The sequence below is a fragment of the Myxine glutinosa genome, chromosome 5 (genome assembly GCF_964187855.1).
Source record: "Myxine glutinosa chromosome 5, kmMyxGlut1.1, whole genome shotgun sequence".
Taxonomy (NCBI): domain Eukaryota; kingdom Metazoa; phylum Chordata; class Myxini; order Myxiniformes; family Myxinidae; genus Myxine; species Myxine glutinosa.
Window position 1 is genome coordinate 96,489,078 of NC_136265.1, and position 72,089 is coordinate 96,561,166.

The following is a 72,089-nucleotide window of genomic DNA, read 5'->3' on the forward strand; positions in this document are numbered from 1 at the left end:
TCTTTCACGTTTTCCATCAGCTTCTCTATCGCACACCAGAACTTGTCCTTCTCTTCATCGCTCCGACCAACCTGCGGAGCATATCCCGAGATGACGTTCACCAAGAGCTTTCCAATCATCATTTTCACCATCATCAACCTATCACTCACTCAAGTCACACTCACCACACTGTCTACAAACTCCTCAGAAAACAGGACACCAACACCATTCATGCCCTCCAGGCCCCTTGCCACACAAACTTGTATTTCTGTCCCTGCCTACCCTTCACCATTCTCACACCACTTCCCTTCCATCTCGTCTCTTGCACACAACATATGTCCACTCTTCTTCTGACCAATACTTCCACCACTTCTCCTGATCTCCCTGTCATTGTCCCTACATTCCATGTCCCAAACCTCAGAAACCGATCTCCACTTCGGGCTGTACCCTGCCCATATGTAGTTGTAATTGTTATGGTTCTCTTTTTGAGGCAATGTTTTTATGGCCGGATGCCCTTCCTGACGCCAACCCTCTTAGTCGTCTCTTACGACACGCAGGGATACGGTGTACCTATTCTAATCCAGGGTACACACTGGGAAACATTTAAAACATGGAAATTGTTGGGGGGGGGGGGGGGGGACCTCACAGCTGCGGGGGCCCCGTCAGCACCATGCCACGGCGGCCCGGTCAGCACCACACCACGTCGGCCCGGTCAGCACCACACCACGTCGGCCCGGTCAGCACCACACCACGTCGGTCCGGTCAGCACCACACCACGGCGGCCCGGTCAGCACCACACCACGGCGGCCCGGTCAGCACCACACCACGGCGGCCCGGTCAGCACCACACCATGGCGGCCCGGTCAGCACCACACCACGTCGGCCCGGTCAGCACCACACCACGTCGGCCCGGTCAGCACCACACCACGTCGGCCCGGTCAGCACCACACCACGGCGGCCCGGTCAGCACCACACCACGTTTGCCCGGTCAGCACCACGGCGGCCCGGTCAGCACCACACCCTTGGAGAGGACTTCGATGCTGTGGAGAGATCGAAGCAAGCCTCCTTTCTTGAGCGGACTGGAAGCGGAAGTCCATATATATAAGCACATATATATAATGTGCACATATATATGAGGATATAATATATTTTTACGGATCTCAGAGACCGCACTCCCCTTAGCAAGGGGGGGGGGGGGGTTAATCCCCTTGGCCTGTTAAGCCGGCCATCTCTGGTCCTGGTACTTGTAACGCTCTTTTGCGGGGTGGGATTGATCAGGGTTATTGGTCAAGGTGTTATCCCGAATACCTTCACCAATCCCTCCGCAAAACAGGGAGACAAGTACCGCTCAAACCACGGACAAGATGGTATTTGCCGCGCGGTTTAGCAATCCGCGGTTCGAGCCGTTATCAATTGACTAAACCCGATTCCGAGCGTTGGCCAAATCGTGCCACAGGTATTCAATCGAAAGAAAAGACTAAAGCAATCGGGGAAGAATGAAACCAAAAGGGTAAGAAATAACAGACATTAATTAAATATGTACAACAAACCAAAGGAAGAGCAACGAAAGTAATATACAGGACGAAGAAGAAGAAGATATACAGGGCAGCCGTAAACAGTCTTATATTAAACCCCAGACAACAAAAAGGACAGACAACAGACGTACACGACAAGGGAATAGCAGGCAGGAATCACTGGAGGAGGGGATGAGAAGGCCCAGGCAGACGGTGGCGTCGAGGTCCGGCTCCAGGAGTCGACTCGCGTCGTGGCGGGAAACCCTGGCAGGCAGCGAGCGCGTATCGTTCACTGAAGTGGTTGTTGCATACAGCGATTGGGATGCTCCTCTCTCCCTTGCCTTCGTCTTCCAACTCCGGATCACGTCTCTCTCTCGTGCCTTCTCACTGACTCGTACCTTCTCTCTCTCCTTCTTCTGAACCCTCTCACTCCAACTCCCTCACTCAACTCGCCAAGCAGTCCCTTGCAGCCCTTTTTATTGCTGTGGTGGAAATCAAGCCGCCGGCTCTGATGACCCGCATACCGGTTGGCTCACCGCGGTGCTGGTTGGCCGGTAAGGGCTTGCTGACTCCACCTCTGCCGATGCATCGACTTGCCACGCCCGTGATCTGGCGGCTCCTCCCCCTTCTTCTTGGCCCGACCGCATGGCCAATGGCGGCTGGTGGGGAGTTAGCAAACCACTTGCACCACTTTTGAAGGGAACGAAAGGGACCTATTGAAGGAACTGTGCTCCAACGCGAGTTGAAAGAATTGACGCGACCAAAGATGGAAATTCGTCCGAGTAGGTTTAATAAATGTATCACACTCGGGTCCTCTGAAAAGCCCGTTTATCGGGCAGCAATATATATATACACATTTATGTCGGGAAGTTTGCCCGGCAAAAGCTATACCGAGCATGCCCGGGTGTCAAGGGTGAGCCTTGGAAAGGCGAGTCTGGACCTGCCCGGGCGTGTTTGGCTGTGGCCTGGCAAGTCGAGGCTGGGCGTGCCCGGGCGCTCTGGACGAGCACTGGAAAGGCGAGAGCGGGCATGCCCGGACGCTCTGGGCGAGCCCTGGAAAGGCGATAGCGGGCATGCCCGGACGCTCTGGGCGAGCCCTGGAAAGGCGATAGCGGGCATGCCCGGACGCTCTGGGCGAGCCCTGGAAAGGCGAGAGCGGGCATGCCCGGACGCTCTGGGCGTGCCCGGGAACAGTGAGTCCGGGCATGCCCGGGAGAGGCGCGTCTGGCCGTGTTCTGGCCGGTGCAAGGCGATTGTGTGCATCCAGCGGTAACCGCTACACACGCCCCTCCAGATCGACCTGCACCGGCAGGGTCAATTTAAGGGGGGTCCGGATGACCCGGCCAAAGCGACCCCTGGATGGTCGTGGGGAGGGGTCCGATGTGGTGGTGGGTGGTCGAGCGGGGGGAACTGTGGACGGGGGGCGGCCTCGCCGCGGAAGAAGGACCAACCGTGGTGGTCGATCGACGTCCATGTGCGCCGGTTTGAGGCGGTCCACAGAAATCCGGTCCGGCCGGCCGCCGAAGTCGACGATGAAAGACTTGTCGCCCCGTCGCAGGACCCGGAAGGGCCCGTCGTACGGCGGCCGGAGTGGCCCCCGGTGTGCGTCATGACGCACAAAGACGTACTCCACTGTGCGAAGCGCCGGGGGGACGTAGGACTGGGGGCCACCGTGGCGGGACGTCGGCACGGGGGCAAATCGTCGGGCGGCCTCCTGGAGGTCCGAGCGCTGGCGAGCGGCAGACCAGGTACTGGTAGCGTCGGGCACGAATTCGCCCGGGACGCGGAGCGGCTGGCCGTAGACGAGCTCGGCGGCGGACGCCTGGAGGTCTTCCTTGGGGGCCGTGCGAAGGCCCAAAAGGACCCACGGCAGCCGGTCGGCCCAACCGTCGTCCTGAAGGCCGGCCATGAGTGCGGCCTTCATGGAGCGGTGAAACCGCCCGCACAACCCGTTGGCTTGAGGGTGGTAGGCCGTGGTGCGGTGCAGCATGACCCCCAACGAACGGGCGACCGCGCCCCAAAGCTCAGACGTGAACTGTGGGCCGCGGTCGGACGAGATGTCCGCTGGTGCGCCGAAGCGCGCGACCCAGGTGGCGAAGAACGCCTGCGGCACGTCGGCGGTGGTGGTGGAGGTGAGGGGCACGGCCTCTGGCCACCTGGTGGTCCTGTCCACCATGGTGAGCAGGTGGGTGAACCCCCGCGAGGGGGGCAGGGGACCCACCAGGTCCACGTGGACGTGGTCGAAACGCCGTTCAGGCACGGCGAAAGGTGCCAGCGGGGCCTGGGTGTGGCGGTGGACCTTGACCCGCTGGCAGGCCGTGCAGGCGTTGGCCCAGTCGCGGATGTTTCATCGAAGGCCGTGCCAGACGAAACGCGCCGACACCAGCTTCTGAGAAGCTTTCCGGCCCGGGTGAGAAAGGCCGTGGATGGAGGCGAAGATGCGGCGCTGCCAGGAAACGGGCACGATGGGGCGAGGCTGGCCCTGGGAGACGTCGCAGAGCAGGACAGTGCCCGCGAAGGGGATGTCGGCCAGGCGGAGGCCCGTGTCCGCCGCACGGAGTGCCTGCACCGAGGCGTCGGTCTGGTCGGCCGCCATGAGCGCGAAGTCCACGCCGAGGTGGACCGCGTTCGCGCTGGCCCGAGAAAGACAGTCGGCCACGGCGTTGTCTTTGCCGGCGACGTGCCGGATGTCCGTGGTGAACTCCGACACGGCGGAGAGGTGGCGCTGTTGGCGGGCCGACCACTGCTCCGTGACCTTAGCCATTGTGTAGACCAATGGCTTGTGGTCGACGAAAGCCGTGAACGGGCGGCCCTCCAGGAGGTGTCGGAAATGGCGAACGGCCAGGAATAGCCCGAGCAGCTCACGGTCGAACGTGCTGTATTTTAACTCATTCGGCCGGAGTTGCCGGCTGAAAAAAGCGAGTGGCTGCCAAACCCCGTCCACCCATTGCTCATGGACGTCGCCCACCGCGTAGTTGGAGGCGTCCGTAGTGAGGGCGATGGGCACGTTGAGCACCGGGTGAGCCAGCAGCGTTGCGTCGGCGAGGGGCCTGTTTGGCGCTGGCGAAGGCCGCGTCCATGGCCGCGGACCAAACAATGTCATGCTTGGCCGGCTTGCCCCGGAGGGCCTCGTAAAGGGGCCGCATGAGCTGAGCAGCGCGGGGCACGAATCGGTGATAAAAATTCACCATGCTGAGGAACTCTTGGAGGGCCTTGATGGAACGGGGACGCGGGAACGTGGTGATGGCCTCGACCTTGGTCGGCAGCGGCACGGCCCCGGTCTTGGTGATGCGGTGGCCCAAAAAGTCAACGGTCGTCGCGCCGAAGTGGCATTTGACCGGGTTGACAATTAAGCCGTGCTCGCTGAGGCGACCGAACAGTGTTCGGAGGTGGAGGAGGTGCTCGGCGCGGGATGTGCTGGCGACGAGGACATCATCCAGATAGACGAAAAGAAACGGCAGGTCACGCAGCACGCCGTCCATCAAGCGCTGGAACGCCTGGGCCGCGTTCTTGAGGCCAAACGGCATCCGCAAAAATTTGAACAGGCCGAACGGCGTGATGACGGCCGTCTTCGGGACGTCGGCCGCCCGGACAGGTACCTGGTGGTAGCCCCGTATCAGGTCAATTTTCGAAAAGATGACCCGTCCCGCCAAACGGGCGGAAAAGTCCTGAATATGCGGGATCGGGTACCTGTCACGTGTGGTAGCGTCGTTGAGACGGCTGTAGTCGCCACATGGGTGCCATCCACCCCCCGGCTTTGGCACGATGTGCAGTGGCGAGGCCCACGCGCTATCGGAGCGCCGCACGATGCCGAGGTGCTCCAACGCGTCGAACTCGGACTTCGCCACGGCGAGCTTGGCCGGGTCGAGGCGGCGGGCCCTGGCGTAGACCGGCGGGCCCGTAGTGGGTATGTGGTGCTCGATCCCGTGCCACACCGCGACGGCCGAAAACGTCGGCCGCGTGAAGGCCGGGAATTCCGCGAGCAGGCGAGCGAACTCGTTCGCTGCCGGGAGGGTGCATGCCAGTTCGGTCGGCATGGAGCTGCTCATTGTGCACGCCAGGGAGCTGAAGGTCTCGGCGTGGACAAAGCGACGTCGTTTGACGTCGACCAGCAGCCCGTGCGTGCAGAGGAAGTCGGCGCCCAGCAAAGCCATGGGGACGCAGGCGGTCACAAAGGTCCACTGAAAGCGCTGGCTGCCGAAGCAGAGGGTGATGTCGCGCGGGCCGAAAGTGCGTATGGCCGAGCCATTAGCAGCGACCAACGAGGGGCCGCAAACGGCGTCCCGCCTGTCCTGCTCGGAGGCGGGTATGACGCTCAGTTGGGCGCCGGTGTCGCACAGGAAATGCTGCCCAGACGCTTAGTCCTGAATAAACAGCAAGCTGCCCGAGTGGCCGGCGCTCATGGCTGGGAATGAACGCCGGCCCGGCCGTTTCCCGACCTGCCGAAAGTGCACGGGGGCCGGCACGTCCGAGCCTTGTGTCCGAACCTGGCGTGGTAATAACACCACGCCCGGTCAGGTGGAGGCCCTGGCCGTCGTGTCGGAAGTGGGCGGTGCGGCGTGGCGGCCGCCAGTTGCACCGGCAGTTCGGCCTCCAACCGCGCAGGGCGCTCGGGCGTCGTGAGCGTCGCCTCGGACGGCGGCGGGCTCCAGGTAACCGCACCGATGTGCTGGCCCGCCGAGGAGATCTTATCGGCTTCCCTGGCGAGGGCGCGGGAATCCGTGATCAACGTGCCAGCCAGGGCGAGGCGTACCGGGTGAGGCAGCTGGCGAAGGAACAGCTCGCGGAACAGAAAATCCGGAGAGTGCTCACCGAGCAACGAGAACATATAGTCCATGCGCTCGGACGGGCGCGTGTCGCCGAGCTCGGGCAGAGCGAGCAGGCGCCGTGCGCGTACTGCCGGTGAGAGGGCGAATGCGTCGAGGAGGAGTGTCTTCAGCGCGTCGTATTTGTCAGCAGCCGGCGGGTGCTCGAGGACGCTCAAGGCGCGGGCCACGGTGGCGGAACCGAGCGCCACCACAACATGGTGGAAGCGGGTGTCGTCCGCGGTGATGCCTCGCAGGGCGAACTAAGAGTCCGCCTGAGCGAACCAAACAGCCGCGTGAGCCTCCCAGAAGGTAGGCAGTTTAAGCGTCACTGCCATATCCATGTCGGTAGGTCACCAATGAAGGAACTGTGCTCCAACGCGAGTTGAAAGAATTGACGCGACCAAAGATGGAAATTCGTCCGAGTAGGTTTAATAAATGTATCACTCTCGGGTACTCTGAAAAGCCCGTTTATCGGGCAGCAATATATATACACATTTATGTCGGGAAGTTTGCCCGGCAAAAGCTATACCGGGCATGCCCGGGTGTCAAGGGTGAGCCTTGGAAAGGCGAGTCTGGACCTGCCCGGGCGTGTTTGGCTGCGGCCTGGCAAGTCGAGGCTGGGCGTGCCCGGGCGCTCTGGACGAGCACTGGAAAGGCGAGAGCGGGCATGCCCGGACGCTCTGGGCGAGCCCTGGAAAGGCGATAGCGGGCATGCCCGGACGCTCTGGGCGAGCCCTGGAAAGGCGAGAGCGGGCATGCCCGGGAAAGACGAGACCGGGCGTGCCCGGGAGGTTCGGGCGTGTCCGGGAACAGTGAGTCCGGGCATGCCCGGGAGAGGCGCGTCTGGCCGTGTTCTGGCCGGTGCAAGGCGATTGTGTGCATCCAGCGGTAACCGCTACACTATCTTATTTGATTAATGCAACGCAGATTCAACTACTGGGAACAGATCCTTAACTGAGACACTTAATAATGAAATAACTACGAAGAGGGCCTATGGTTCGCTATGTGTTGTTCATGGACTAACTAGGGTGCGATCTTTAACCAGCCAATTGAGGGGGATATTTACAGGGGAAACATTCATAAGGGATACATTTACTAAAATTTACTAGTGAAGGTTCTAAAAGCCGTAACAATATTGTGGGCTTTCACTAAAAATACGAGCAAATAATAACGGTGGGGTCGCAGAAAAGGAGGTGGGATTGAGAGGTTGGGGTATTAAATCAAGCCTCTCAAAATATCAGCACCACACACCACGTCGGCCCGGTCGGCCCAGAGCCTGGCGCGAAGTCCAAGGACATCAGCACGTCATCCGAAAACAGCTCCGGTTGGTGCGAACCACTCGGTCAATGGCGCGAACCAGGTCCCGACATGCCCTTGCTCGCTCGGCCCCGATGAAGGCCTCGCCGGGTGTTCTTCAAATGGGCAGAATCGCCCAAGCCGCGCTGGATTTCGGCGGCGGAAAGCAGGGGATGGAGGGGGAACAAACACCAGAAACGGATTTGACCAGATGCCACCAGGATTTGGAGGAAGGAGACAGGTTTGAGAGTTCAATCTTGAGTGTGGAGAGATAGTGCTTCCTGGCACTCCTGAGGGTAGACACACACTTGTTCCGAGCTTGGTGGAAGGAACTGAGATTGCCTTCAGTTGGATTTGCCTTCCAAGAGGCAAAGGCAAGTTGTTTCAGGGCAACTGCCTCACCACAAGATTCAGTGTACTGTTATGTCTGGTGGGGTAGTGATATGTAGAGCAGATAGATCTGAATAGGTAACGTGCTTCGGCTGTCGCGGTAAGGAATCTGACCTTGTAATAAGTTAATGTGTAGGCGTTTTGTCGGTAAGATGTATACTTGTGAACCTTCCAGGAGGTTCGTGTGTTAAGTAGAGTTGGGGATTAAAGAGCAGAGCCCCTGTGTGTCCACACCTGGTTAGCCAAACCTTTGTCCCTTTTGGCACTGCAGACCAACATAGACATTCCGACAGGTCCTCAGCGCAACACTAAGTAATTCCCTTCCCTGACGAGACTCTGGAAGAAAACCGGCAAAAGGAGACCAGGCCAGGACACCGCCGATAATGGCCACTGCCACCTGCACCTCCGGCGGGCCTATCCACCTCGAATAGCATGCGCTATGACCACGGAGGAGGGAGCGAAGTTGGGAGGCGTGGTGGGCGTCGGCCTGAGCGAAGCTGGGAGGTTCGGTGGAAGGGACTGATTGGTTGGCAGCGCGCCACGGCTGACGTCACCGGCCAGCAGATATTAGCGAGCGCCGAACGCTATTTTGGGAGTTGCTTCTGGCAGTGAGTCTTGACACTAAGTTGCTTCTGGAGTGAATCTTGAGACGCAATGGAGTGAGTGAGTTGGCGAGTAGTTGAGTTCGCACAGGCAGGGAGTTGTGAGAGAGTTGCTTCATTGGCTTGGACTTGGCCCGAAGCGGCACTTGGCATGCAGCGGACTTGCACTCTCTTCCCCTTTTTGCCATTCTTCGTCATTCTGTGTTCGTGCTCGAGTTGATGGTCAACCTTGTGTGGAGCTCGCGGGCCTGCGTTGGACGCGTGGTGCTTGGTGCACGGACCTCGTGGGCGGCGAAACGATCGGAGCTTGGAGCGAGGCCTGGTGGTGCTCGGAGGCAGTCGGAGAGGGCCGCGTGGGACGCCGAACGGAGCCATGTTGGACGGCAAACCATACAAGACTACAGGCGGATAAGGCCGAGCTCCACGTTTACACTGTACACGATGAGACGTGTTATTTTCGTATTTATATTCCCCCATCTGTGGTTGTGATCTGTCGTGTGCGGACGTCCCAACTTCGGCCATTAGTTGATTATCATCACGGTTTTCCTGTCCCACCATCCTTGTTAATAAACCCTTATATTATTTTTATATTCCCTGTACACCTGAGCCTGCTTGAGTTGATTTCCCCGAAAGGATCGCCATTTCACAGTCGAGCGCTTCCGCAGCCTCCATTTTCCTTCTCCCTCCCGTGCGACACATAGTAAAATCCATGTTTGGGTTGTGCCTCCGAATAAGACCGTTTAGGCTATCCGCGACTCTGGTGTTAACCGGAGTTGCGCGATAGTACCATGGACGGGAGGAAGGGTAAGACAACTGAAGACGGGATGGGATAAATCTGTGCATGAGAGACAGCAGTTTGCTTTGGAAGAATTCCCAGGAAGAATTGATGTCAGAGGCAGTAGAGATGGGAGACCAGTCCAGATGATTGATGGCTGCTTGCAGACCGTGCCAGTCAGCCTGAGTGAAATGCCAGACTCGTCGGCGCTGAGGAGGCTCTCTGAGAATGGCCAGAGAGATGTCCACTTCAACAAGCACATGATCAGAAGAACCGATTGGATCAGAAGAAGAGCAGCAGACATTTGCAGGGAAGTTTGTCATAACCAAGTCCACAAGAGAAGATACTCCGTTGACTGCGATCCGGGTCGGGAAATTGACAGATTGTGTCAGTCCCAATGAGTCGCAGAAGTCCTTTGTTGAGGTGCCATGGCTGGTGAGAGAGGAACCCACACCCAGCCAGCTGGTATGATGACAGTTGAAGTCACCACATGTGAGGAAGAGAGAGTTTGGATGAGTTTGTAGAAGTTGGTCCATGTTGTCCGACAGCGAAATGTAAATGGAGTCATCACTGTTTGGAGGACGGTACAGAACATATGAACAAAATGTGGGAGCGGAGAGGAAGCCGTAGCCAGAGGTACTCCTGGGGGTGGGGTGGAGAGAGGGCAGTGCAAGGAGAGTGAGGAAGAGAGTTTTTGATAAAGATAGCCACCCCACCACCAGGACGAGGCTCAGGTCTATCATACCGGAGGAGGGAGTAACCAGGAAGAGATATTACGGATTCAGAGACATCTTGAAGGAGGAAAGTTTCTGTTAAGCAGATCAAGTCTGGATTGTCAGAAGCAACCTGAATGGAGAGATCAATCAGGTTTGAGCGAAGGCCCCAGATGTTTGAGGTCCATACCGTTAATGAGGAGAGAGGGGGAGCATCGGGTGCAGGACAGGGGAGGGGAGGGGTAGGGTGAGATGAAGGATGAGAGGGGGAGGTAGGGAGAGCAGTTGCTAGTGTGTCAGAGATTACAGAAGAGTTACAAGAAAGGGAAGGATGAGGAGGATGAAAGGTTTGATGGTGATGGGATGAGGCACAGTGAGGGGTTGTTTGCGGGGGGGGGGGGGGGCAGAGGAAAGTAGAAGGTTGGGGGAGGTGGATGTATGAGATAGAAGGGAGATGAAGTGGGGAGGAGGCAGATTTGAGAAGGAGTTGGGATGAGGGAGAATTTGGGAGGGATGTTTGGGGGGGAGATTTGAAGGGGAGGGGTTGGGGGGAGTTTTGAATGGGAGGGGCAAGGGGCGAGTTTAGGAGGGGAGGGGCAAGGGGGGAGATTTGGAGGGGAGGGGCAAGGGGGGAGATTTGGAGGGGAGGGGCAAGGGGGGAGATTTGGAGGGGAGGGGCAAGGGTGGAGTTTCGGAGGGGAGGGGCAAGGGGAGAGTTTAGGAGGGGAGGAGCAAGGAGGGAGATTTGGAGGGGAGGGGCAAGGGGGGAGTTTAGAAAGTGGATGATTAATGAAAGATGAACATCTATCTATAATTCCAGTAATCTCTGTGTGTATGTATGTATGTATGTATGTATGTATGTTTGTCTGTGACCGCTGTTTCTCGACAACTACCGGTCCGATATACTTGAAACTTGCCAGGTATATTGCTGGGGACCCGAGGATGTGCCTTTTCAAGGTTTCATATTAATCGGAGAAGTAGTTACCGAGCTATGTCCAAAAAACGATTCAACCAATCAGAGAGCAGCGAGCTATCACGTGTGCCGAACGTGGCGAACAGACTCTGCCTCGGACGGCACATTTGAGAGCGTATTCATTTATTTCACGTTGGCAAACTATGTTGGCGTTCAACTATGTTTTAAAACTAATTAAAACTAATTTGCGATTCATCGTAACTGCGATATGCGACCTTCCGGACAGTGAAGACTGCACTTCCGGCAGCCAATCACAGAACGCGTTGTTGCGTAGGCGTGGCCGATGTGAGAGCGAGCCGAGCCGAGCGCGTGCGCCATTACGGTTCGTAATTCGATTTCTTCCGGAGAAAATAATAATTTCTCGATTTCTTATGCGCATTATTTCTCCCAATTCAGTCAGAGCGAAGGGCGGAAGCGAAGAGCGTTGTTTTTTTTGTTTACGGGCGTACGGGCGGGGTAGAGCGTACGGGTAGCGTTTTTTTTTTTTTTTTTGGCAAGGAACGGGCACCCACGTACGGGCATGCCCTAGTTTGTAACAAATTGGGTTTATTGTGATTTTCAAGTTAGTGATCCGTTTAAGAACGATGGAGGAGGGGTGGAATGAATGAGAATTTAGAGCATGTCGTGATTTAGAGTTTTAGAGATTGAATATTTTTTTGAAATGGAATGAGTTGAAGAGGAAATTGAAAAAAGCCTTTTAAATAGGAAGAAAAACAGCGTGTTGTAATATACAACTGAATGAAACACTGCAGGGGAAATTTTTAACATATTTAAACAGAACTGTGAAGAACAGTGTTATATTCACAAAGATACCAACGGGGAGAGGGCCTTGAGGGACAACCACGAGCCCCGTGAACAGGGCAAAAGGTGGAAGGCAAGGGGATAATGGGGGCGGGGCGAACAGCACACGTGGGCAGAGGCGCACAATGGGACAAAAGCACACGAGGAGAAAGGGGAATTTTTTTTTGGGGGGGGGGGTGGGGGGTGGGGTTACAACGTTAGACAAAGAGTAGATGTTCGGGGAAGGTTGGGGGAGAAGGGAAAATCTAAAAACCTAGCAAAAACAGCGAAGGAAGGAACAAACTTCGACGGGGGAAGCCTGAGGCAAGGCCGCACACACACACGGCAAACAGAAACGATTAATTTATGAAAGATAAACACCAAGAAACTTCCAAGGGGCACACTATAGGTTCACACACCGAAAGATAAATACAGTTTCGACAAAATGCAATTGTGAACAATGACTTAACTTTGAAAACGTGGAGATCGTGTACAGCTTCGAAAATCCGTGATTCTCCTGTCTTCAGATGGTCGTCTTCACTGCCATCCTGTATTTGCTTTAAAAAACCACCATTCCTTACAACCCATTTTATGTCCGTTCCTTTGTTTTGTTTCAATGTTCTCTTTTAAAGCGCACACCAACCTTGCAGCGTGGGTCTGGCAAGAGATTGAGATGGGTTCTGTTCAAAGCACCCGATTTACCTCAGACATCTCGTGGAGCGACCGTTTGAGCTTGTGACATTGTTGGTGCGGTTGAGTAGTTCTGACAATCAGCCTGTAAAATGGTAACTGGTAAAAAGTGTACAATAATTTTACCACCAATGGTAAAAAGAGCGGAAGGATGGTAAGTGTAAGAAAGAAGAGAAGAGTCTGATTCGAGCGATCTGAGAGAGGTTTACTGGAGTCGGAGGAGAAGTTCCCTGCAAACGGCATCGCGTCGTGCAACAGACAAGCCACATCTCTCTCGCTCTCTTGCGCTCTCTCTCTCTCTCTCTCGCTCTCTCGCTCTCTCGTGCTCTCTCTCTCTGTCTGTCTCTCTCTCTCTCTCTCTCTCTCTCTCTCTCCCTCTCCCTCTCCCTCTCCCTCTCCCTCTCCCTCTCCCTCCCCCTCCCCCTCCCCCCCCCCCCTCTCTCTCTCTCTCTCTCTCTCTCTCTCTCTCCCTCGCCCTGGAACGATTGTCCTGCCTTGGGATTGAACTACCTCCAGGACCCCTAAATGAACTCGACATCCAAATTTGTCTCTCTTCCTTGGCCTGTCAAACCCTATGTATGTCTCCTGTGGTGTGCATGTAGGCATTTAAGCTGGTTAGATAGGATCTCCCGTTCGTTCACTTGGTTTGTTTGAGGGCGCGTATCAGTAGGAGGTATGGGGTGATTTTATTGTTGATTGCATCATTTGTTTTGTGTGTTTTGCTTCATTCCTGTTTCCTTCCCCTGAGCCATTTGCTGTTAATAAACACGAGCAAATACCACCTGGAAGGGGGTGTTCTCGACTTGCGTTTGGTGGTGTACTTGATGGGAAAGGGGGGAGAGGGGTTCTCAACTTGAGCTTGTTGGGGCGACTTGAGGGGAAGGGGGGAAGGAAGGGTTCTCGACTTGATGTGTAAAAAAGAAAGAATACTCGAAACACGAATGCCGAAACACGCCGCATGTTATGGACCACGAATACGAGGGGTCCGCGAATGTTGTGACCGCGAATGTTGAGGTCCGACTGTATTTAAAATCCAATTCTGAATTCAGTTTTACCAAGAGGACGTCATGGGTCACCTGTCAGATCAAAACAGCGTTGTATCAAAGCGGGGCAGATTGGATCCCGGTCATAACTGCCCGCATTTCTAAAATGGCCACTATAAAGTGGCTGCAGTTATACGGAGGTGGCACGTCTCTTTTTAATAAATTCTTAAATCGCAGAAAATACTTGAACACTGTGGAACACAAATCGCCATCTTTTGACTTCCAAAAACCTCCAGTTTTGCAGTACTTCGACATGTTAACTAGGCTGGTGTGCAAGTGTGGTGCATACGGCTGCTTCAACAGTGCCAAGCTTCCTGGTTTTTAAAACGATTATGAAAACAATTTTATTAAAAATTGAAGTGTGGATTTGAACACTGCGTGGGGTGGTGTATTCTATGAACTCTCTTATTTACTTCGCAGTTTATTTGACCCGCATTTTGAAAACCTGTTAATTTAGAATAACAACGTGATAATAAAAAAATGACATTGGTGACAATTGTATGAATTTACCCCAAAGTATTGTTGTGGATATGAGAATGTTGTTTTTTTTATTGTTGTGTTATGAATTGTTGTAAAATATCACCCTCCTTCCTGCAATTGTTGTTGTATAAAGATCAAAGGGGCGTTCCCGTAGTTAGTCCATAAAACATACATGCAGGACACCATATATCTTTGTTGACAGTTATATCCTTATTATGTGTATTAGGCTAAGGATTTGTCTTCCATTAACGTAATACTCCATTGCACTGAATTACATAAGATAGATCCCCTTTCAATTCCCTCAAATCCTCCATTACCAACTGCATTCCCCTTTTTGCATCCTTTTCCGATTTAATTGGGCGGTTTGCTGTAATTGCCGCCATTGAACATGTGCTCGGGTCGGGGAAGAAAGGCGTGTCTCCACCTCGTCATAGAGGGGAGGAGTGAACCAGCCCTGGCCGACCAACCCAGAACGAGGGGTTTGGCTGGGGAGGGCGGAGAGAGAACGCTTGGGGGAGGTTCGAAGAGGATGAAGGGTGGGGCTGATATAACCCGCAGAAGACGCCCCCACCTCAGACGAGTCCTGGCAAAGCACGCGAGGTCCACACAGCGGCACGAGCAGACGGGTCCTGGCAAAGCACGTGACGTCCCCACAGCGGCACGAGCAGACGAGTCCTGGCAAAGCACGCGACGTCCCCACAGCGGCACGAGCAGATGATTGAGGCAGCAGATGAGTGAGGGAGCACAGATTGAGAAGTTCTGTGAAGGGAGGCGCATGAGCAAGGAACACCAGTGGGGAGGATTGTTCATTCTGTTTGGTGCAAACGTCCTGCGGGGAATGAGAATCGGCACGCCCTGCTCGCGATACCAACCAGCACTCTGAGAACAACCAGTGCGTGCACGCGAACATCGACGTGCCGCGGTCTTCGGATCTCCCTGTCGCCCGTTCTGTGAACCAGAGTGCGAGGAGTCGGAGCTGTCACCTCCAGCCCTGCCGTTTGCACGAACCTGAACCTCCTCATCCCTCCAACGATTCCATCCTTCTTGTGTACGTGAGTTTGTTTTGTTTGTTCTGTCCCTGGGTTAATTAAGACTGCTATAGGTAAGCTAGGAATTTGCACTGTGTCCTTCTGGTCCGTCCCTCTTTCTATTTTATTTTATTATCTTTCCTCCTCCTTGGTTTCTTTGATTGTGTAAATAGTAATAAATTATATTCGTATTTCCACCCTTTTGCTTTGGTGTTCTTCTTCTTCACATCCTTCGCTTTTGTCTTTTCCCCATTGAAAAGCTGTGGCGTGATTTTGGCCAACGTTGCAGGAATCGGGTTAGTCGGAGTAACTGTTTGGGCACGGCGGCCATCCGCTCGGCCAATCAACATCCTAGCCGCGTCCGTAACAGTATGAATATCGTGGGGAAAACCCCATGCTTTTGCACAGTACTGTATATTTACATCAATAATATTTTTTTACTTTTCTGCATTGGAACAAATACATATGTACATGTTTGGGTACATTGGTCAGATCATGTGATGTTTTATTTACAGGTGAATCTACTGAATGTACAATGGAAACTGCACGTACCTTTATGAACGGCGCAGCCTCCCACCCGCAGGGCTCGCCAACTGAAACAAAGAAGAGTTTTTACAAGGAACACAAACAAAATAAGGAAATGTTTGCACAGAATCATTTTCACAAGACTCATAAAGAAAAGAAAGGTGAATGTCAATACAAATGCACAAATTGTGGAAAATCTTTAAATCGTTCAGACAACCTTAAAACACACATGAGAGTTCACAGTGGAGAACGCCCTTACAAATGCTCAAGTTGTGGAAAATCTTTTAATCGGTCATCCACCCTTAAAACACACATGATAATTCACAATAGTGAACGTCCATACAAATGCACAAGTTGTGGAAAATCTTTTAATCGGTCATCCACCCTTAAAACGCACATGAGAATTCACAATGGTGAACGCCCATACAAATGCACAACTTGTGGAAAATCTTTTAATCGGTCATCCCACCTTAAATCACACATGACAATTCATAATGATGAATGCCCATACAAATGCTCAAGTTGTGGAAAATCTTTTAATCGATCATCCCACTTTAAAAGACACGTGATAATACACAACGGTGAACGCCCGTACAAATGCACATTTTGTGTAAAATCTTTTAATCGGGCATCCCACCTAAAAGCACACGTAAGAATACACAGTGGTGAATGCCCATACAAATGCTCAAGTTGTGGAAAATCTTTCAATCACTCATCAAACCTAAAAGCACACATAAGAATACACAGTGGTGAATGCCCATACAAATGCTCAAGTTGTGGAAAATCTTTCAATCACTCATCAAACCTAAAATCACACTTGAGAATTCACAATGGTGAATGCCCATACAAATGTACAAATTGTGGAAAATCTTTCAATCGATCATCCGTCCTTAAAACGCATATGATAATCCACAATGGTGAATGCCCATACAAATGCACAAATTGTGGAAAATCTTTCAATCGATCATCCGTCCTTAAAACGCATATGATAATCCACAATGGTGAATCCACAATGGTGAACGCCCATACAAATGCACAAATTGTGGAAAATCTTTCAATCGATCATCCGTCCTTAAAACGCATATGATAATCCACAATGGTGAACGCCCATACAAATGCACAAATTGTGGAAAATCTTTCAATCGATCATCCGTCCTTAAAACGCATATGATAATCCACAATGGTGAACGCCCATACAAATGTAGAAGTTGTGAAAAATCTTTTAATCTGTCATTCACCCTTAAAACACACATGAGAATTCACAATGGTGAACGCCCATACAAATGCACAAATTGTGGGAAATCTTTTAATCACTCATCTAACCTAAAGTCACACATGAGAATACACAATGGTGAGCTGAGCACCCATATAAATGCACAAATTGAGGAAAATCCCACTCATCTAACCTAAAGTCACACATGAGAATACACAATGGTGAGCTGAGCACCCATATAAATGCACAAATTGAGGAAAATCCTTCAGTCATTCATCCCACCTTAAATCACAGATGAAATACACAATGGTGAGCGCCCATACAAATGCACAAATTGTGAAAAGGCTTTTAATCTGTTGTGGGGGAAAAAAAACTACAATTTAGATTGTTAAATCTTGTTTCTTAATTTAACTAGTACAATATGACTGTGTCGCCAATATGCCTCGTATAGTCCCACGACAATGTATATATGATGATGTACATACAATGTATACATGATGTATGATCTGTATCGTCCTCCGTGTAGATGCCCTCGTTCACTGTCCTAAAAATAAACAGGTTTGATTGAAATCCCTTCAGCTGTTTTCAAGTATCACATATTCACCAGCCATGACAGGTTTCACATTGATTGGTGAAGCGGTTTCAGAGAAGGTATTTTTTTAAATATTGGCTTTCAAGCTAATATGGCTGCCACACCACATGACATATCACCTTTAAAAAAAAGGTTCGTTTTTCTATCCACGATGGCTGCCAAACCACGTGACCTATGACATCATCATTCATTTTCAAATGATATGCAACAATGGTGTTCGATGATATTTGGAAAATCTGCCATCGATCGGGCAAGCGGTTTCAGAGATGTAATTATTTTTAATCTTTTAATCCGTTTTAATCATTTTAGTTTAGTGATAATATTTCAATCGCCATGCCGAGTCAATGAAGCACGTGAAGTGTTGAGTCAATCATTTTGGTGGTTTGGGAGAAGATGCTTTTTAAGGTTTTTGGTTAAATCCAATATGGCTGTCAAACCATGTGACCTATGATGTCATAAATCTAATATTTCAATACAAATGGGTCATAGATCATGTGCATGTAATTTCAGATTTTTAGGGAAAGGAATTCGATTGAAACATTTTGGCTGGTACACCACTTCACTTATGATGTCATCATCATCATGCTTTTGTTCCCAATTGGGAGTACAGTACTTGACAATGTGAAAGTTTCAAGTTTTTGCATTCAGTGGTTTCTGAGAAATAATTTTTTAATTATTTGTGTTTATCCAAGATGGCTGCCATACCACGTGAGCTATGACATCATAATTATCACAAAAACATTCTGCATGGGTGTCACTCCCACCCTGAAAGTTTCGTCTCAATTGGGCATGTGGTTGCTGAGAAAAACGAGGTTTAGCCCTTATGGACGGACGGAGGACAACCCGAAAACATAATGCCTCCGGTCATCTTCGGAGCGGAGCACTGATCTCTACAACCACTGGATAGCGCATTGGCTGATCGATCTGACGCCAAACGTACGAACCGGCCGCCATCTTAACCACTCGCATTGATCCTCCAAGAAAGGTCTCGTTAACACTCCTGCCAATACATATATAATTTTGATTCGTTATCTATCTATAATTCCAGTAATCTCTGTGTGTTTGTTTGTTTGTTTGTCTGTGACCGCTGTTTCTCGACAACCACGGGTCCGATATACTTTAAACTTGCCAGGTATATTGCTGGGGACCCGAGGATGTGCCTTTTCAAGGTTTCATATTAATCGGACAATTACTTACCGAGCTATGTCCAAAAAACGATTCAACCAATCAGAGAGCAGCGAGCTATCGCGTGTGCCGAACGTGGCGAACACACTCTGCCTCGGACGGCACATTTGAGAGCGTATTCATTTATTTCACGTTTGCAAACTATGTTGGCGCTATGTTGGCGTTAAACTATGTTTTAAAACTAATAAAAACCATTTCATGTAAATAGAGGGGGGTGGGGGGGGGGGGGGGATTGTCACTGTACTCGCAAGCCGTTCGCCGTTCGCTTTGGCGTTGCGAATGAACCAAAACATTTCATGAACCAAACCATTTCATGTAAAGCGTTCGCCGTTCGCTTTGGCGTTGCGAATGGACCAAAACATTTCATGGACCAAACCATTTCATGTAAATAGAGGGGGGGGATTGTCACCGTACTCGCACCCACGTACCCACGTACCCACGTACGGGCATTGCACCCACGTACGGGCATGCCCTAGTTACTATAAATTGACTCAAGATGCCTTCATGTGCTGCGGTCACCTGCACAAATAGGCAGTTCAAGGGTTGCAATCCAACATTTCATCGTAAGTATAATAAAGTTACTGTAAATGAGACTGTTTAGAGTTAATCGCGTGCAACACATGAACGAGTTAGATGTTTGTGCAGACCCATGTGTAGATTCCCTTGTTAGTTGCTGTGTAAAAAAAGTTCTATATTTTAGATTTACATTACAATCTAACTTTTAGTTAGGCTACTTTAAAACAAATAGCTTGCAAAACCACAGATTTGTGTGGAGCTCAGTATGAATTATTACTTAATTGTAAGTGAAGAATAAAAATCTGTAAAAAAATGCACAAAATTACGGTGTAAAAGTGTAATCAGATCTCGATCTGATTACAGTTTTACACAAATGACAATGTGACTAGATCTAGAGTCTAGACTCTAGATCTAGTCACATTGTCATTGAAGAGTCTAGACGCTAGATCTAGTCACATTGTCATTGAAGAGTCTAGACTCTAGATCTAGTCACATTGTCATTGAAGAGTCTAGACTCCAGATCTAGTCACATTGTCATTGAAGAGTCTAGACTCTAGATCTAGTCACATTGTCATTGAAGAGTCTAGACTCTAGATCTAGTCACATTGTCATTGAAGAGTCTAGACTCTAGATCTAGGTCACATTGTCATTGAAGAGTCTAGACTCTAGATCTAGTCACATTGTCATTGAAGAGTCTAGACTCTAGATCTAGTCACATTGTCATTGAAGAGTCTAGACTCTAGATCTAGTCACATTGTCATTGAAGAGTCTAGACTCTAGATCTAGTCACATTGTCATTGAAGAGTCTAGACTCTAGATCTAGTCACATTGTCATTGAAGAGTCTAGACTCTAGATCTAGTCGCATTGTCATTGAAGAGTCTAGACTCTAGATCTAGTCACATTGTCATTGAAGAGTCTAGACTCTAGATCTAGTCACATTGTAATTGAAGAGTCTAGACTCTAGATCTAGTCACATTGTCATTGAAGAGTCTAGACTCTAGATCTAGTCACATTGTCATTGAAGAGTCTAGACCCCTGATCTAGTCACATTGTCATTGAAGAGTCTAGACTCTAGATCTAGTCACATTGTCATTGAAGAGTCTAGACTCTAGATCTAGTCACATTGTCATTGAAGAGTCTAGACTCTAGATCTAGTCACATTGTCATTGAAGAGTCTAGACTCTAGATCTAGTCACATTGTCATTGAAGAGTCTGGACTCGGAGCTCAAGCAATGGACGGATGGATGCTGGTGGACGTCTCTTGAAGAGAAAGAATCGGGGTGGCCTTATCAAATCTTCTGATGATGTGGTGAAGGTGTGCAAGTCGACTTGGCGATGCCTCCAGAGACTGCTCCGTACAACAGACGGTGCTCTACCTCGGTCTGAAGGGATTGCGTCTGCCCTATCGACGGCTGTTCTGCACGATGTCGGATCTCAATGTTTGTCTGCACGGCTGAACGATCACATGTTCGACTGTCCGCCAGACCACGATCACGTTTTTGTGCTTATCGAGTGCATTGCAGCATGTTACATCAAGATCCGGATGCATCACCTTGCCAAGTGCTCCACTGAGAAGATAACAGGACCCAAACTACGCAAACAATTGTCAAAGCTCATGTTATTTAGGCATGAGTAGTTCGAACTATTAGCAGCTTTCATGAACAAGGAAACTACCCGCATCCTATTACCATGGATGGACGTGCAGGATAACCTTTTACATATTTTATCTAAATCACTACATCTATTGACCTCGTCAATGCAAACCAAAAGCTTGCAAGTCGAAGACCCACGGCAAATGTAGGCATATTAAATGCAACTTGAGTCCTCTTGTGGCAAGTCGCTGTAATGAGAATAGCCTCAGTTGGTAGCTCATTGTACCAGTACGATTGTACTCCTTTAAATAGCAACGTTGCCAAAGGACGATCAATTACAAATTGCCTTTCATTGCCACAACTGTACTTTTTGCCTTACATATTGCCTTTCATTGCCACAACTGTACTTTTTGCCTTACATATTGCCTTGCATTGCCACAACTGTACTTTTTTCCTTACATATTGCCTTGCATTGCCACAACTGTACTTTTTGCCTTACATATTGCCTTGCATTGCCACAACTGTACTTTTTGCCTTACATATTGCCTAGCATTGCCACAACTGTACTTTTTGCCTTACATATTGCCTTTCATTGCCACAACTGTACTTTTTGCCTTACATATTGCCTTTCATTGCCACAACTGTACTTTTTGCCTTGCTTATTGCCTTAACTGTACTTTTTGCCTTACAAATTGCCTTTTATTGCCATAACTGTACTTTTTGCCTTACTTATTGCCTTTTATTGCCATAACTGTACTTTTTGCCTTACATATTGCCATAACTGTACTTTTTGCCTTACATATTGCCTTTTATTGCCATAACTATACTTTTTGCCTTACAAATTGCCTTTTATTGCCATAACTGTACTTTTTGCCTTACTTATTGCCTTTTATTGCCATAACTGTACTTTTTGCCTTACATATTGCCTTTCATTGCCACAACTGTACTTTTTGCCTTACATATTGCCTTTCATTGCCACAACTGTACTTTTTGCCTTGCTTATTGCCTTAACTGTACTTTTTGCCTTACAAATTGCCTTTTATTGCCATAACTGTACTTTTTGCCTTACTTATTGCCTTTTATTGCCATAACTGTACTTTTTGCCTTACATATTGCCATAACTGTACTTTTTGCCTTACATATTGCCTTTTATTGCCATAACTATACTTTTTGCCTTACAAATTGCCTTTTATTGCCATAACTGTACTTTTTGCCTTACTTATTGCCTTTTATTGCCATAACTGTACTTTTTGCCTTACATATTGCCGTAACTGTACTTTTTGCCTTCCATATTGCCTTTTATTGCCATAACTGTACTTTTTGCCTTACAAATTGCCTTTTATTGCCATAACTGTACTTTTTGCCTTACAAATTGCCTTTTATTGCCATAACTGTACTTTTTGCCTTACAAATTGCCTTTTATTGCCATAACTGTACTTTTTGCCTTACATATTGCCTTTTATTGCCATAACTGTACTTTTTGCCTTACATATTGCCTTTTATTGCCATAACAGTACTTTTTGCCTTACATATTGCCTTTTATTGCCATAACTACTTTTTGCCTTACAAATTGCCTTTTTTTTTTTTGGGATACTGAATCGAGGCTCGTGAAAGCTGACATTTACTTCACAAACAAATCAACCAGACAAACAAAATATATAAAAAGAGGGAGCGGAAGACAAGAGAAGGGGAAGCACACAACATTTGAGAGCAGGGAGATGTGTGGGAGGGAGAGGGCTTGGTGGGAGGAGGCGTGGGAAGGGGGGGGGGGTGAGGGGGTAAGCCATATTGCCATTATTGCCATAACAGTACTTTTTGCCTTACAAATTGCCTTTTATTGCCATAACTGTAATTTTTGCCTTACAAATTGCCTTTTATTGCCATAACTGTACTTTTTGCCTTACAAATTGCCTTTTATTGCCATAACTGTACTTTTTGCCTTACAAATTGCCTTTTATTGCTATAACTGTACTTTTTGCCTTACATATTGCCTTTTATTGCCATAACTGTACTTTTTGCCTTACATATTGCCTTTTATTGCCATAACTGTACTTTTTGCCTTACAAATTGCCTTTTATTGCCATAACTGTACTTTTTGCCTTACAAATTGCCTTTTATTGCCATAACTGTACTTTTTGCCTTACAAATTGCCTTTTATTGCTAAAACTGTACTTTTTGCCTTACATATTGCCTTTTATTGCCATAACTGTACTTTTTGCCTTACAAATTGCCTTTTATTGCCATAACTGTACTTTTTGCCTTACATATTGCCTTTTATTGCCATAACTGTACTTTTTGCCTTACATATTGCCATAACTGTACTTTTTGCCTTACATATTGCCTTTTATTGCCATAACTATACTTTTTGCCTTACAAATTGCCTTTTATTGCCATAACTGTACTTTTTGCCTTACTTATTGCCTTTTATTGCCATAACTGTACTTTTTGCCTTACATATTGCCTTTCATTGCCACAACTGTACTTTTTGCCTTACATATTGCCTTTCATTGCCACAACTGTACTTTTTGCCTTGCTTATTGCCTTAACTGTACTTTTTGCCTTACAAATTGCCTTTTATTGCCATAACTGTACTTTTTGCCTTACTTATTGCCTTTTATTGCCATAACTGTACTTTTTGCCTTACATATTGCCATAACTGTACTTTTTGCCTTACATATTGCCTTTTATTGCCATAACTATACTTTTTGCCTTACAAATTGCCTTTTATTGCCATAACTGTACTTTTTGCCTTACTTATTGCCTTTTATTGCCATAACTGTACTTTTTGCCTTACATATTGCCGTAACTGTACTTTTTGCCTTCCATATTGCCTTTTATTGCCATAACTATACTTTTTGCCTTACAAATTGCCTTTTATTGCCATAACTGTACTTTTTGCCTTACTTATTGCCTTTTATTGCCATAACTGTACTTTTTGCCTTACATATTGCCGTAACTGTACTTTTTGCCTTCCATATTGCCTTTTATTGCCATAACTGTACTTTTTGCCTTACAAATTGCCTTTTATTGCCATAACTGTACTTTTTGCCTTACAAATTGCCTTTTATTGCCATAACTGTACTTTTTGCCTTACAAATTGCCTTTTATTGCCATAACTGTACTTTTTGCCTTACATATTGCCTTTTATTGCCATAACTGTACTTTTTGCCTTACATATTGCCTTTTATTGCCATAACAGTACTTTTTGCCTTACATATTGCCTTTTATTGCCATAACAGTACTTTTTGCCTTACAAATTGCCTTTTTTTTTTTTGGGATACTGAATCGAGGCTCGTGAAAGCTGACATTTACTTCACAAACAAATCAACCAGACAAACAAAATATATAAAAAGAGGGAGCGGAAGACAAGAGAAGGGGAAGCACACAACATTTGAGAGCAGGGAGATGTGTGGGAGGGAGAGGGCTTGGTGGGAGGAGGCGTGGGAAGGGGGGGGGGGGGGTGAGGGGGTAAGCCATATTGCCATTATTGCCATAACAGTACTTTTTGCCTTACAAATTGCCTTTTATTGCCATAACTGTAATTTTTGCCTTACAAATTGCCTTTTATTGCCATAACTGTACTTTTTGCCTTACAAATTGCCTTTTATTGCCATAACTGTACTTTTTGCCTTACAAATTGCCTTTTATTGCTATAACTGTACTTTTTTCCTTACATATTGCCTTTTATTGCCATAACTGTAATTTTTGCCTTACATATTGCCTTTTATTGCCATAACTGTACTTTTTGCCTTACAAATTGCCTTTTATTGCCATAACTGTACTTTTTGCCTTACAAATTGCCTTTTATTGCCATAACTGTACTTTTTGCCTTACAAATTGCCTTTTATTGCTAAAACTGTACTTTTTGCCTTACATATTGCCTTTTATTGCCATAACTGTACTTTTTGCCTTACAAATTGCCTTTTATTGCCATAACTGTACTTTTTGCCTTACAAATTGCCTTTTATTGCTATAACTGTACTTTTTGCCTTACATATTGCCTTTTATTGCCATAACTGTACTTTTTGCCTTACAAATTGCCTTTTATTGCCATAACTGTACTTTTTGCCTTACAAATTGCCTTTTATTGCCATAACTGTACTTTTTGCCTTACAAATTGCCTTTTATTGCTATAACTGTACTTTTTGCCTTACATATTGCCTTTTATTGCCATAACTGTACTTTTTGCCTTACATATTGCCTTTTATTGCCATAACTGTACTTTTTGCCTTACAAATTGCCTTTTATTGCCATAACTGTACTTTTTGCCTTACAAATCGCCTTTTATTGCCATAACTGTACTTTTTGCCTTACAAATTGCCTTTTATTGCCATAACTGTGCTTTTTGCCTCACATATTGCCTTTTATTGCCATAACTGTACTTTTTGCCTTACAAATTGGCTTTCATTGCCACAACTGTACTTTTTGCCTTACATATTGCCTTTTATTGCCATAACAGTACATGTATTCCTTAAATGATTTTTAAGATTCCTTCATGCCCCCCCCCCCCCCCCCCCCCCCATTTAGTACTGAAAAGAGTTTACTTCTGACAAGAAATAAGAATGGAAATAAATCACTAGAAAGTAATTACCTTTTTAAAATTACTTTTATTCAGCAAAGAAAACAAATTACCATTCAATAAGAACTGTTAGTGGATGCCATTGCTGATCTCGTCTGCAAAATGCTGCAACATTAACAGCATTGTTTTGTTTTGAAGAAGGAAGCAAATGATTGGGACTTGGTGTAGTGGGGACATTTTTTTGATGATTAAACAAGTTGATGTTGATGTAGGCCTCGATTACGAGAATACAATTTGAAACTATAGTATAAGGAATTTGATATAAAGTCCAGATCTGAAGGAAAGTAGCGAGCTTAGTTGGGAATTGCATACAAATTACGTGTTGTTCACTCCCCGACTCGTGACGCGTCCGCATACGATGCGAGTGGTTAAGATGGCCGACCTGTGTGTGCGGCAGCGTCAGTTGTGTGTGTTACGTTCAGTGGGCGATGCGCTATCCAGTGGTTGTAGAGATCAGTGGAGCGGAGGCATAAAAAGGATTTCTCTACATTTCAGCAATATTTGCAAAGCATTTCGGGTTAAATGTTCAGTTTATTGTGAAAATGTATCAGTTGTGGATAGTTGAGTTGAACTGAGTAGAGGAAAGTGTGTTCAGCTCGTTTGCAATTGTCTGGGATTAATCTCACGCGTGGAATGTTTGACCACCAAACAACCTTGCAACACTTTGACATTAAATCCCTGTCGGTTTCAAAGCAGCCAGGAATCGTTAATGCTGTGGATGGATGGTTGTAATGTTGTTCACATTCCGATGTTGGACTATGTGTCTCGACAAATTCACACACTGTTTCTTGTCCGAAGGACACATTCATAGTCTGTAGTTTGCAAGAATTCACACCGAATCAGCCTGACCATCTGAAGTCATAAACTCACCCTCACCTCGGCCTTCTTGCGGTGGGAACTGACTCCCACATATCGCTCTCATTGCTTTAATATGCTTTGTTATCTTCTATATATATATATAAAACACAGTTTGTGTGTATGTGTGTAATGTTACCGATGGACTCCTAAACGGAGAGGCTTACGTGCTTGATATTTGACATAGATATGGCCATTTAGCGTGGGACGAACATGGCCGAACTCAAAATATTTGACGATCCATATTTTTTATTCATATTTACCTCAGCGCATTTCAGCGAAGTACCCGCTAATCTCAGCCGGTTCCAGAGCAGCTCGCTGATTCGCTCAGAGCGATCACGTGATGTTCCATTCCCGCCACCAGACTGGTTCGCTCAGAGCGATCACGTGATGTTCCATCCCGTCACACGTCACTTCACCTTTTATGCGATCGCGTTTTGTATCGATTTTGTGCGATATGAATTAAATGTCTTTGAAACAGCTGTGAAACGTCTTTCCACAACCCTTCCGTAACCGATTGGAGCAGTTTCTTACCGCACAAAACGAGATCTGCGAAGCGAGTTGGTCGAGTCGTGCTGACCAAGATGGCGACACGGCGGCTTCACTTTTCACGGAGTATGAGCGTTCTATATATTTTCAATTCAGTGCGCCCGTGATTTGTGGCATAGACATGACCATTGGGCCTTCACGGTGTAATTTGTGTGAGGCTTTTGTCCGAGTGAGCTTGAGTCGAGAGGGCGAATGTACGGGTTGGGAATGTACGGGTCTCCCTTCCCCCGCCCGGCAACGCCGGTACTGGAGGACGTCACAGGATCGGTGAGTCTCCAAAATCCGCTTCGTGCTGTTGCGAATATGCAGGACTATGTCCGATTGTTGTGCTGCTCTCCGACCATGAGAACTGCAACATCATTGTTGACTGGCCATCCCCTTCCCTCCCCCTTCCCCCTCCGTCCCCCCTTCCCTTCCCCCTCCACCCTACCCCCTCCACCCTACCCCCTCCCCTTCTCCCCTCCCCCTCCCCCCTCCCCTTATCCCCTCCCCCTCCATTTTCCCCCTCCCTCCTCCATTTTCCCCCTCCCCCTCCCTTTTCCCCCTCCCCCTCCCTTTTCCCCCTCCCCCTCCCTTTTCCCCTTCCCCCCTCCCCCCTTCCCCCCTCCCCCCTCCAGCCCCTCCCCCCTCCCCTCCCCCTCCCCCCTCCTCCCCTCCCCCCTCCCACCCCCCCTCTCCCACCCCCTCCCATCCCTCACCCTCTCCCACCTCCTCCCATCCCTCACCCTCCCCATCCCCCCCTCTTCTCCCCTCCCCCCCGTTCCCCTCCCCTCCCCTCCCCCCCCCCCCCCCGTTCCCCTCCCCCGCCCGGCAATGCTGGGTACTTCTGCTAGTCTTAAATATGTTTCACTCACTCACCGCAGGCAGGTTGGTGGTCTTTCTGTCTTCTACCGATTCCTCTCTGACCTTGCTCCATCAGCTCTGTTTGTGCTCTGTCCCCCAAATATTCCTACAGGTCGCACAACATCTGCCTGCAACCCTCTTATGGTTAAACTGACAAAATCGAGACTCTCTGCTCACCTTCACTCCTTCATTTCTCTTTTCTCCCGCCTCTGGAACAAACTCCCCCACTCTCTTCAATCCCACTCCTCCCTCCAGGTCTTCAAAACAGCTGTTCGCCACCATCTCTTATCTTCCCCCATTTAATCCTTGATCTTTTCTACCCCCGTTAATTCACCCCAGATCCACTTTTCTGAAATACCGACTTCTTTCCTGGAAGTCCTTGCAGTGTCCATGTGTTTCTTTTACCTCTCCCACCCCCACCCCCCTTCCCACGCCTCCTTCCCCCAAGCCCTCTCCCTCCCAAAGATCTCCCAATGTCCCTGCTCTCAAATGTTGTCCTTGTGTGCTTCCCTCTCTCTCCCCATCTTGTCTCCCGCTCCCTTTATTTTGTCGTATGTGTCCGTTTGTATTTTTGTCATTAATGTTAGCTCTTACACGAACTTCGATCTTGTAAACAGCAAAAAAATGCAGACCGCTCAGATATCCGAGAGGGAATGCATTCGTGCTTGAGCGTGAATCTTTCCTCCATGTGCACGTAAAAGCTTTCCTCCATGTGCATGTGCATGTAAAAGCTTTCCTCCATGTGCATGTGCATGTAAAAGCTTTCCTCCATGTGCACGTAAAAGCTTTCCTCCATGTGCATGTGCACGTAAAAGCTTTCCTCCATGTGCATGTGCACGTAAAAGCTTTCCTCCATGTGCACGTTAAAGCTTTCCTCCATGTCATGTGCACGTAAAAGCTTTCCTCCATGTGCACGTAAAAGCTTTCCTCCATGTGCACGTAAAAGCTTTCCTCCATGTGCATGTGCATGTAAAAGCTTTCCTCCATGTGCACGTAAAAGCTTTCCTCCATGTGCACGTAAAAGCTTTCCTCCATGTGCACGTAAAAGCTTTCCTCCATGTGCATGTAAAAGCTTTCCTCCATGTGCACGTAAAAGCTTTCCTCCATGTGCATGTGCATGTAAAAGCTTTCCTCCATGTGCACGTAAAAGCTTTCCTCCATGTGCACGTAAAAGCTTTCCTCCATGTGCACGTAAAAGCTTTCCTCCATGTGCACGTAAAAGCTTTCCTCCCTGTGCATGTGCATGTAAAAGCTTTCCTCCATGTGCACGTAAAAGCTTTCCTCCATGTGCACGTAAAAGCTTTCCTCCATGTGCATGTGCATGTAAAAGCTTTCCTCCATGTGCACGTAAAAGCTTTCCTCCATGTGCACGTGAAAGCTTTCCTCCATGTGCATGTGCACGTAAAACATCTTGGTTACCAGCGCTGTGTGCAAATGTGAAAATAAATGTTAAATGAATGATTCAACCAACCTTGTGACTGGTCATACTTGAGGTTCGAGTTTTTCCACAACAATGTCATGCTTCCTTAAATCGCACATGAGAATACACAGTGGTGAGTTGAGCGCCCACACAAATGCACAAATTGAGGAAAATCTTTTAATCACTCACCTAAACTAAAAATCGCACATGAGAGAATGCACAATGGTGAGCGTTAGCCGAGAGAAAGGTGTAAAATCGAAAAGGTCTGTTTGTTTGCTCTGTGAACATAAATATACGTTGTCAATACACCACAAACAAGTCCTCTCGAGGGTCTGCAATCTCTGGTTGCTTTTTGTTGTGTTTGTAGCGGTTACCGCTGGATGCACACAATCGCCTTGCACCGGCCAGAACACGGCCAGACGCGCCTCTCCCGGGCATGCCCGGACTCACTGTTCCCGGGCACGCCCGAACCTCCCGGGCACGCCCGGTCTCGTCTTTCCCAGGCATGCCCGCTCTCGCCTTTCCAGGGCTCGCCCAGAGCGTCCGGGCATGCCCGCTATCACCTTTTCAGGGCTCGCCCAGAGCGTCCGGGCATGCCCGCTATCGCCTTTCCAGGGCTCGCCCAGAGCGCCCGGGCACGCCCAGCCTCGACTTGCCAGGCCGCAGCCAAACACGCCCGGGCAGGTCCAGACTCGCCTTTCCAAGGCTCGCCCTTGACACCCGGGCATGCCCGGTATAGCTTTTGCCGGCAAACTTCCCGACATAAATGTGTATATATATTGCTGCCCGATAAACGGGCTTGTCAGAATACCTGAGCTGTTTTGTTTCAATAAAGCAACTCGGACGAATTCCGTCTTTGGTCGCGTCAATTCTTTCGACTCGCGTTGGAGCGCAGTTCCTTCATTGGTGACCTACCGACATGGATACGGCAGTGACGCTTAAACTGCCTACCTTCTGGGAGGCTCACGCGGCTGTTTGGTTCGCTCAGGCGGACTCTCAGTTCGCCCCGCGAGGCATCACCGTGGACGACACCCGCTTCCACCATGTTGTGGCGGCGCTCGGTTCCGCCACCGCGGCCCGCGCCTTGAGCCTCCTCGAGCACCCGCCGGCTGCTGACAAATACGACGCACTGAAGACACTCCTCCTCGATGCTTTCGCCCTCTCACCGGCAGCACGCGCACGGCGTCTGCTCGCTCTGCCCGAGCTCGGCGACACGCGCCCGTCAGAGCGCATGGACTATATGCTCTCGTTGCTCGGTGAGCACTCTCCGGATTTTCTGTTCCGCGAGCTGTTCCTTCGCCAGCTGCCTCACCCGGTACGCCTCGCCCTGGCTGGCACGTTGATCACGGATTCCCGCGCCCTCGCCAGGGAAGCCGATAAGATCTCCTCAGCGGGCCAGCACATCGGCGCGGTTACCTGGAGCCCGCCGCCGTCCGAGGCGACGCCCGAGCGCCCTGCGCGGTTGGAGGCCGAACTGCCGGTGCAACTGGCGGCCGCCACGCCGCACCGCCCGCTTCCGACACCACGGCCGGGGCCTCCACCTGACCGGGCGTGGTGTTATTACCATGCCAGGTTCGGACACAAGGCTCGGACGTGCCGGCCCCCGTGCACTTTCGGCAGGTTGGTAAACGGCCGGGCCGGCGTTCATTCCCAGCCATGAGCGCCGGCCACTCGGGCAACTTGCTGTTTATTCGGGACAAAGCGTCTGGGCGGCGTTTCCTGTGTGACACCGGCGCCCAACTGAGCGTCATACCCGCCTCCGAGCAGGACAGGCGGGACGCCGTTTGCGGCCCCTCTTTGGTCGCTGCTAATGGCTCGGCCATACGCACTTTCGGCCCACGCGTCGTCACCCTCTGCTTCGGCAGCCAGTGTTTTCAATGGACTTTTGTGACCGCCTGCGTCCCCATGGCTTTGCTGGGCGCCGACTTCCTCTGCGCGCACGGGCTGCTGGTCGACGTCAAACGTCGTCGCCTTGTCAACGCCGAGACCTTCAGCTCCCTGGCGTGCACGATGAGCAGCTCCGCGCCGACCGAACTGGCGTGCGCCCTCCCGGCAGCGAACGAGTTCGCTCGCGTGCTCGCGGAATTCCCGGCCCTCACGCGGCCGACGTTTTCGGCCGTCGCGGTGCGGCACGGGATTGAGCACCACATACCCACTACGGGCCTGCCGGTCTACGCCAGGGCCCGCCGCCTCGACCCAGCCAAGCTCGCCATGGCGAAGGCCGAGTTCGACGCGTTGGAGCACCTCGGCATCGTGCGGCGCTCCGATAGCGCGTGGGCCTCGCCACTGCACATCGTGCCAAAGCCGGGGGGTGGATGGCGCCCGTGTGGCGACTACCGCCGTCTCAACGACGCTACCACCCCCGACAGGTACCCGATCCCGCATATTCAGGACTTTTCCGCCCGTTTGGCGGGACGGGTCATCTTTTCGAAAATTGACCTGATACGGGGCTACCACCAGGTACCTGTCCGGGCGGCCGACGTCCCGAAGATGGCCGTCATCACGCCGTTCGGCCTGTTCGAATTTTTGCGGATGCCGTTTGGCCTCAAGAACGCGGCCCAGGCATTCCAGCGCTTGATGGACGGCGTGCTGCGTGACCTGCCGTTTCTTTTCGTCTATCTGGACGATATCCTCGTCGCCAGCACGTCCCGTGCCGAGCACCTCCTCCACCTCCGAACACTGTTCGGTCGCCTCAGCGAGCACGGCTTAATTGTCAACCCGGTCAAATGCCACTTCGGCGCGACGACCGTTGACTTTTTGGGCCACCGCATCACCAAGACCGGGGCCGTGCCGCTGCCGACCAAGGTCGAGGCCATCACCACGTTCCCGCGTCCCCGTTCCATCAAGGCCCTCCAAGAGTCCCTCGGCATGGTGAATTTTTATCACCGATTCGTGCCCCGCGCTGCTCAGCTCATGCGGCCCCTTTACGAGGCCCTCCGGGGCAAGCCGGCCAAGCATGACATTGTTTGGTCCGCGGCCATGGACGCGGCCTTCGCCAGCGCCAAACGGGCCCTCGCCGATGCAACGCTGCTGGCTCACCCGGTGCTCAACGTGCCCATCGCCCTCACTACGGACGCCTCCAACTACGCGGTGGGCGCCGTCCATGAGCAATGGGTGGACGGGGTTTGGCAGCCACTCGCTTTTTTCAGCCGGCAACTCCGGCCGAATGAGTTAAACTACAGCACGTTCGACCGCGAGCTGCTCGGGCTATTCCTGGCCGTTCGCCATTTCCGACACCTCCTGGAGGGCCGCCCGTTCATGGCTTTCATCGACCACAAGCCGTTGGTCTACGCAATGGCTAAGGTCACGGAGCCGTGGTCGGCCCGCCAGCAGCGCCACCTCTCCGCCGTGTCGGAGTTCACCACGGACATCCGGCACGTCGCCGGCAAAGACAACGCCGTGGCCGACTGTCTTTCTCGGGCCAGCGCGAACGCGGTCCACCTCGGCGTGGACTTCGCGCTCATGGCGGCCGACCAGACCACCGATGCCTCGGTGCAGGCACTCCATGCGGCGGACACGGGCCTCCGCCTGGCCGACATTCCCTTCGCGGGCACCGTCCTGCTCTGCGACGTCTCCCAGGGCCAGCCTCGCCCCATCGTGCCCGTTTCCTGGCAGCGCTGCATCTTCGCCTCCATCCACGGCCTTTCTCACCCGGGCCGGAAAGCTTCTCATAAGCTGGTGTCGGCGCGTTTCGTCTGGCACGGCCTTTGACGAAACATCCGCGACTGGGCCAACGCCTGCACGGCCTGCCAGCGGGTCAAGGTCCACCGCCACACCCAGGCCCCGCTGGCACCTTTCGCCGTGCCTGAACGGCGTTTCGACAACGTCCACGTGGACCTGGTGGGTCCCCTGCCCCCCTCGCGGGGGTTCACCCACCTGCTCACCATGGTGGACAGGACCACCAGGTGGCCGGAGGCCGTGCCCCTCGCCTCCACCACCACCGCCGACGTGGCGCAGGCATTCATCGCCACCTGGGTCGCGTGCTTCGGCGCACCAGCGGACATCTCGTCCGACCGCGGCCCACAGTTCACGTCTGAGCTTTGGGGCGCAGTCGCCCGTTCGTTGGGGGTCACGCTGCACCGCACCACGGCCTACCACCCCCAAGCCAACGGGTTGTGCGAGCGGTTTCACCGCTCCATGAAGGCCGCACTCATGGCCGGCCTTCAGGACGACGGTTAGGCCGACCGGCTGCCGTGGGTCCTTTTGGGCCTTCGCACGGCCCCCAAGGAAGACCTCCAGGCGTCCGCCGCCGAGCTCGTCTACGGCCGAGCCGCTCCGCATCCCGGGCGAATTCGTGCCCGACGCTACCAGTCCCTGGTCCGCCGCTCGCCAGCGCTCGGACCTCCAGGAGGCCGCCCGACGATTTGCCCCCGTGCCGACGTCCCGCCACGGTGGCCCCCAGTCCTACGTCCCCCCCCCGGCGCTTCGCACAGCGGAGTACGTCTTTGTGCGTCATGACGCGCACCGGGAGCCACTCCGGCCGCCGTACGACGGGCCCTTCCGGGTCCTGCGACGGGGCGACAACTCTTTAATCGTCGACTTCGGCGGCCGGCCGGACCGGATTTCTGTGGACCGCCTCAAACCGGTGCACATGGACGTCGACCGACCACCACGGTTGGCCCTTCCTCCGCGGCGAGGCCGCCCCCCGCCCACAGTTCCCCCCGCTTGACCACCCACCACCACGTCGGACCCCTCCCCACGACCCTCCAGGGGTCGCTTCGGCCGGGTCATCCGGACCCACCTTAAATTGACCCTGCCGGTGCAGGTCGATTCTGGAGGGGCGTGTGTAGCGGTTACCGCTGGATGCACACAATCGCCTTGCACCGGCCAGAACACGGCCAGACGCGCCTCTCCCGGGCATGCCCGGACTCACTGTTCCCGGGCACGCCCGAACCTCCCGGGCACGCCCGGTCTCGTCTTTCCCGGGCATGCCCGCTCTCGCCTTTCCAGGGCTCGCCCAGAGCGTCCGGGCATGCCCGCTATCTCCTTTTCAGGGCTCACCCAGAGCGTCCGGGCATGCCCGCTATCGCCTTTCCAGGGCTCGCCCAGAGCGTCCGGGCATGCCCGCTATCGCCTTTCCAGGGCTCGCCCAGAGCGCCCGGGCACGCCCAGCCTCGACTTGCCAGGCCGCAGCCAAACACGCCCGGGCAGGTCCAGACTCGCCTTTCCAAGGCTCGCCCCTGACACCCGGGCATGCCCGTTATAGCTTTTGCCGGGCAAACTTCCCGACATAAATGTGTATATATATTGCTGCCCGAAAAACGGGCTTTTGGTCAGAATACCTGAGCTGTTTTGTTTCAATAAAGCAACTCGGACGAATTCCGTCTTTGGTCGCGTCAATTCTTTCGACTCACGTTGGAGCGCAGTTCCTTCATGTTTATATAATGTATTACTTGCAAAATCGAAGATTTTTCAAGTATATTGGTCGGTTGTTGTAATGTATCAGCCTGGGAAGACAGTTTGAGTGCACCATCGGTCGTTTATTGCGCAGCCGGGAAAACCACAAGTCCCCAGTGTCGGCCCAGCTTCCTCTGCCAAGCCGTATGCCCCGCCTCTTTTATATCCATCTTCCGGTTTAATCCCATGCAATACATAACATCTCCCCCCCCCCTCCCCCCCCCTCCCATTAGCAGTGAAAATACCAATGTGAAAATAACAGTGAAAAGCATACCAATGCATACAAAAATACACAGACAAAATTGCAAATGCAAAATTGAATGCGAAAATTGAATTGAAATTGAAAATCGAATGCAAAATGCATACAAGAATATTAGCTACAAGTCAAGGCGAGAAGGCGCCTTTCGAACTCTGGATGATCGTCGGGGTGCAAAGCCGCCACACGTTCCCACTGGTGGTGCTGCAACAGCATTATGGGGTTCAGCCTCGGGGAGTGGTGCAAAGCCGCCACACGGCCCCACTGGTGGTGCTGCAACAGCATTATGGGGTTCAGCCTCGGGGAGTGGTGCAAAGCCGCCACACGGCCCCACTGGTGGTGCTGCAACAGCATTATGGGGTTCAGCCTCGGGGAGTGGTGCAAAGCCGCCACACGTTCACACTGGTGGTGCTGCAACAGCATTATGGGGTTCAGCCTCGGGGAGTGGTGCAAAGCCGCCACACGTTCACACTGGTGGTGCTGCAACAGCATTATGGGGTTCAGCCTCGGGGAGTGGTGCAAAGCCGCCACACGGCCCCACTGGTGGTGCTGCAACAGCATTATGGGGTTCAGCCTCGGGGAGTGGTGCAAAGCCGCCACACGGCCCCACTGGTGGTGCTGCAACAGCATTATGGGGTTCAGCCTCGGGGAGTGGTGCAAAGCCGCCACACGGCCCCACTGGTGGTGCTGCAACAGCATTATGGGGTTCAGCCTCGGGGAGTGGTGCAAAGCCGCCACACGTTCACACTGGTGGTGCTGCAACAGCATTATGGGGTTCAGCCTCGGGGAGTGGTGCAAAGCCGCCACACGTTCACACTGGTGGTGCTGCAACAGCATTATGGGGTTCAGCCTCGGGGAGTGGTGCAAAGCCGCCACACGGCCCCACTGGTGGTGCTGCAACAGCGTTATGGGGTTCAGCCTCGGGGAGTGGTGCAGTACTACCAGTGGGGCCGTGTGGCGGCTTTGCACCACTCACTAAGGCTGAACCCCATAATGCTGTGATTAACAGGAACATTGAATCTCAAAATCGTCGCATTCGCATTAGAACATCAAAATCGCATCCTCGTCGGATTTTCGGGTCAGATGTTGTCCCACCCGGTTGACACATGACAGGTCAGCACGAGGCTGGTAAGTGATGGAGCGTGCAATGTCTGCAGCATTTTTGTCTGCACACTCCATTGCGATAGCAATGTCCTTTGCACTGGAAAATGTCAGAGTCCGTTCAGCAAGTAGGCGCCGGCGAATCCGATCTTGCTCCACTCCCACTACGAGCAAGTCCCTTAGCATGTCGTCAAATGTAGCACCAAACTGGCAATGCTGGGCAAGGTGTTTCAGGTGAGCTATGAATGCCGAAATGGACTGCGTTGAGGTTTGGCGACACACGTAAAAATTGAATCGACTCACAATGACCGAGGGTGTAGGTTCGCAGTGCTCCTTCATTGCTGCCACAAGCTCGGCGTGTGTTAAATCCATCGTGGTCCTGGGCATGGCGACATTCTTCAGAATAGTAAACGTCTCGCTGCCGCATACCGACATCAGGATTGCTTTCTTCCTGGCATCATCCTCGATGCCGTCAGCTTGGGAGTAATACTGTAGACGCTCAATGTCCGCCTCCCAGCTTCCTTCGCGCAGGTTGAACTCGTCAATCCGGCCGTAGGACATGGTGCTCAAGTAGCGTATGCCGTGAAATAACGAGTTGGTAGTCCAACAGCTAACTGTAATAGCTCAGCTTGCTTTGCATGCGCTCACCAGAATCCGATCCTCGTCATTTTGTGCATCAAAATCAGTGGAAACAGAGACTTCACCATGACAAACATGCTGTACAGCGCTCTATAAAGGTCGGGGACCGGGTGTTTGCGAGAAACCTTGGTCGCGGAATGGTTTGGTTACCAGGGCGGGTTCACAAAAATGAGGGACCGTTGTCCTACGTTGTCAAACTAGAGGGCAATCGAGTGGTCCGGAGGCACCTTGATCATGTCCGGTATCGGTCCTGTGATCCTGTCATTTTCACAAATGATATCTCGCCACTTCCTGAACCTGTGAACGGCGACATTGTTGCCGCAGATAGCACTTTTTGTTGTGTTTATACAATTTATTACTTGCAAAATCGAAGATTTTTCAAGTATATTGGTTGGTTGTGTTTGTGGTTCTGTCTGTCTGTTTGTCTCTCTGTTTGTCACTGGCCTGCAGGTCACAATTTTCAACCGATATTCACGAAACTTCACCAAATGCTAGAGTTGGTCAAAGCAAGAAGCCTATTTTTGGGGTCAATAGGTCAAAAGGTCAACATAGGCCAAAGGTCACCAACTTTGCTAAATTTCTAAAATCCTCAATTTTCATCCAATTCACTTGAAATTTGAAGAGGACTTGCATATCTGGTCACTGAATTCAACCACCAAGTATACTTGAGGTCAACATTGGCCAAAAGGTCAACCTAGGCCAAATTTCTAAAATCCTCAATTTTCATCCGATTGACTTGAAATTTGAAGAGGACTTGCATATCTGCTCACTGAATTCAACCACCAAGTATATTTGAGGTCAACATCGGCCAAAAGGTCAACATAGGCCAAAGTTTTAATATCCTAAATTTTCATCCGATTGACTTGAAAATTGAACAGCATTTGCACATTGTCACTAAATAGGGAAACTATCTATTTTTGAGGTCAAAACGTCAAAGGTCAACTCAAGGTTAACCTTCCAAAATCATTTTTCATCTGAAAAATCGTCACTTTTCATTCTGTTGACCCGAGCTTTGATCAAGATTGTCAATTTTAATCTTCATGAAATGGACAATTTGCTGTATCAATGGAAAACTTTGGGGGGGGGGGGGGATTTTGCAAGTATCGTGCTACGCATGACGTCTTCTTGTTTGTTTGTCACCGGCCGACAGGTCACAATTTTCAACCGATCTTCATGAAACTTCACCAAATGGTAGAGTTGGTCAAAAGCAAGAAGCCTATTGTTCTTGGTGGTCAAAAGGTCAACATAGGCCAAAGGTCACCAACTTTGCTACATTTCTAAGATCCTCAATTTTCATCCGATTGACTTGAAATTTGAAGAGGACTTGCATATCTGGTCACTGAATTCAACCACCAAGTATTTTTGAGGTTAACATCGACCAAAAGGTCAACATAGACCACATTTCTAAAACCCTCAAGTTTCATCTGATTGACTTGAAATTCAAAGAGGATTTACATATATGGTCACTCAATTCAACCTCCAAGCATTTTTGAGGTCAACATAGGCCAAATTTCTAAAATCCTCGATTTTCATCTGATTGACTTGAAATTCAAAGAGGATTTACATATATGGTCACTCAATTCAACCTCCAAGCATTTTTGAGGTCAACATAGGCCAAATTTCTAAAACCCTCAAGTTTCATCTGATTGACTTGAAATTCAAAGAGGATTTACATATATGGTCACTGAATTCAACCACCAACTATTTTTGAGGTCAACATTCGGCCAAAAGGCCAACATAGGCCAAGTTTTTTTTAAATCCTCAATTTTCATCCGATTGACTTGAAAATTGAACAACATTTGCACATTGTCACTAAATAGGGAAAGTAACTATTTTTGAGGTCAAAAGGTCAAAGGTCACTCAAGGTCAACCTTCCAAAATCATCATTTTTCATCTGAAAAATCGTCACTTTTCTTCCTGTTGACCCGATCGAGATTGTCAATTTTAATCTTTATGAAATGGACAATTTGCTGTGTCATTGGAAAAAAAATTCTTGGAGGTGTGGGGCGTATTTTGGAAGTATCGTGCTCTGCATGACGTCTGCTTGTTTATTTATTTAACGTCTGTGTCTCTCCCGTCTAGTCACGTGTTTGTAGGACTCCACCACTGTCCCACTCCAACTTTCTGCCAATCCCGATCTCGTTCCCTTCTTTCCCGCTCTTTTCCCCTCACCACCCGATGCTCGTCAAGTAGCTTAAGCACTCCACGCGACACAGTTGATAAGGAACGGATGGCTTGGCAAGCGATAACTAGCTGCTTGGTAACTGAACACACAACCCTGGAATGACTGAGGGATCGTTGCCGAGAGAAAGGTATCTGTTCATCCAACAAACAGGCAACAACAATAAACAACAACAACCTTCAGTGACGTTAAACTCATTAAAATACCAACGGGGGTGTATCTTCTAGCTTGGCTTATCGAACCTTCTTTTTCCACCTTTTTTTCAGCGATGGATGTATTTGTGTGTAATACATTTTAACAACATTATAGTCTGGAGGAAACACTCTGGTAATACATGCTGGTGGGGGTGAGATAACGATCGAGCGGGATTCGAGAGAAGTAACATAAAATATAAATAGAAGAAGAAGAGTCGTGCAGGGATCCGGCTCCGGACAGCGGAAGAAACATTTTATACAAAGCGAGTTGTGAGTAGAGGAAATGTTGTGGAGATTTCGGGGTTTAAACATCTTCGTGAGGGGAAACAAAGGTAGTTGGAGATTATAACACGTTTCTCACTCGATATCAGCGATGGCGAATGGCAAGGCTCCCGATGGAGGAGAGTTACCATTCGCGATCACCCGCGATGTCCATGTTTCAGACCACGACATGACCAGTGCAGTGGTGGCCTTAGTCATTCGGAGACTGTATATGAGACACTAGTGACCCAGTGGGGGCCTCAGTCATTCGGAGATCTCATATAACACACTCGTGACCCAGTGGGGGCCCTCGTCATTTGGAGACTGTATAAAACACACTAGTGACCCAGTGGGGGCCTCAGTCATTCGGAGATCTCATATAACACACTCGTGACCCAGTGGGGGCCTCAGTCATTCGGAGACCTCATATAACGCTCGTGACCCAGTGGGGGCCTCAGTCATTAGGAGACAGTATATGAGACACTAGTGACCCAGTGGGGGCCTCAGTCATTCGGAGATCTCATATAACACACTCGTGACCCAGTGGGGGCCTCAGTCATTCGGAGATCTCATATAACACACTCGTGACCCAGTGGGGGCCTCAGTCATTCGGAGACCTCATATAACACGCTCGTGACCCAGTGGGGGCCTCAGTCATTCGGAGACCTCATATAACACTCGTGACCCAGTGGGGGCCTCAGTCATTAGGAGACAGTATATGAGACACTAGTGACCCAGTGGGGGCCTCAGTCATTCGGAGACTTCATATAACACACTCGTGACCCAGTGGGGGCCACAGTCATTCGGAGACCTCATATAACAAACTTGTGGTCCATGAGGGCCTTGGTCATTCGGAGACCTCATATAACAAACTCGTGACCCAGTGGGGGCCTCAGTCATTCAGAGACTGTATATAACAAACTCGTGACCCAGTGGTGGCCTTAGTCATTCAGAGACCTCATATAACACACTCGTGACCCAGTGGGGGCCTCAGTCATTCAGAGACTGTATATAACAAACTCGTGACCCAGTGGGGGCCTCAGTCATTCAGAGACTGTACATAACAAACTCGTGACCCAGTGGGGGCCTTAGTCATTCAGAGACCTCATATAACACACTCGTGACCCAGTGGGGGCCTCAGTCATTCAGAGACTGGCATATATAACAAACTCGTGACCCAGTGGGGGCCTTAGTCATTCGGAGACCTCATATAACAAACTCGTGACCCAGTGGGGGCCTCAGTCATTCAGAGACTGTATATAACAAACTCATGACCCAGTGGGGGCCTTAGTCATTCAGAGACCTCATATAACACACTCTTGACCCAGTGGGGGCCTCAGTCATTCAGAGACTGTATATAACAAACTCGTGACCCAGTGGGGGCCTTAGTCATTCAGAGACCTCATATAACACACTCTTGACCCAGCGGGGTCCTCAGTCATTCAGAGACCTCATATAACACACTCTTGACCCAGTGGGGGCCTCAGTCATTCGGAGACTGTATATGACACACGAGTGACCCAGCGGGGGCCTCAGTCATTCGGAGACCTCATATAACACACTCGTGATGCAGTGGGGGCCTCAGTCATTCGGAGACCTCATATAACACACTCGTGACCCAGTGGGGGCCACAGTCATTCGGAGACCTCATATAACAAACTTGTGGTCCATGAGGGCCTTAGTCATTCAGAGACCTCATATACAAACTCGTGACCCAGTGGGGGCCTTAGTCATTCGGAGACCTCATATAACAAACTTGTGGTCCATGAGGGCCTTAGTCATTCAGAGACCTCATATACAAACTCGTGACCCAGTGGGGGCCTTAGTCATTCGGAGACCTCATATAACAAACTCGTGACCCAGTGGGGGCCTTAGTCATTCGGAGACCTCATATAACACACTCTTGACCCAGTGGGGGCCTTAGTCATTCAGAGACCTCATATAACACACTCGTGACCTAGTGGGGGCGTGTACGCAATTTTGTATTTGTCTGTAGCTGATGCATTCAGTCGGTTTTATTTTTATGATCTTTCGCCACCGAAGGTGGATGCAGGTTATGTGTTCACCCCTGTTTGTTTGTTTGTTTGTTTGTGAACAAAATATCTCAAAAAGTTGTGGACGGATTCAGACAAAATTTGGCAAAGATGTAGTGTCTGTGTTAAGGACGAAATTATTAGATTTTGGTGAAGATCCGGATTCGGATCCGGCTACTAGAATTTTATATGTGATTCTTCAGCATTGGGAGATTGGGCCAAAAACGATACATAGCAGGATATCTCAAAAAGTTGTGGGTGGAAGTGGACGAGACTTGGTGAACGAATAGGTTGGGTGTCTGACAAGGACGAGTTAGTTCAATTTTGGTGAAGATCTGAATATGGATCCGGATCAGAGACGTTTTAAAGTGATTCCTCACCATTGAGTGGAGCCTGGTGTTGGCTAAGCGGTTAGGGTGCAGGCTTGGGATCCTAAGATCCTGGGCTCGAATCCGGTCGATCGCTGAATTAACACCAGGGGGGTTGACTCAGCCTGTCATCCTTCCTGAGGTCGGCAAATTGAGTACCAGATAACTGGTAATTGCATGTGTGTCGCAAGAGGCGACTAACAGGGTTGGCGGCAGGAAGGGCATCCGGCTATAAAACATTGCTTCAAAAAGGGGATCATGGTGCCCAAAAAAGGCCAACCCCCACTCTGCGGGAAAAATGGCCTCTGAAGGTGGTTCTTTTTTTTCCTTTCTTCACCTTTGAGTGATCGGGCTCAAACCGATATATAGCACGATATCTCAAAAAGTTAGGCACGGATTTGGATGAAACTTGTTGTTCGAATCCCGTTGAATTAACGCCAGGTGGGGTTGACTCAGCCTGTCATCCTTCCGAGGTCGGCAAATTGAGTACCAGATAACTGGTTATAGAGAGGGAATGCATCAGCGGCGGATGTGCCCACAGAAAAATGAAGCAACCAGCAGCTGGGTGGCTGCACACAAACCACCCACCACCTTCCTCAGGGTATTTTTTTGGAGGGTATTCACTTTTTTTTGAAAGTGCGTGCGCTAAAATGTCGGTCTATGTTGCATCTCTCCACAGATATAAATCTCTCAGTGTAGGCCTACGTGCAGAAGCCTACTTACCGGATGACACAGAAGCACCGCACGATACAGCGGGGCCTACCACAGTCATGCGGGGCCTAAACGTTGTACTTTGACTCATTGACCAGTTATTACACAGGATGACACCAAGGCACCGCACGACAGTATGGGACCCAACAGAGGTGTTTGGGGCCTGAACCTTGTACTTTTGTTGGTCAACGTATAAGGAAATGTGCTGCATGGATTATATCTGGGCAAAAACACTCCTTGATACACATCCCCTGTGCTTGTATATTTGGATTTATTGTTTTTTTGGTGAACGTTTAAGGGACTGTAACCGATTTAGGCAGAGGACAAGGTGTCAAGTACAGAGGTACTTCACATGTATTTGTCAGATCAAGGTATTCAGAGTGGAGCAAACATCAGGAAGAGTGGTATGCTTGTCGCCTTTCTGAAGGTTCACCCACCATGTATGCTCAAGTTGGCTGCTGGATGGATCCCTGTCATGTGCAGCCGGGATCTGAACAGCCGCCTGTGCTCGGGTGTGGAATGAAGGTTGAGGAGCCGGAAGGATCTTCTGAGATTCTGCAGAGAAAAATGGAGGACGTGAACTCTTTTGGTCTGGAAGAGGAGCAAAGCGACCAGAGGAATGGTGAGTTGTGTGATCCAAATCACTTATGATGGGATCTGTGTTTGTTTAGTGCCAAGTTGTTGTTTTTTTTTGTTGTTTTTTTGGTGTACATGATCGAGGCTTGTGGAAGACTATAAAATGAAAAGAAGGGAATAAAATGAAAAGAGGAAACAACAACAGTGGAGAGGATGTGAGAGTGTGATGGAAGGGGAGGGGAGAAGGACACATGGAAGTGAACAAGCTGCACACAAGTTGAATTAAACACAGGGAGAATGTGGCGTCATTGGAATGGGGTAATTTGGGGTGGAAAGGATCATGTTTTGAATCTTTAATGATGGTGAACAGCTGTCTTGTAGACCTGAAGGTCAGAATGAAACTTAAGAGGATGTGGAAGTTGGTTCCACAGGTGTGAACAAAGTAGGGTCAAATGAGTTTCGGTGAGCAGTGATTCTGGATTTGGGGTGCTTCGCAAGATTGGGACTGAAAGTGGACCATGTGTGCGCAGCAGAAACCTGGGAAGGTGGGGGTACAAAGCAGGGAAAGAACAAAAGGGTGCAAGACCAGAAAGGAAGTGGTAGAAGACAGAGTCTGCCAACTTGTCTGCGATTGAGAAATTATAGGCCCATATACTCAGCTACATCACAGGAGATTCCAATAATGTTGTCCTTTGTTCCCACGGCATCTAGTACAGGAAGATGAGAGCCAGGGGAGCGGGGAGAGCAGTACTCCATCAAGCTGCCGATGAAGGCCTTGTAGGTGGATAGGAGTTCAGGTGTGCGAAGGAAAGACTTTGTCAGGATTGAAAGACATATTCGATGTGTTTGACCATCTCGTGATTTTGTCAAGGTCTGAAGAGAGGGAAAGGGCTGCTGCCTGTCTGTCAGAAGGATGAGAGATGTCACATCACGGCAGATGATGGAGACGTCAGCAAATTGATAAAGGGGTTTTCCCAGAGAGTCAGTCAGATCATTTATGAATATCAAGAATAGGAATGGACCCAGAACACTGTTGGGGCACTGCAGCCTTGACAGGGAGAGGAGATGAAAGGATTCCGTTGAGAGCCACACGTTGGCTACGAGAGTACAGGAAGTCAGTTAGCCATGTATGGAGTTGGCCTTGGATGCCAAAAACAGAGACTTTTTTGCCCTTTCATTCCATTCTCTACATTTGTCAATCTGTCAACCTGCCACATTCTGTCATTGAGTTTTCCATGAAGGTTGAGTTTTGGGACAAAAAAAACAACTGGTCACATGTTGTATCGGAATTGCATGTAAATGGACATGACATGCAGGTTGGAGAGAAAACTTTCTGTATTTTGCTTTCCGTGCATTTTTCTTGCCATCTCGATTTTATTGGTTGTGATTTTGGGTGCTGGTGAAATTCCTACTGAAGTTGTGGTCGGGTCGGAAGCATCTTGTAACATCGAGGCAGTTTGTGCAGAACAGAACGCTTTGATGTCGTAATGCTTTGAGACCACGATATTCTCATGCGGAAATGTTTTATTTTCTCTCTTGAAGAAAGACCTCAAATCAATGATTTTAATGCAATATTTATTTATTTATTTTAAGAGTGTGGAACCAGCTCTGCATGTAACACAAGATTGTCTGCATTTAATAAAAGTTACTTTTTTCAGATTTATTTGTGAAAGTGGAAGTGAAAACTGAGCACGACATTGATGTTCACCTGGATCGACCAGAACCAGATGATGCTGAAGCTCCTTTCCTCAAGAACCATCCCCATGAAGGTTTCTGTGAATGTCTATACATTTTGATTCGAACAGTTTGATGATGAACTCTGGTGTTAAGAAAATAAACCCGACATGATGATTTTATTGCTTGAAGAAATAACGATGGTAAATCAATTTCTCAAACATCCATTACCCCCTTCATCAGAACATTTAAGCAACAATAATATGCCTTGTTGTTTCCTATTATCCTAAATTTGTACGATTATCAATTATGATTGATAAATTGCTAAGTGGGTTTTGCTAATTGCTAATTTGCTAATTGATAATAATTGCTAATTGATAATTGCCAACCCACCCAGATAATAATATAATTGCTAATTATGATAATAATTGCTAATTGGTAATTTAAGCCTGGTGTTGGGCTAGCGGCTAGGGTGCCAGCTTAGGATCCTGGGTTCGAATCCCGGTCGATCGCTGAATTTAACACCAGGGGGGTTGACTCAGCCTGTTCATCCTTCTGAGGTCGGCAAATTGAGTACCAGTTTGCTGGTAATTCCCTGTTTGTCGTAAAAAGGCGACAAAAAGGGTTGGCGGCAGGAAGGGCATCTAGTGTAGCAGCATAGCAAACCTGTTGTGCATTTTGTGATACAAGCACCAAATTTGGCACAAATGTACATTAATATGTTGCGAACATTTTCATATATTGGGCCACTTGAAATTCCGTAATTTTTTTTTTCAAATTTTTTCAAATTTCGTAATTTCAAATTTTTCGGGTGACACCGTCACAATTTCGGTCTTCGAGGCCGGCCGATATAGTGGGGCGGCTTAGCCCAAATATTCAAAAGAATTGTGCATTTTGTGATACAAGCACCAAATTTGGCACAAATGTACATTAATATGTTGCGAACATTGTGTGGTCAGCAATGAAGACGAGAGTCTGAATTACATGTATGCAAAAGACCTTGTGAACCAGTGAAGCAAATACACGGGTAAGCATGAATTAAATCTAGGGCATGATATAATTTCCATGATGTTTACCTCTACACTCAATGGTGGAAGGAGGTAATGTTTTGATCCCAGCTTGTCTGTATGTCTGTTTGTCTGTTAGTCCACAAAATTCCAGACAAAGCTTGTAGTAGTGGTAGTTGTAGTGGTAGTGGTGATAACAGAAATTGTTATATAGAACTGAACTTATATTATTATTATATGCAGAAAATAACTTCATTTCTATATGCCCTGCAGTGGACAGGTTAATTGGTTTATGCACTGAAGGGGTCACCCTGGTGTGCACTGCTGTGTTCTGCCTCACTGAGTTGTTCAGGTATGATGTACTCGGCACAAGCTTCCGGTCGGCCCGGAGGTGGGGGTGCGGGGCCTGTCACGGAACGTCAAAACAAACGGCCTGCCGGGGCCGCCCAAAAGTCGGGCGTGAGGGGCGCGTCCACTAATGGAACGCCTCTCGCTTCCCAGATCGAGGGCCACGTGGTCAGGAGAACCTCGTCCCTTCCGGTCACACTTTGCCTATCGGCCGGCCTCGAAGACCGAAATTGTGACGGTGTCACCCGAAAAATTTGAAATTACGAAATTTGAAAAAATTTGAAAAAAAAAATTACGGAATTTCAAGTGGCCCAATATCTGAAAATGTTCGCAACATATTAATGTACATTTGTGCCAAATTTGGTGCTTGTATCACAAAATGCACAATTCTTTTGAATATTTGGGCTAAGCCACCCCACTAATCCGGCCGTAAAACATTGCCTCAAAAGGGGACCAAAAAAAAAAAAAACAACAACCACGGTCCCCGAAAAAGGCCAACCCCCGCTTGCGGGGAAAATGGCCTCTAAAGGTTTTTAAATTTTTTTTTAAATCAATTATGATTGAGCTTTAATTGCACACTTTTTACTGATTTAATTGACATGTTTATACGTGATCTTGGCTCGTGCAAAAGCGGTGGAAAAGAGAAAAAGGCAACAAATCGACAGAAGAGCAGTTTGGGGTGTGGCTGGTATACAGCCTGTAGCTGCTTGGCTGCATCATTTCCTGGGAGCGTGCCTGTGCCACTGTTGCAATGCCCCCTATTACCAGTGAGCTGGTACTGATTTTGCCGACCTCGAAAGTATGACCAGCTGAGCCAACCCACCCGGAGTTATTTCAATGGCATGACGGGGGCTCAAACTCAGGATCAAAAATCTCAAGACAGCCACCTTAACCGTTTTATTTGAACACTGCTGGTGCTCCTGCCTCACACCTAGCTCCGCTTCACGCTGTAGAATCCAAAGCTTTCGGAATCATTGGAATCTCCCACGATGAAGCTGATTCTGAGGGCCTTTCACTCTATCAATGCAGGCAGGTTGGCGGTCTTTCTATCATCTACCGAGTCTTCTCACCTTTCATTCCTCTTTTTCCCACCTCTGGAACAAACTCCCACACTCTTCTTTCCAAACTCTTCTTTCCTGAAAGTCCTTGTAGTATCCATCTTGTTTATCCCGTGTACTCCGCCCCAGCCCCCTCCCTTCCACAGATTGATCTTCTGATGTTCCTGTTCCCTACTGTTGTTCTTCTCTCTCTCTTCCCCTCTTATCTCCCACTACCTTTATTATATGTGTTCGCTCTTTAATGAACCCCAACTTAGTATACAAATAAATAAAATAAAAACACACCATCCCTACCGTGAAGCATTGTGGTGGCAGCATCATGCTATGAGGATACTTTTCAGCGGCAGAGACTGTGAGACTTGTAAGGATAGAGGGAACAATGAATGGAGCCAAATACAGGCAAATCCTTGAGGAGAACCTGCTTCAGGACCTTAGAGTCCAAAAGACCTTAGACGATGGCGAAGATGTATGTTCCAACAAGACAATGTCCCCAAGCATACAGCCAAAGCAACACTGGAATGACTTCAGAACAAGAATATGAAAGTCATTGAGTGGCCCAGCCAAAGGCCAGACTTGAATCCCGTCGAGAATCTGCGGAAAGATTTTAAGATGGCTGTTCACTGACGCTCCCCATCAAACTTGACAGAGCTTGAGCAAATCTGCTCATCCTCCTCCCCCCCCCCCCCCCCCCCCCATTCCCAACAAGACCCATGGGATCCCTAAGACCCTCAAGATCCTTGTGGAGATGTGAGAAACTTCCAGAAGGACAACCATCACTGCAACACCACTGATCTGGGCTTTATGGCAGAGTGGCCAGATGGAAGCCAAACAGTTCAATCTTGGTTTCATCAGACCACAGAATCTTGTTTCTCACAGTCTGAGAGTCCTTTCGGTGCTTTTTTGCAAACTCCAAGCGGACTTTCATGTGTCTTTCACTGAGGAGAGGCTTCCGTCCCCCTCTCTCCCCATCTTGTCTACCGCTCCCCATGTTATATGTTTTATGTGTTGGTTTGTCTTTCTGTGTGATTAATGTTAGCTCTTACACGAGCCTCGATCTTGTATACAAAAAAAAAGAAAAAAAAGCCTTCATTGCATTCTGGATAGGCATGTTCAATCCAACCAAATTTTGTGCCCTGTTTTCCATGAAAGGTTGACGAGATCCATTCCCAAGTCAATGAGAAACATTCGTCTTCGGTGATTTCCAGTGAGGGAACATGTGCAAGAATGTGACGAACATGTTTATGCCACACAAGTTTAACATGTTTATGAAATAGGCCAGCGGCCAGCGTTTGGTTTTCCGCTGGACACTGTATGAGTGGCACAGCTGATCAACAGTATCCACTGCTCCCTTGTTGCGATTATAGTAAAGTATAATCTCTGGTTTACCAGTTTCAGAATCCACCTTGCCATCATGATGCATCGTAGAAAACCGCTCCGCGGTTTGTGGAATGGTTTGTGGAACAAGGCTTATGGAATTGAACTGAGAATTCCAGAAAGATCACAAGGATATGGGGATTGGCCAATGCCGAAAGCAACAAGGAAGAGGTGCTACAGATGCACATCTGGAAGAAAGTCTTCCGGAATCTACCAAATATGTAAGACTGTGCACAGCACTCAAGAGTGAGGTTTCCGAATGCCACCAGCCTTGTTCCAAAGTACAGATTCTTGACTACCTGAAAAGTAAACTGAAAAAATTGGTTTGTTAAATAAATTTTGATATGTATACTGATTTTTTTTTTAATTGAGATTTATAAATAAATTTATTAAAATATTGTTTGTTTCATTTTCTTATGATATTGGTTACATTTGGAAGCACGAGACACATGGGTCCCAGAGGACCCATTTCATGCCTGAACTTTGGTAAAATATTTTGTGCATATAAGGGCTAACTAAGTACTGTGTAGAAGAACCACCTTCAGAGGCCATTTTTCCCCGCAAAGCGGGGGTTGGCCTTTTTCGGGCACCGTGGTCCTCTTTTTGGAAGCGATATTTTATGGCCGGATGCCCTTCCTGCCGCCAACCCTGTTAGTCACCTCTTGCGACACACAGGGAATTACCAGTGAACTGGTACTCAATTTGCCGACCTTGGAAGGATGACAGGCTGAGTCAACCCCCCTGGCGTTAATGCAGCGATCGAGGGATTCAAACCCAGGATCCTAGAATCCCAAGCTGGCACCCTAACCGCTAAGCGAACACCAGGCTTCAACTAAGTACTGTATATAAAACCGAAAAGCACGTCAGGACGGTGAATCCTACCGACACGAGGGAACCCTTATGTGTTGCATGTATCTCCCCAGGGTATTCCAAAACCACAACCATGCAAAATATGCAAAACCCCCAAACTTTTGAAAAGTACTGCACTGTATATTTACATCAATGATGTTTTTTTACTTTTCTGCAGTGAAACAAACACATACATACATATTAGACTTTGGTATGTTTGTCAGAGTGATATTACAAGTATTGATACAGGTCCTGTGATGTTGTATTTACAGGTGAATCCACTGAATCTACAAGGGAGACGGCACCTACTTCTATGAACGGAGCAGACACATATCAGCAGGACTCGCCTAATGAAACCAACAAGAGGACTTTTGACAAACAAGACGATCCGAACAATGAAATGTTTGCACAGAATACTTTTAACAATACTCGTCAAGGAAAGAAAGGTGAACGTCAATACAAATGCAAAACTTGTGGAAAATCGTTTGTTTGGCCATTCCAATTAAAAACACACATGCGAATTCACAGCGGAGAACGACCATACAAATGCACAAGTTGTGGAAAATCTTTTAATCGATCGTCCACCCTTAAAACGCACATGACAATTCACAATGGAGAACGCCCATATGAATGCACAAATTGTGGAAAATACTTCAGTCATTCATCCACCTTGAAAATACACATGATAATTCACAATGGAGAACGGCCATTCGAATGCACAAGTTGTGGAAAAGCTTTTAATCAGTCATCTCACCTAAAATCACACATGAGAATTCACAATGGTGAACGCCCATACGAGTGCACAATTTGTGGAAAATCTTTCAATCGGTCATCCCACCTAAAAACACACCTGATAACTCACAATGGAGAACGTCCGTATGAATGCACATATTGCGGAAAATCTTTTAATCGATCTTCTACCCTAAAATCTCACATGGCAATTCACAATGGAGAACGCCCATACGCATGTTCGACTTGTGGGAAATCTTTTAATCGATCATCCAACCTTAAAACACACATGACAATTCACAATGGAGAGCGCCCACACAAATGCACAAATTGTGGAAAATCCTTCAATCATACATCCAGTTTGAAAATACACATGATAATTCACAATGGAGAACGCCCACATGAGTGCAAAAGTTGTGGAAAATCGTTTAATCGGCCTTCTCACCTAAAATCACACATGATAATACACAATGGTGAACGCCCAAACAAATGCTCAATTTGTGGAAAATCTTTTAATTGGTCATCCACCCTTAAATCACACATGATAATACACAATGGAGAACGCCCACACAAATGCACAATTTGTGGAAAATCTTTCAATCGATCATCCACCCTTAAATCACATATGACAATTCACAATGGCGAACGCCCATACAAATGCACAACTTGTGGAAAATCTTTTAATTGGTTATCCACCCTAAAAACACACATGAGAATTCACAACGGAGAACGTCCATACGAATGCACATTTTGTGGAAAATCTTTTAATCAGTCATCCACCCTTAAAACGCATATGACGATTCACAATGATGAACGTCCATACAAATGCACAATTTGTGGAAAATCTTTTAATCAGTCATCTCACCTTAAAACGCACATGAGAATTCACAATGGAGAAAGTCATCCCTCTCTCCAAGAAACAAAACCAAAGCTATAAACCAACTTGCAGTACCAGTATTCCAGTATAGCTGTGCAATTATAAACTGGCCACAATTGGAAATCAACAACTTAAACACCAAACCAAGGAAACGTCTAACTATTCACAAGATATTCGACAAAAACAAATGCATTCCGAAGTTTTATTTGCCGAGAAAAGAAGAAGGAGGAGGTGGACTGATTGAGCTTAACCAAGTGCACAGAACAGCGTGTGTAGGACTAGCGGAGTATGTGAAAAGTTCAGCAGACTATCAAATGAGATTTGTATATGAGCAAGAAAACATAAAATCAGAAAAGGTATTCTTAATCCATTTAGCTACAAACTTCCAAAAACAGGTGCAAGTGCAGGATACCACACAGGAAAATGAAACAGAAACAAATACAGCCCCAATGATTGTGAAGAATAACTAGAACGACACTCTTCGACATCACGACGTCGACTAATATGCCTCCGCCCACATTATTACATTATAATACCTGTACCAAGTTTGCTTTAAATCCACATCGCAATTCTCAAGTTATCACATTTTTACCTGACATGACCTCTGACCTTTTGGCCCCAAATTATGATCATTTCATCTTTACATCATTATACATACCTGCACCAAGTTTGAATTGGATCGCTTCAGTCGTTCTCAAGTTTTAGACCTATTAGGACTTTGACCTTTGAACTTTGCCCCCAAAATCTAATCAGTTAATCTTTACATCATTTTCATACCTGTACCAAGTTTGAATTAGATCACTTCAGCTGTCAAGTTATAGACCTATAACAGACTTTGACCTTTGACCCATTGGCCCCAAATTCTAATCAGTTAATCATTACATCATTATGCATACCTATACCAAGTTTGAATTTGATCACTTCAGCCGTTCTCAAGTTATAGACCTATTACGGACTTTGACCTCTTGACCCCAAAATCTAATCAGTTCATCTTCGTTCTACATAAGTGTACCAAATTTGGTTAGAATCCCATCACTGGTTCACAAATTATCGTGGGAACAGGATTTTTACCGAACATGACCTCTGACCTTTGGCCTTTGACCTCATGACCCCAAAATCTGACCTCATTATACATACCTGCACCAAGTTTGACCAAGATCCCTTGAGCCGTTCTGAAATTATCATGGTATCGAAAACCTATCACGGACAGACGGACAACCCGAAAACATAATGCCTCCGGTGACTTTGTCTGCGGAAGCATAAAAAGAAACGCTACAAAAAGAACAAGAAAGAGCCATCAGAGATTGCAGACCTTCGCCAGGATGTGTTTTTCGTGGTTTTAAAGGATTTTGTGTTAAAACAAATATGGCAGCCGAACTACGTGACCGATGACGTCATCTTTTTTTTTTCTCCACCAAATTATCCATAGATGACGCTCAAGAAATTTCACCTTGATTGGATGAAGTTTTGTACTTGTCGAATTATGACGTCATAATGGAGGCACCTATAGCATCATCATTAACATCATCATTAACATATGATGTCATAATGGAATATGTTATTCCCCATGGAGAGTTCTTTACAATGAGCCATGTCTCAATTTTTTCTATGCAGTGCTTTCGGAGATATAGAGGTGCAAAGTTTTTAGGTTTTTCAAGATGGTGCCCATACCACATGACCTATGACGTTATAATTATCATTCAAAAATTCTACAGGTGCAGGTGCGCCTATGGTGAAAATTTCCTGTCAATCGGACCAACAGTTGCAGAGAAAATCATATTTATTCTGTGCGGACAAACAAACACAGACAGACAAATGTACTCAAATGCAATACCCTCTCCTCTGGCGAGGGTAAATATCAGCATCTGACAAATGGGAGAATGACAAAAGAGCAAGAATATTCTAAAAAGATTTGGACAGATTAGGGACAGACAAAGAATGATCACTGGAATGGCTAAGAAGAGGGCAAAGTAATTGGGATGGAGAACGAGTCATCTTAAATGCCCAAGGCCCAGGACACTACACTAATGCCTTTAAGAAAAAGGCACGATTGAGCCAATCAGACAAATGCAGGTTTTGTGGAGTAGAAACAGAAAGTACCAGGTACCTCCTTTCGGGATGTAAAAAACTCATGTCAGAACAGTTGTACACAGAAAGACATGACAGCGTCTGTCGAGTAATCCACTGGCACATCTGTAAACATTTCAACATTCCGGTTCCAGAACAATCATGGAAACACAACCCAAATCCGATCCTTGAAAATGAACACGCAGTGCTCACACATGACATGATGATCCCATCAAGAGTTGACATTGCAGGTGGACCTTTACGACTGGATGGAGTGCTCAAACACAAAAAGGAAAAGTCAGCATTGTTGATCGAGGTTTCAGTTCCCAATGACTTTGGACTAAATGTTGCAGAAATCAGGAAAATGACCAAATTAGATAAATGCCAAGATCTGAAAAACGAGGGCAAGAGAACTTGGAAATCATACTAAAATACGCAATTTGGTGTCTGTCTGATATTTGACTGTGATACATTCAATTGTTTCTTATCCAATCTCAACCAAATTTAAAAGGAGTACTGAGGGTCACATGATGGAGGTTGTCGGATTTATTTAACTCCCCTCCTCCCCATTCCAAGGGGGGTTTCCCCGCCAATGGATTGCACATTGAGGTTTATATCTGTGTTAAGATAGCTTTATCGTGGCGTTTTTTCCAAGGCCGCTTGTAATAACAAAAGTAATAACAATGCTAATGATAATAGCATAATATTAATGTTATTACAAAACAATATTAATACGAATATTATCCCCTTCCCATTTAACCTCAAAATACATTTGAAAATTCACAATGGAAAATGCCCATAGAAATGTAAATTGTGTGAAAGGCTTTTTATTCGGTCATCTAACTTGAAAACGTATAATAATTTATTCACAATGAGAAGAAAGAACATTGCATACAAGGAAATTCCCATATAAATACAAAATTTGTGGAAAATCGTTCACTCAATCATCCTGCCTCAAAGCACACGTGAAGTAATAATGGTGACCACTCATACAATTGGATAATTTGTGGAAAACCCTTCATACAATCAGCACACCTTTATACACACTCAATACAAATGTGCAGTTTGTGAAAATATTTTCGTCCTTCAGGCAATCGTAAAACGCATACGAGAAACCAAACTGGCTTTTGAGCACCCTGAACAAAGAAGCCATCATTAAGGGTGTTCAGCATTGTGGGGGCTGAATTATGCATTTTATGTGCAGCCACCCTTACGAGCTGAAGTGCCCATCTTTGACCGGTCATAAAAACACCTTTTTCTATACAGTCAAGGGTCAGCCATCCAAATTCAAAAGCTGGGCAAGTCGGAAACTGATTCGGGATGTCACTGTAAATCCAGCAAGTGTTCATCAATCAACAATATCCCGTTACCTTCACAAAGCTGGCTTTCTATGGACAGGTGGCAAGAAAGAAGGAATTACTAAAAAAAAAGACGCATCTAAAAGCTCATATGGGATTTGTGAAAAAGCATCTTGATGATACTTCAGGCATGTGGAGAAATGTTTTGTCGTCAGACGAGACAAAAAATTGAACTTTTTGGTCTAAATTAAAAGCGCAATGTCTGGCGCAAGTCTAACACCGCACATTACCCAGTCAAATACCATCACGGTGGTGGCAGCATCATGTTATGGGGCTGTTTTTCATCAGCAAGAACTGGCAAACTTGTCAGGATAGAAGGGACAATGGATGGTGCGAAGTACAGAAGAATCCTTGATGAAAACCAGTCAGTCATGAATATCAAACTGGGTAGGAGATTAATATTTCAGCAGAAGTCTACAATATCACCAACAAGAGCAGGCAAGAGACACCCAAGCTCATCAGGCTTCACAGGAAAATCGGTGGCTTACAGGAGAATCCTTGATGAAAACCTGCTTGAGTCAGCCATTCGGAAGCAGGGAAAGACTTTTTTTTATTGGGGCTGCACCTTGGGTGAGACGGCCTGAAGGAAGATGCCACCCAGAAGGACGAAGAGGTGCCGAGATAAAGGACACACCAGAACTCCCGGTGTGCAGGAGTGTGAAGAGGCGCCAAAGAGAGAGAGGGCTCGTTTAGGGTGCATGTCCCAAGAAGGCTTGTTTAGGGTGCATGTCCCAAGATTCTCATTGTCACTGGTGCTCGTTGTGGCTGGCTTATCTCATCTTTGGCTTAATTAATCGCTGGCTTACTTCATCCTTGGCTTACTTCCTCGCTGGCTTCTGTAACAGGCTACATCATCGCCTTCCACCCTGCAGATTGTGCCAAAGAAAGGTCCTCGCCTGTAATTTTTATGTTTGTACAAGTATGATCTGTGGTGTCTCGTGTGGGTTAGGTTTTATTTATTTCTTATCTCCCTGTACATACGTTTTCGTGTCCCCCTTCTGCCTCTTTGTGTCTGTTGATTTGCATGATTTGTTCAGAACTGCTCATCCCATACAACACCTTTTTCCCCATATTCTTTACCTTTTACCTTTTACAAAAGGTAATAAACGTGTTTAATCCATTTGCCTTTTGTGTGTGTGTCATCAATTTCGGTTTATTTATGAAGAACTAGCATGGTACCATTCTCCGACTATTTTGTAGCTGTCTTATCTCAAATGAACATTTTTTGGAATGTGCAACAACAACAGGCATTTTAAGACCATTTTCCCTGCTAGAGCGGGGGTTAGCCTTGCGGTCCCCATGACAATCTTCTCCATTAGGCCCTATTTTCTGCATCTCCCCTTGTTAACCCCCTTGCCCGCATTTCTTCCACCACCTTTAGCCAAGTCTTTCTCGGTCTTCCCCGTCCTCTACTTCCTTCTACATTCATTTGCATCATTCTTCTTAACCACTCACTTTCATCCTTCCTCAACACATGACCAAACCATCTCAACCTGTTTCTCTTCACAGCATCCATCACAGGCTCTATTTTTTGGAGTGTATTGGTAGAAATTGAAATTCAACGTAAAGTGATGATTTGGACCATGACACGCGGTACATGTTTACCTTATGGGCAATAGCGGTCCGCTCAAAAGAAGAACGACCTTTAGTGATTAAAATATATTTGTCTTGCAAAGCACGATATTTGTGAAATCCAAATCAACAATAGTTGCCATGGAAACAGCAATTTGGTAATTTAAAAAATTTGACCTATTAAGTGGTTTACAGTACATGGTTGAATGTTGTGCGTAGCAAATTTGTTTGATCCATTTTCTAATTATAGCTAAATATGTGTTTTACATGTATTGGATGGCATTGACCTTTCACTAATTTTGAGCAGATTTTATGCACATTTACTGCACATATGTACAAATAAGATGTGTAAGTTTCAATTTGATATCTTAAAAAATTCCTAGGGTTTGGCAACAATAAAATCACAAAAAAATCCCATTATATTCTGCTTCGGTGCTTCACCGAAGTGTTTCACAAAAAAATCCTACATATTATTATATTATTCAAAAAAATCCTACATATTATTATATTATTCAAAAAAATCCTACATATTATATTATTCAAAAAAATCCTACATATTATTATATTATTCAAAAAAATCTATCTATTTCTATCTCTCTATTATATTCTGCTGAGGTGAGTCTCTCTGTCTGTCTGCCCGTTCATGGGTGTGGCCTCCCCCGTTGAGGGAGCGGTTGCACCCATTCTGGGAGGGGCTTCGAAAACAAATCTCCACCATTTTGTTTGTCTCGCATACGTCTGAGGCTCTATATGCCTCGTGTGCATTTTCAGACTGAATCAACACGTCTTGTACCATAACAAGTTACCTTGTCAATAAACAGGTACATTTTGATTACACCTCATGCAAAGGAAAGAATGTGATGCCTGTTTCGTTCCGTGCGATTGCGGCAGCGGTCTATTTTACACCGCCCAAAGAAGATGCGTTTCATAATTTTATGAAGGAGACATGCACGCGCACACACACACACACACACACACACACACACAGCCTTTTGTTGCTCTAATAGCCGCAAGCCGGTGTTGTGAATGAACGCGTACGTATTATGTTGAAAAACCAGATTTTGCTGGATCCTTTGAGAATTCCAAGCTTTGATGCACCAAATCACTCAATGGAGGCCGCCATCTTGCGGATGCGGAGGTATACATAAAAAATTGAGAAAAAGTTCAATAGGAGTTTGTTTCACCCGTCTTTTTTTGATTCACAATCTTATGCACCTCTCATTTGTAATTAAAATACTTTAAGACCAACCTCGTTCCCCAGGCCCGCATGGGCCCTGGTTATCTTCAACGAAAATCGTCACCAAACACCGGAACTAATGAGATTCGAGCATTTGAAAAAATATTTCAAAAACCAAATCGCTCCATGGAGGCCGCCATCTTGCGGATGCGGAAGTATGCATAAAAAATTGAGGAAAAGTTCAATAGGAGTTTGTTTCACCCGTCTTTGTTTGATTCACAATCTTATGCACCTCTAATTTGTAATTAAAATACTTTAAGACCAACCTCGTTCCCCGGGCCCTGGTTATCTTCAACGAAAATCGTCACCAAACACCGGAACCAATGAGATTCGAGCATTTGAACAAATATTTCAAAAAAGCTTATTACCGCGTCTTGGAGGCTGAAAACGGCATCAAATATTCTAAAATTGACGAAGAATTATTTTTTAGAAATCTCGCGGCCATAGGGGATAGTTTTTCACGGCTATAGACATGGCCATTGAGCCTGGGAAGAACATGGCTGACCTAAAAAAAATTATTTCATAATATTTTTTTACCATATTTTTACCTCAGCGCATTTCAGCGAGGAATATTATGCACGGAATCTGAGGCGGTGGCAGAGCAGCGCGCTGATTCGCTCAGAGCGATCACGTGATGTTCCTTGCCGCCATAAACTCAGTTACGCGTTCGCACGTATTTCAGAGCGATTTTAATTTGGCCTTGCAGCCTTTTCAAACAGAATGTAAGTCTATGTTCTCTCAAATGTGTTATTGTATTGTTGCGAATATGGAATTTGGCCTCCATATCCGCTTGTAAATATTCCCCTATTTTCTCCGATACTCCCCAACTCTCCCTTACCCCATTCCCTAGTCCCATTGTCTGTAAACAACACCCATTAGAGCCGATCTTCCCCTTCATCCCCCCATTAAATGTCGTGCCCAGGTCCCCCGCACCACACGTAGACAATTATAGGACATCTTGCTAGTTATTCTTAATCTATGTCAGTTAAGGACTTGTTTCCATTAATTATGACTCTTCGTTGCACCAGAATGTGATTATATGGCACCTGTTAGGAAGTTTAGGACCTCCCCATACCTCTCCGCATCTCTTCCCCATGAAGAAGCGCCAACTACAACAACAACAACAAAAGAGGGGGGCGGCGCGGTGACGGCATGGGGAGTGGGCGTCCTCCTTCCGGCTCGGTTAGCCACCATTGACCACGCGCTCCACGGGGTTACCACGAAGGGGCTCCCTGTCGGCCCCTCGTCAAGGGCGGAGCCGGTAACCCCCGCCCCCAATGAGAAGCCATGGGCCGATGCCATCTGGGGCGGCGCTAACGAGCCGAGGGCGTGTCACTCCCCGCCGGATATATACGCGGCCCCGCGCCGGACGAAAAGAGAGATGCGCCCCGAGCTTGGAAGGAAAAGACGCCACCCTCCCGAGCGCTGAGCGACCTCCCCAGCTTGAGACCAAAGTCGCGACCCACAAGCGCTGTGATACCTTCACGCATCTCTGGACACCACCGTACGTGATTCTGTCCCTGAGCCAGGTGCACCTGAGCCATCGCGACCTGCCTCCCCTTTTCATCAACCCCCCGTGTGAGTCAGCATTTTGTCCCGTGTGTCTGTCGTCTGTCCGGGGATAATATAAGAGTGTGTCTAAGTGCCTGTCTTCCTGTAATATACCTCTAGCCCCTGTAATCTAACCTTTTTCCGTACGAATATACTTGAGAATCGAAACCCTGGTGTCGTATTGTGTCATTATAACCCAGCCGGGTGTCTTCTCTTTCCTATTGAGCCAGCGTAGCGCGATTAGTCAACATTCGGGCACAATCGGGTAACTTGTACGGATACGGCGGCCATCCCGCTCGGCCCACCATACCATCAAAGTCGTATCTGTAACAATTGGTGTCGGGAGTGAGATTCGAGGCCCGACCAAATTTTGAAGAAAAAAAAAAAAAACGAATAGAGGAAAAAAAAAAAAAATTTGGTCAAAATTTGGAGCGGCCGAAATTTGTTTTGTTTTACGAAACTCGAATTTTGCAAGTCGCGCTATGGCGGATCAAGACGGCTGGGGTCCGGTAGGGGAGAGTGAGGTAGGGTCGATCCAGGACCAAAATGAGGGACAGGAGGAGAGCGAAGCAGTGAGGGCGGCAGGTTCGCAAAATAGCGCCGTCACGCACGAAGAAGCGGGCGCGCAAAATGGCGCCTCGCTGATCACCGCGCCAGCGACCGTGGCAGCGCCCCCGATGGATTGGGGCCTTTTTTTCATACAAATGAAGGCCCTTATGGCCCAGAATAGCGAGAAAATGAGGGAGGAAACGAGGGCTAATAATGAGCGATTGGGTGAGCGGTTGGAAAACCAAATGGGGGTAATGGGAAACCAAATGGGGGTAATGAGGGACGAAGCGAGGGGTACCAGTGAGAAGTTAGACAATAATTTTGAGGAGTTAGACAAGAAAATTGGGAAGTTAGACAATAATTTTGAGGAGTTAGACAACGGGATAAAAGAAGTAAAGAATGGGTTAACGGGGGTAGAAAACAGAATGGCCGCTCAAGAGAATCAGATAGAGGGAGTGAAACATGGGTTAACGGGGGTAGAAAACAGAATGGCCGCTCAAGAGAATCAAATGGAAGGGATGCAAAAAGGGTTAGAGGGGTTAGAAAACAGTATGGAAGGCAAATTGAGGGACATGAGGGACCAAGCGGAAAGGGAAGTTAAACAAATGGAGCAGCAGATAGAGGGGGTCAGAATGGGGGTAGAAACCAAACTGGATGCTCACAGGGAGGAAATGGAGCAGATGAGGGTGGCATCTGGGCAGGAGATGCAAGTGATGGGAGAGGAGATCAGAAGAGGAGTGAGTGAGGAGGTCGGAGGAGTGCGCGAGGAGGTGAGGCACTGTAAGGAGCGCATGGAGAAAGAGGTGAGAAAGGGGACTGTAAAATTGCAAGGTGGTATAGAGGAGTTGACGCTGGGAGTAGAACAACTGACAGTGGGACAAAAGGAGTTGGGGGACCAGGTAAAGAAGAACACAGCGGTAATAGAGGGTTTAAAATCGACACAGAAGGAGATGAAAAAGGACGTAGGGGTAATTAAAAAAGAGTGCCAGACGGTACATGAGGACCTGACGAGGAAAATGGACAAGGTGGTAGAGGTAATGGAGGTTAAAGAGCGGGAGGTGCGGGAGCACATAGAAAAAAATAAAGTGGAGTTAGAGGAAGAACTTAAAGGGGCGCACGAAGAGATGAAGGAGATGAAGCAAAAATTAGAAGAAGTGGAAGAAGGGGTGAGCGAAATTAAGAAGCGACGGAGAGAGGATAAGAAAGAGATAAAGGAGGAAGTAAAAGAATTGGTCCAAAGTCTGTGTTCGGATCGTGATGATGTGCTCATTAACCGGATGAGGGATTCGCAGGTGATGGAGGAGAAGCGAAGAGAAAGAGGACCCGGTGTAAGTGGTGACCAATATGGTCGTGCGTATGATGCGCCAGGTGATTTAATAAGCTTGGGGGTCGAGATAGACCCGGGTGTTCGTGAGAGGCCGTTGGTGAAGTGTGCGACTGGTCTGGTGTGCGAAAGAGGAGGTGTGCAAGAAAGTCCGACTCTGGGGTGTGTGAGGAAAAAGTGCGTGCCAAGGAGTGAGGGTGCTGGCGAGAGTGAGTCGGTCGTAGCGCGTGTGCGAGGGAGCACATGGAAGCGCGGTGTGGTGAGTGTTACAGAGGGTGTGACGGGAGAGTGTGCGCGAGAAAGGTGTGTAACGGACAGGTGCATGAGGAAAGAGTGCGCTGTCAGAAGTAAGGAAGAGTGTCCACCTGTGGTGAGTGTTACAGAGGGTGTAACGGGAGAGTGTGCGCGAGAAAGGTGTGTGACGGACAGGTGCATGGAGAAAGAGTGCGCTGTCAAGAGTAAGGGTGAGTGCTCTGTCAGGAATGGAGGTGAAAGTAGTGAGAGTGACATGGAGCGTGAGTTAGTTGTGACAGGTGAGCGAGGATGTACACCTGGGATGGAAGGATGCACACCTGGAATGGTAGAGCGTGAGTGGGAATGCACGCTGGAGTTGGTGGTGAGGCACGTGGTTGGGTGTGCGAATGAGAGCACACCTGTGATTGTCACAGAGGAGGTAACTGAGGAGGGGGCGCGAAGAGGTGTTTTGGTGAGGTGTGCGACCAACGAATGTGTGCCAAAGTGTTCGGTGGTCAGGTGTGTGACCAAGTCTGTGAGTGGAGTGAGAGTACCTTGGTGTGTAAGGAAAGGTACGACGAGGAGCATGGAGACGGCTGGATGTGTGAGCAAGGAACGGGCTGCAGGGTGTAAGCGTCCAGGTGAAGCATCGACGTTACACGGGTTAGAGGTTAGAGCGACTTTTAGCCGAAGCAGGCCCTCGGTGCGTGCCGGGCCTCGCTTTGAACGGCCGCGTCCAGGCTCCACTAGGCGGAGCTGGCAGCCCGATAGAAAGGGTCGTCATGGCGACCACTTTTTGGTGAGACGTGCCGGCAGGTCGAGATCGGGACATTGGATGGCTCCACGCCGAGGTGATGCGTGGGATCTCGGCCCGGGTAAGCCCCCGTCCCTGCACCGAGTGCCGGACGCATCCAGCCGCTGGCACAAAACAACCAGCATCCATTGCTTGGCTTTACGAAGCCGGGCTTTGGACAGGGATTGGCGCACCGAGAGGCAGTAGTGAGTCGACTGGGTGATGAGGTTAGTGTTTTGGACCCAAAATTAGAGAAAAACAAAATTTGATGATTGGCAAGGGATTGGCAGTAGTGATTGGCAGATGATGGGTAGTGATTGGCAAATTTTTAATTTGTTGAAATTTGATGTGCAAAATTGGTAGTGAGAGACCCCCGATGTGGTGGGATGGCATCCCTGCCACCCTTCCCATGGGGGGCAAAGGAGCAATAGTTTATGGGGTGTATGGCAGTGAAAACTAGCCCGGGTGGGTTAGGATATGGTGTGTAGGGATCTAGCGAAGATTGACATTAGGTGACGTTAAGTTTAGTTAGTGACTGATACCTGTAGTGGGGACGCAGGTAGATTAGTATGGATGATAATGACGTGGGAGCGCAATAGTTTAAAGGGACGACTGGGAAGCGCAAGTTTCAGAAGGGAGTAGTTAGCTGAGATGATGCCGTGTTTGTGAGAATTGAACAGGTGTGATTGCACAGGGGTGCAACTGGACAGGTGTGTGGAGCAGTGTATGAGTAGTGAGTGTGTGGATCAGCGCGAATGCGCTTGGGGAGAGAAGGGTGCAGGTGGCACCAGGTGTGAGAGCACAGGTGTGCAGGTACAGGTGTGTGGAGAGAGTTGGAGTGAGTGGTACGGAGTGGTGTGCCTGGTGCGAAGGTGTGGATGGGGGAAGAGTGGACCCCTTTCACGAGCACCCGGGGCGGGTAGTGTAAGTGTTAGGTAGAGGGTGCAGGTAAATTGTGGTTGAATATTGGCATTTGTGGTGCGGTTGCAGAATGGTGTTGTGAATGGGTGCATTAGTGTTGTGGAAATGGCTGGGCGTGTAGCCTGTTAGTGTGTGTAGTTGGTTGGGCACTCCACCACTGTGAGGATGTCGGCCAGGTGAGGCCGCAGGTGGGCTCTGGGAGCCGGTAGAGTTGTGGATGGGGCCCGAGGATCCGGAGGATGGACCCGGGTAGCCCAGTGCCAGAGAGGGCACCGAGTGGGGAGAGTGCCAGAGGGCCTTCCCCAGGTAGTTAGGTTAGGGCAAGGAGCAGGTAAGCTCGGAGGCAACTGCAGTGGTGGAGGTGTGCAGGTGGGTAGACCCACTGGGAGAGGTACACGCCGCAGCCCAGAAATTGTGCGAGGGCACCGGGAGATGAATCGGGGGAGTGAGACCCCAAATTGAAGAGCACCACAGTTTGGCCAATGGGAATTGGTTTTTAGAACCCATAGCGTAAGAGGGCCAATGGTTTGGCCGGAGAAAGACCCCGGGTAGTGTAAAGTTGTTAAAGTCATTTAGGAGATAGTTAGGATTGATGAACCTGTCGCACCATACGCAGCCACTTGCCTGTGGTGATGATGATGACTCCACACCTGTGTTTTCTTTGTTTTGTTGCAGGAGATGAATCGCTGTGTGGATTTGTGAGACGCATCACGACGTGGATGAGACATTGGGGTGATTCCATCTCTCCCTCCCTAGGAGGGACTGATGATGAATTGGTAATGGCAAATTATGATGTTGAGTTGGAGATGGCAAATTTTGATGAGAGTTGAAAATGGCAAATTTGATTGGTTAGGAGGGAGAGAAGACGAATTTGGTTTATGGGAGGAACGGGGAAGACAGTAGGGATGTTTGTTGATTTGTAAAGTAGATGTTTATGGGTAGTGTTGTGTTTTGTGGATACAGTAAGGGGTAAGGGAGGGGCCATGTAGGTTACCTGGTGGGGGGGGGGGCGTACGATAGGAACGTACCTGTCTCACCTGGTTCCCATGTGCCCCCAGTGTGCATTACCTTATATTGCGTGCACTTTTGCGCCCTTACCACCTTACTCACTTGTTTCTTCTGTTGTCTCCCACCTCCGAGGATCTGGCTTTGGGGTAGAGAGAGAGGAGAGAGAGGTGCTGGCGACGCAGTTGTGGGCCTGCACTTTCGCTGTTTGCTGCCGGGATCGATACACCATATGGACCGCAATGTTTGTGGCCACCCACAATGGACCGCAGTTCGTTTGCGGCCAAGCACCACCCGGGGATGGACCTATGGGTCAACGTGGCACCTATGCCATACAGGTGAACCACTTTTAACACCACCAAGTGCACCACAAGAAGAGCAAGAGACACCTGCAGGGTTAGGGGTTGTTGAAGTTATTTTTATTCCAATGAACAATGGTGACTGCACCGATTGGTGGTGGGGTGGTGCTTTTGATGCTGGGAAAGGGTGCTCTGCACGTTATTAAAGGCCGTCGGCCACAGAGCACTCGTGGGTTGGTGTATCGATGTTGGCAAGCGCGCTCTCTCTATGCATAACATCTGCATGTGTTCCTCCAAAAACAGGTCCTGGATCGTAGTGTAAATAGCAGCGTAGTCTTGTAAATAATGCTCCCTACCGGCTGTATGTTTAGTTTGAGAATTCTTTCCGGATTCGGTTATCCTGTGGGTGTGTTTCTGTGAGGAGAAGGGTGCAACGTCGCAGGGGGACATATTTACTCATTTGTGAATATCTGTAAAACTGTCGCACTCAGGGTAGAGTTAATAGTAGAGGGAACTACATTGCGTGCCACACTAAAGTAGGTAAAAATTTATCGGGTCGGGACGCCCCGAGGGTAGAGAAGGGTGCAATGTTGCGAATATGGAATTTGGCCTCCATATCCGCTTGTAAATATTCCCCTATTTTCTCCGATACTCCCCAACTCTCCCTTACCCCATTCCCTAGTCCCATTGTCTGTAAACAACACCCATTAGAGCCGATCTTCCCCTTCATCCCCCCATTAAATGTCGTGCCCAGGTCCCCCGCACCACACGTAGACAATTATAGGACATCTTGCTAGTTATTCTTAATCTATGTCAGTTAAGGACTTGTTTCCATTAATTATGACTCTTCGTTGCACCAGAATGTGATTATATGGCACCTGTTAGGAAGTTTAGGACCTCCCCATACCTCTCCGCATCTCTTCCCCATGAAGAAGCGCCAACTACAACAACAACAACAAAAGAGGGGGGCGGCGCGGTGACGGCATGGGGAGTGGGCGTCCTCCTTCCGGCTCGGTTAGCCACCATTGACCACGCGCTCCACGGGGTTACCACGAAGGGGCTCCCTGTCGGCCCCTCGTCAAGGGCGGAGCCGGTAACCCCCGCCCCCAATGAGAAGCCATGGGCCGATGCCATCTGGGGCGGCGCTAACGAGCCGAGGGCGTGTCACTCCCCGCCGGATATATACGCGGCCCCGCGCCGGACGAAAAGAGAGATGCGCCCCGAGCTTGGAAGGAAAAGACGCCACCCTCCCGAGCGCTGAGCGACCTCCCCAGCTTGAGACCAAAGTCGCGACCCACAAGCGCTGTGATACCTTCACGCATCTCTGGACACCACCGTACGTGATTCTGTCCCTGAGCCAGGTGCACCTGAGCCATCGCGACCTGCCTCCCCTTTTCATCAACCCCCCGTGTGAGTCAGCATTTTGTCCCGTGTGTCTGTCGTCTGTCCGGGGATAATATAAGAGTGTGTCTAAGTGCCTGTCTTCCTGTAATATACCTCTAGCCCCTGTAATCTAACCTTTTTCCGTACGAATATACTTGAGAATCGAAACCCTGGTGTCGTATTGTGTCATTATAACCCAGCCGGGTGTCTTCTCTTTCCTATTGAGCCAGCGTAGCGCGATTAGTCAACATTCGGGCACAATCGGGTAACTTGTACGGATACGGCGGCCATCCCGCTCGGCCCACCATACCATCAAAGTCGTATCTGTAACAGTATCTCCTCTGCAAAGCCAACTTGCATTTTCTACATATTTTTCCATTGTGAATTGAACACAGGAATGCTTGTCTCTCCCTCCCTTTTAGTGTAATGGCCTCCACAACTGATAAGGGTGAGCCTTGAGGGAATTGGTGTGATGCTATGGGCATGTGACTAAACCCTCTGGGCAAGCTCCCAGCAGAGATGTCTTGTCTTATTTTTTGTGCTAATCCCTGTGTATATAAACAGGATGCACTGATAATTATTATATTTTGAGAAAGGAACCAGCCAGATTCGTACCCTCCTATTTTCCCGCATGTGTAATGGCTCCGTAATATAACGGCTCATATTCTCAAGGCGTTTGTCCCAAGTTCTTCTCGGACAAGCGGACATCCAGCCACGATATTCGGTGCCGTGACTCGGATCCGACCAGGCTGTGGACAAGGGGACAGACGACATGTGGAGGTGGCAGCAATTGTCTGAAGGGTACCCGCAACTTAGCGAACTAAGGTGAGAGACCTTTTAATTTCTCTCAGGAGCAACGTGCTGTCATCTCCAGGCAAACTCGAACCCTTTCCATAGCCTTGTGTGGATCTGAACCGGGATCGAGCCGTTTTATGCGGAGCAGGACAAATTTTGAGGAACTAAGATGGGATCTTAGGTATCAGGTGTAAAAATAAATCAAGGTGGGATCTTGAGAGAAAGATATAAGGGAGGTGGGACCTCAGGTGTAAAAGGAAATCAAGGTGGAACCTTGAAGGAAAGAGAATTCTGTGACTAAGGACTACAGTGAATATTCTGTGGCGACCTCACTAAAAGGTAAATGAGGTTAAAAATGGGAAACCAGAATGGACGACCCGGGATACCCGCTCACTCAGCTTTAGGTACTCTGGTGGGATATATGTTGGAGACATTTGGGGAAGGTTCTGTACAATACGTACACGAGTGGGTCGGACTGGCCGTGGGACAAAGGGCCACGTTCCCCACTGAAGGGACATTCCAAAGATAACGGCTGACTAATCTAAGGAAAGCTCTAAAAAAGAGAGACGAAGGGAAACAGCGTAACGGGAATGACTGGGAGGCTATCAGCCGGTGGCTGGAAGAGTGCGCCAAACGAGAAATGGAATCCAGATGCGCGGGTTTTAAAGGCAAACTCGAAACGACTAAAAAACATATATTTGTTTTACATAAACAAATGATAGTGATGCAGGAAAACGATAAGGTGACAGGGCCTGGGGAAGAGAGTGGGGCCCCTCTCAATATCAGGCTGTGTGCAGACCAGATTCCCAAACGGGATTGTATGCTCAATTGATAGGGACAAGACCGAACACTGACCATGGGCCACAACTATAGCCCCGATGATCATGACGGAAGCAGGCCGTGCAGCGACGGCACAACGAGGAGAGCTACCGCCCAGATACGTACACCGGGCATGGAACGAAGTACACTTACAATCCATGTCAGCCATTCTTCGGGGATGCCTAGATGACCCAGATAAGGTAAGACAACACCTGTTCAAATTCGTGCTCACTCATCAACCGACACATTGGGATATGGGCATTATGATGGACCGTATCCTCCCAGAAAAGATATAGAGAAAGGTGAAGGCAACTGTAGGATGGCAGATGGCCCCGCCAAACAACGAGATGGATGGAGACTACACAGCTCACTTGGGTCGGCTGATAGACACCATCCCAGAAGAAGTCTGACCGAATTATGTAGACTGGGGAAAAAAATCAATCATTGTGAACAAAAGGCTGGAGAAGATCCGGAGGAATTTTTGACTCGACTTAAAATGATAATGAGCACATATGGGGGGCTCCCTGGAATTGACGGCCTCCCCAGATCAATTACTCAATAACTTTTTTGTAGAAGGACTTCGCCCAGGAATTAAGAAATGACTGAAAGCTGCTATTTTGGGATGGGCAGGGCAAACTACCGCACAGAATCTGGCTTCGGCCATGCAATGCCACCAATTGAACGCCGAGGATTCAGAAGCTGCGAAAGAGATTAAACAGGAGACTTATCAAATGTTAGTTTGGGGAGCGATCCGTCGGCATCAACAGGACGAGTTTCCTGGATATTGGAAATGGGCGAGTGCCCCAGTACACAAGTTCAAACCTAACCAGGGTTGGACAAAGCCCCCACCCTATGTGGAGAATCAGCGCCCCTCGGGTGTATGAGAAGATGAGAAAGATGTGGACAACGGCTGCCCAGGTAAGGCTGTTAATGGATGATTCATTGCAGGGAACAAGGACATTGGAAAAGAGTTTGTCCATATCTAAAAGGATGTAGGAGCAAGGGCTGAAGGGGTGGTCAACGACCTTCAAATGGGGACCGGCGCAACCTGGGCCGATTTGAAAAACGGGACAACCCTAGAACCCAATATTGACACGATGCGAGCGAGGTGTCCCTCTACCACGCCCTTACCAATAACCCCATTTCGGATCCCACCACCTCATCGGTAATAGATGGAAAACGCTGTGAGTTCCTCATCGATACGGGGGCACCTCACTTGACTCTTAAGCAGTCAGACTCGGGAGGGATATCCATTTCAAAAGAAAGGGTCTCGGTGGTGGGGGTGTCGGGGAGAGTGGAGAAAATACCCTTGAGTCAGGAATTGGCAGTACAATGCGGACCCCTATCTATGAGATGCCTTTTTGCTAGCAGAGAACTCCCCATGTAACCTTTTAGGGAGAGATTTGTTATGTCAGATGGGATGCACTGTACAATTTACTCTGGGAGGGATGTTTATGGACATACCACACTCCCAGCGAGATCTCGTTCTACCGCTATTAATGCAAAAAGATCTGGTAGTGTTCTGGTGGAGATGCACGGACAATCAAGTGTTAGACACCACTCAAATGCACTGGGACACGCTTGAGGTTTTGGTCGAATTGAAGACCTGGGTAATAGCCGATGGATGGGACATACACGGATGGAAAGAGACCCTCCACTGTACTTGCTATTATGACAAACTTGGCGACAGCGAACAATATGAAAATCAGGTGCATTCTCGCCTCGGAGAAATCACCCATATAGTGGTCACAGACCTCTGGATAGGAAGAGAAGGTGTAGGGTTGGAAGTACGGACGACGCCAGACCAGAGGGACCTCGTGAAATTGCCTAATGACATCACTCCTCATCTAACACCCCGAGTAAGTCAGGGATTCGAGGCAAAAGACATTGGGCCCATGATAACTCGGTTGAAAAACATTCCAAGGGATTACCAAGGGGTCATGTTGGAATGTAACTGGTACCATGTGCGCAACCAACAGGGCTTCATGTGGGAACAGCCGCACATTGATGTACCCGCAAAATTTGAGAGAGTGGAAATGGAGTGTAAAGACTCGCGGGGGAGAGAAGGCGGCCGACTACACGACGAGGCTTTGCACCAGGTGCCAGCTCACCTGTGGACCAGACATCCCAATGACGTAGGAAAAATGACAAGCGCAGACCCGGTAACCGTCACAATGCAGCCAGGAGCGGCTCTCCCTAGAGTGAACCAATACCCAATTCACAAGGAGGCTTGGAAAGTTATATTACCTGTGTTGAATTCTTTGTTTGAACAGGGAATTTTAATCCCGACCATTAGTTCATGTAACACTCCCATGTTACCAGTCCGCAAACCAGGAAAATCGACCTGGCGCTGTATACAGGATCTGAGAGCATTAAATAAGTGTATTGTTAGCATTGCCCCTGTAGTACCTAATCCAGGCACTATCATGGCATCCATCCCGCCAGATGCTGAGTTTTTCACGGTAATTGATCTATGTTCCACATTTTTCTCCATCTCTCTGAGCCAGGAATCGCAACACCTGTTCGCTTTTACCTATGAAGCACAGCAATACACATGGACCCGTCTGCTCCAAGGATTTTCTGACAGCCCGACACTGTTCTCGCGGGCCCGACACAAAGACTTGATGGAAGTGATCCTCGCAGAAGGGTTGACACTGATACAGTATTTGGACGACTTATTACTTTGCAATAAAGAAGAGCAAAAGTGTCTGACTGATTCAGTGACCCTTCTCTGTGCGCTGGCCGACAGAGGCCACAAGGTGAATCATGACAAATTACAGCTGTGTAAAATCAGGGTGGAGTACCTCAGACATTCTTTTGAGAAGGGTAAACAGACGCTGATAACAGAATGCGTGAAAACTATTTCCGCGATTCCTTGACCAACTACAAACAGGGCCCTACGAAGATTTTTGGGAATCACCGGGTACTGTCGGACTTGGATCGCAGATTATGCAGTTCAGGCCCGCCCGTTATATGACGCTACAAAAGACAGCGCGCCAGTGAGAGTTGAATGGTCAGCGGCAATGGAAAATGCATTCACTGGACTGAAAGGCGCGCTGTCCACAGCACCCGCCTTAGACTTGCCCGACCATGACAAAACCTTTTTCCGATATGCGTGACGGGTTGCCCCCCCCCCCCACCCCCTTTGGAACTCAAGAAGAGGCACCTTCGAAGCAGCAAGTGAGGTTTAATAATCGAGCAAACACAATATTGTGGAGCACACCTTGAAATCGCAGGGCCTTGCCACACAAGACCGTGCAAGTCCAAGCCGCACTAAAAAACTCAGCAAAAGTCAATTTGTTATATAGATGAAATAACAGAAAAAACGCTGCGCTGAAGTATGACCTCAGACAAGAGAGATTAAGTTTAAAGGCACAGATGTGTGAAAATAAGATAGTTCTCAGGCTATTTTTCCCAACAAGCTGGGCTTTCAAGGACCAGGGATGCGTTCCCATAAACAAGTTCAATGATGTGAACATTTGGCAGTGAAACATAAGAAGCCAGGCACACAAAGATCAAAGGATACATATTACATCATACTCTGCTCGAGGTTAACTTGAAGGCAAACAAGAATTAAATGACAACTATTCCCATAACTTTTCTCCCTTTAGAAGATGCTGAAAAAACGTCTCCCAGGCTGGATCTGACCGAGCCGTGAAAGCAACAACATGTTTTGCAGTTCAATCTAGCTTTTTTGAAGCAAGCAAAGGAAAGACAATTATATATATATTTCTCAGGTGTCCTGTGTCACATGGTGTGCCCCCCATGCCCTGCTCGACATATTTCTCCCTTTTGTCTTTGAGACAACACCTCGAAAAAGACAATGTATCAACCCCAGCGGGCCAGTGCCCCCCAATCACATGCCAGGTGCGCAATGCATCACGCATGCTCAGGGAGGGATACCGGCCCCTGGTTGTGGCCGTCTGACATTTAACGCATAATTGTTAGCCATAATTCGCGACGAAGACCCCTGGTTAGAAGATAGCTGCCGCCCGGCCGGGTTCCGAATCCACCCTTCCTCCAGCGTCGGTGCGACCCAGTCGCCGGCCTGATGAGGGGCCCTCCTTATGCAGGTGCGGTCCTCGCGAATCAGGGCAAACGATCCATGTCCAATGCCATCAAGCCTTGCACATGTGATTGCTCTGTGGGAGAGAAGGTGACACATCCATCATCACAAATCTCCTTCTCATTGTCTGAATCAGCGTCAGTATCCGTGGTGTCGGGTGATTTATACAGAGGGGATAATCCAAAAATGTTCTTTACAAATGTTGGTACCCCTGGACATTCATTCGTCTTTTCGTCCTCGCTGTTTGCATAATAGCTCTTAAAAGAACCTTTACTACTAAAATCAAAGGAATTCCAGTCAGGATCGGCGTGGTCATTGGTGCCATGCCAGGAGTCGTAGAAAGCCATATCCTCCTGCCATGAGTCGTCTAGGTCGGCGATCCAGTCGTGGGTGTTCGAATCTTGCCACAAAGTGACAGAATTGGCCGGTTCCCTCGAAGGCCTTTGGGTCCTTTCCATGTGGCGAGAGGACCATCTCGGTGGCAGCAGTTGGTGTGGTCCATCCTGTGAAACATTTTCTCACACACACCATGATCAAGGCCTTTATTATAACCAGGGTGAGTACGATTCCCACGATTATGGCCAAGCCTGTCAACAGCCATTTTACAATGGTTCCTGTCCATCCTTGGAACCAGGCTGCTATGTTGGACAATACACTGTTGGCCTTTTCCTTTCTCTCTGTCCTCTTCCTTACCACTATTGGGGCCCGTGGTGTCACTATGTGTGTGACGCATGGTGGCCGGGAAGTCAATAATTGTATGGTCGTAACTTCACATATCAATATCAGGGTGGTATTTCTGTCTGGTAAAGCGAGGTGTGGCGTGGTGGGCGCGGTGCTGGCGAGGTGTTTTAAACATAGCAGTGCAAGTGTAATTATTCCTATATGTCTATGGCATATCGGTTGGTGCAGCTCCTGCCCCATCCTGTGTGACGATGGGTGTGGTTGGTGGGACTTCAGTGACCGTGGGTGCAGGGAGGGCCAACTTACAATGCGTGGCGTGTACCCAGGACGACTTGCCCTCACAAAACACTGCTGTTGGTGTGGTCAGGAGAACCTGGAACGGTCTCGTCCACCTTGGTCCTTGTGGGTGAGGTGCTCCACGAGCACCTGGTCACCGGCTGGTGGAGTTCTGTTCACCTGGTCTGCAGAGCCGTGATCCAATCTGCACCAGCACCCATTCACCTCTTCGATTGGGGTCAACCTGCCTGTAGCAATCTAACGCAATGTTATTAAATGAAATTCACAACTTTACATTCATTGGTCCCCCCAGGGCAAGCCAACCCCTTGTATCACCTTATCACAAAAACAACATTCCACAACCACTTTCTCTTATTCCCTGCCTTTACCATCAACTTTTTCCAACCTTCTCCCTTTTCTCAGCAAATCCTGCAGATTCACTTGTCATTGACAAATAATTCATCTGATCCGACTTTCCTTTATCATCTTTGCACTTCCAACAACCTTCTTCAACACTTCCTCCCGAACCCTTTTCTTCAGACTCAACCCACATCAATACAATGTCCCCTTCCAGGTGCGTCTGTC

At 48.4% G+C, this 72,089-nt stretch overlaps 2 protein-coding genes across 2 annotated transcripts; both read left to right on the forward strand.

The window, feature by feature from the left end:
• Positions 1-15,809: 15,809 nt before the first annotated feature.
• Positions 15,810-17,005, forward strand: LOC144892151 (uncharacterized). The gene is made up of 2 exons (XM_078777387.1): positions 15,810-16,563; positions 16,665-17,005. The coding sequence occupies exons 1-2, from the start codon at positions 15,825-15,827 to the stop codon at positions 17,003-17,005; spliced, it is 1,080 nt and encodes a 359-aa protein (XP_078633513.1). The 5' UTR covers positions 15,810-15,824.
• A 21,890-nt stretch (positions 17,006-38,895) lies between these two features.
• On the forward strand, positions 38,896-55,121 carry LOC137412155 (uncharacterized). Its single transcript, XM_068097434.2, has 4 exons — positions 38,896-38,979; positions 42,510-42,704; positions 44,317-44,427; positions 49,241-55,121. Exons 2-4 carry the CDS (start codon positions 42,521-42,523, stop codon positions 50,632-50,634), a joined length of 1,689 nt encoding a protein of 562 aa, XP_067953535.2. The 5' UTR covers positions 38,896-38,979; positions 42,510-42,520; the 3' UTR covers positions 50,635-55,121.
• The last annotated feature ends 16,968 nt before the right edge of the window (positions 55,122-72,089 follow it).

Coding starts and splice junctions, on each gene's coding strand:
- LOC137412155 (XM_068097434.2), top strand. CDS start 42,521: ATGTATGCTCAAGTTGGCTGCTGGATGGATCCCTGTCATGTGCAGCCG. Junction 42,705..44,316: donor GCAAAGCGACCAGAGGAATG/GTGAGTTGTGTG, acceptor TACTTTTTTCAG/ATTTATTTGTGAAAGTGGAA. Junction 44,428..49,240: donor CAAGAACCATCCCCATGAAG/GTTTCTGTGAAT, acceptor TTGTATTTACAG/GTGAATCCACTGAATCTACA.
- LOC144892151 (XM_078777387.1), top strand. CDS start 15,825: ATGAGAGTTCACAGTGGAGAACGCCCTTACAAATGCTCAAGTTGTGGA. Junction 16,564..16,664: donor AAAATCTTTCAATCGATCAT/CCGTCCTTAAAA, acceptor ATCGATCATCCG/TCCTTAAAACGCATATGATA.